The sequence below is a fragment of the Pelobates fuscus genome, chromosome 1 (assembly GCF_036172605.1).
Source record: "Pelobates fuscus isolate aPelFus1 chromosome 1, aPelFus1.pri, whole genome shotgun sequence".
NCBI lineage: Eukaryota > Metazoa > Chordata > Amphibia > Anura > Pelobatidae > Pelobates > Pelobates fuscus.
The window spans coordinates 415891680-415963768 of record NC_086317.1 but is presented as its reverse complement, the minus strand read 5'-3'; the positions used below and the strand labels follow the sequence as shown (position 1 = coordinate 415963768).

The following is a 72089-nucleotide window of genomic DNA, read 5'->3' as shown; positions in this document are numbered from 1 at the left end:
ACTGAACAGGCATAACAGTCAGCCAATCACATAACAGAGGAAGTAGCTATATAAGTCCTGTGTCTCCCACAATCCCCCTCTTTCTTTGCTGCTTCCTCAGACAGCTAAGTATCCATGTTTAGCTCTCTTACTTGTTGTACTTTGATTGTGGTATTTCTTGTTATTATTGCCATTTACTGATTTTACTTTGGTGTTGTGTTTATTGATGCATCCCTTGTTTAAATGTATATGCATCGTTTTTATTTGTTGTGCTCTTAGTGTGCCTTGGGGATCCCTGGGGGTTTTTCCCCTTTACCGGGAGATTTTTTCTCTCCCTGCCTTTCCCTTGCTCCCTCGCGGGTGCAAACAGTGATTTTTGCCGCGGCCGGTCCTTGCTTCACGACCGCGGCTACGTGCACTTCCCTGCCCGCCCACGGTCTTACCGCGTGGGCAGAGTGCACGCGCCCCTTCCCCCGACGGGTGCATGGCCGCGAGCACTTCCCTCGCGTGCGGCGGCCATTTTGGACGGACCTCCATGCGGTCTGCCTCCTAGTTGCCGTGCAGTCGGTCGCCTCGATCCCTCCCGGGCACACTAACGGTCTGACTATTTCTTATTGCTTTTTTCTCTGTGGGTTACTCAACCCTTTTAGTTCTCTCCTGCCCCATTTCGTTAGTTTAAAAGTTTGCTCTTACAAACTATAGCCAGCATGCAGGATAGGGATGATGGGCCTGCAGATCCCTCTGGGGACTTTACCATGGAGACTACTGAGAGTGCTATGGCCTCTCAGGAATTTCAAGCTTTGCTTGAAGCCACTATGGCTTCCTCCCTGCAGAAGGCTATTGCCTCGGCCATGGGGGCTGTCTCCTCCTCATTTACCCACTCCCTGCACTCTATGGTTGTACCTGCAGTAACCACCCCAACTTCCCAGGGTGGGGGGTCCCCTTCCCCTGCCCAGACAGTGCCTGGGGCACGTAAGGCTAAGGCCAAATCCAAAAATGTCGGCTCCCACTCCTCGATGCAGGTGCTACCTGCCATGAATGACACGCTGGAAGCGGTCACTGATAGCGCGCACCCCACGCGCAAAAGAGCCCCTGGCCGGGCTAAAAAGGCTAGACTATGGAAAAGGGCCAGAGCCCTAGATGATGGGTCGGATACCGACCGGAGTGTGGAGGATGAGTCCGACCATATGGGATATGACTCCTTTGAAGAAGGTGAATCTGGCGAGGATTTGCCCCTTACGGGCGTGACCCCCTCGGGCTCCTCTGCCAAGGCCAGTGGCCACTTATTAGACGCCTCTGGGGATACCAAGGCGATTCTTGACCCGCAGGGTAACCCCCTGTTCGACCCTGACGACTTGCGGCACCCCTGGTCCGCTGAAGGGGTTCCCCCAGACCATATTGCCCAATACGTGGCTAAGCGTATTCGCACCCCGCTCTCTAAAGAAGGCCGCAATAAACTGCGCGCCGAATGCCCGAGGCCTTCCCTCCCCGGCGCCGCCGGCAAAACCCCGGATATTGACCCCCAAATTGCCCAATTCCTCAATAAGTCGGGCTGGAAGCCCAAGAAGGGCCTTGACCACTCCCTGAAAGGGTGCCAGGACAAGATCCTGGATACTCTGGGGCCCCTATCGAAGTTATACGAGCTTCTTGAAGCTGCCAAATCTGGAGACTCAGTTTTGGATATGGATGTGGCCATCGGGTGGGTCCAGCGAGCTATATGCCTGCTGGGCAATGCTAATACGGCTATGTCCTCTGAGAGGCGTAAGGCGATCCTCCTAAAGATTGACCCTAAGCTGGCCGCTATGACGGTGACAGAACCTGACCCGACTGAGGAGGGCTTGCTGTTCGGCTCCTCCTTTGTCAAAGACATGGGCTCCTATGTGAAGACCTTTACCGCAATTGATAAGGCGCAAGCGAACATGAAACGCATGTTCGCGCCCAAGGTTTTTGGAGGGGCCGGGCGTAGCAGGAACCGTCCGCCTGGCCGCGGTTACAGAGGCTCGTTCCGAGCACCCAGAGGTTCCTTTTTTCCATCACGAGGCTTCCAAGACCCGAGAGCACCCACCTTCTTCCCAGCCAGAGGCAGAGCTTGGGGCTCCAGATACCCCCGCAGTGGCGCTCCTAACAGACGTCCTTACGGTGAGTACCCCTTCTTCCCCTCCCGCTCAGGTAGCGGGGAGGTTGGCCTTGTTTTATCACAGGTGGGTGGCACTGACCTCAGATGCTTGGGTACTACAGTGTGTAAGGGGATATCGCCTAGAGTTCGTTTCTATGCCTGTCCAGTTTTATCCCCCCAGAGAACTGTCTCTTCCACCAGATCAGGACGAGATGATTTCCGCGGAAGTCGTGGAAATGTTGTCCAAGGGCGCAATAGAGGAACTGCCGTTCGCCGCACGAGGCTTTACGAGCAACTTGTTCTTTGTACCAAAGAAAGGAGGCGGAGTTCGCCCCGTGATAAATCTTCGCCCTCTCAATGCTTTCCTACGTTACCAACATTTCCAGATGGAGGGCATACACTGCCTCAGAGACCTTCTACGCCAAGCGGACTGGCTGGCCAAACTGGACCTGAAGGACGCTTACTTCACGGTTCCCATTGCCGCAGACTGCAGGGACTACCTGCATTTCACTTGGCATGGCCGACGATGGCGCTTCACCTGCCTGCCTTTCGGTCTCTCTTCGGCTCCTTGGTGCTTCACCAAGCTCCTGAAGCCGGTGGTGGCATTCCTCCGAACCCGAGGGGTCCGCCTCATTATTTACCTGGACGACATTCTGATCCTATCCCAGTCGAGGGCGGACCTCCTACTACACTTGGACTGGACGACCGACCTTTTCCAAGGTCTGGGATTTCTGATCAATTGGGACAAATCGGTCCTGACCCCCGCCCAGTCGATAGAATTCCTGGGCTTCAAAGTGGATTCCGTCCAACAGTTTTTGTTTCTACCGGATTCCAAGATGAAAGCCATTCGGAAGGAAATCCGGAGGGCTCTTCGTGTCTCAGACTTGTCAGTAAGACTATTGGCGAGAATTATTGGCCTCCTCGCAGCCTCTATTCAGGCGATCTTCCCGGGCCCACTACATTTCAGAGCCCTTCAACGGCTCAAAGGGTCGCACCTTCGACTGGGCCACTCCTACGAATCTCGGATACGCTTGGACGCGGAGTCCAGAGACGAGTTAGAATGGTGGTTGGCACACATGGAGGCATGGAACGGGAGAGCCATTTTCGGCTCCGTCCCAGACGTAGTGATAGAGTCCGATGCCAGCTTGCACGGCTGGGGTGCTCGTTGTGGAGACGTTTCCACAGGAGGCAGATGGTCCGACATGGAGAAGTCGTTACACATCAACTGCTTGGAACTTCTGGCGGGGGCATTCGCGATCCGCAGCCTTACCCCAGGACGGGCGAATTGCTGCGTTCTGCTCAAGATGGACAACGTGTCGGCGGTCCGTTACATAAATCACCTGGGCGGCACGAAGTCCAAAATGTTGCCGATTCTAGCGAAGGATTTCTGGCAGTTCTGCCTCTACAACAACGTCTCGGTGACGGCGGAACACATTCCGGGCCTGGACAATTCGGGAGCGGATTGGAATTCCAGACACTTACGAGACTCTGGCGATTGGCATTTGCACGCCTCGGTGTTCCAGGGCCTGGACATGTTATGGGGAAAGTTCCAGATGGATCTGTTCGCATCACGGCTGAACACTCAGCTGCCGAGGTTCTACAGTTGGAGGCCGGACCCGGCAGCGGTGGCGACGGATGCCTTCCTCCAAGACTGGCCGCAGGGTCACCTGTACGCTTTTCCCCTGTTCAACATGATCGCACGCACGATCTCGAAACTGGTTCGCCACGACTGTTGTGTGGCGTTGGTCACCCCTCTCTGGAGATCTCGACCATGGTTCCCTCGCTTGATGGAGTTGTCAATAGATTTTCCCCGGTTGATACCAGTCTTCCAGGACCTCCTTCTGGATCCGGATGGGAACTCGCACGACCTGGTGATTCAACACCAGTTGCCCCTGATAGCATGGTTCCTTTCAGGGGACCTTGGGTTGTCTCAGACGTTCCGCAAACAACTCTCCTGCTCCTCGATAACGCCTGGGCCCCAGGCACACGAACGGCTTATCGAGCTTCATGGAGATCGTGGTCTGGTTGGTGCATGGAACGGGCAGTGGATCCCGTATCTGCCCCTCTACATATGATCCTGGAGTTCCTCACGTTCCTGTTTGACTCGGGCAAGGCGTACCGCACGATCAACCTATCCCGCTCGGCTATTTCGGCCGGACACAGGGGTTTGGATGGTTCCCCTGTCGGCAGACATCCTTTCGTATGTCGCCTTCTCAAGGGTATTCGCCTTGCACGTCCTCCTCGGCCTCGTTTCTCTGCCTTTTGGGATGTCAACGTGATGTTGCAGTTCCTCTCATCGTGGTACCCTAACCATGAATTGACCTTGAAACGGTTGTCATCCAAGCTGGTGATGTTACTCTGTTTGATCTCTTGCAAGAGGGTCTCTGACGTCAGGGCCCTGGATTGGGACGCCGTTGCATTCACCCCAGAAGGTGTTACTTTTGACATATCCAGGAGGACGAAGTCTGCATCCAAGTCGTTTACTTACCCAAGGTTTTCTGGTTGTCCGGCACTCTGCCCAGTGGATTGCGTCAAAGTTTATCTGGATGCTACACATTCCCTTCGCTCCGCTGATCTACATGATTTGTTCTTATCTTTTAAGTCACCTCACCGGCCACTTTCGACATCTACTCTGGCACGTTGGGTGCGTTGGCTACTATCTTCTGCAGGTATAGACACCTCTGTTTTTACGCCTCATTCTGTGCGGGGCGCGATGGCTTCGAAAGCATCCTCAGTCGGATGTCGTCTAGAAGACATTATGCGAGCGGCGGACTGGTCCAGGGAATCGACCTTTCGAGATTTCTATTTCAGACCAATTGAACACATCGCATCTCGAGTAGTGGCACAGCTTTGAACTTGCATAATATGAGCCTCCGTGTCTTTAATAAAATTCCCAGATTTTACTAGTAACATGACGTAAAGTCATGATTTTATTAAAGACACGGAGGCGAGTATTATTCCCGCCCACCCTCCCGGTGTGGATTCTGGGAAAGGAGATGCTTCGGTGCTATTCAGGTATGCTTTTCAATTAGGTCTGTATTTATATCATGTATTTATATCATGTATTTGCATCATGTTTTGGATGATCTTGACCATTTTATGCTGGATCCTAATTTTATATATTTTCTATTTCAGAATACAGTTTTTTGTATGGCTCCTCACGGTTGTGTTTGGTAAGTCTACAGTTTTGAGTTTGGAAATTACCATATTTTTCTATCTTTTTTAGCTTGAAGTTTTCGTATTGTTTCCCGTTTCCTGTTTGGATCAAGTGGGACATCGTTATCTTACCTGGTCTTCGGTTTTCGCAAGAAAGAGGGGGATTGTGGGAGACACAGGACTTATATAGCTACTTCCTCTGTTATGTGATTGGCTGACTGTTATGCCTGTTCAGTTTTTTTCTTTCATTTTGACAATATTTATATTCCTCTATCTTTGCTGCTGAGGAAATAAAGAAAGAGTTATGCATAATACTCGCCTCCGTGTCTTTAATAAAATCATGACTTTACGTCATGTTACTAGTAAAATCTGGGAATTATGCTATGGGTTAATAAATCATGTTCTATGAGGATTATAGTTGACAAATGTTCTAACTGTAACAATTTAGCTTTACAAATGTTGCAGTAGACTTTGAACAAATCAATAATTACCTAAATTCTGCTTGAGCAATCTCCTTTCTAGCAGCTAAATATCCCTGGCCTAATACGAAGTTGTACCTTCACTTTCCTGATTTTTACATTGAAACTAAATGCAAGCATTACTGTGAAACCCAACTCCTATTTCCCATACTATGTAATCAATAAAACTGCTGCAGAAGAACAGTGTATGGACCTCATGCAATATTATTATTATTATTGGTAGTGATAAAGCACCAACTTATTCTGCAATACTTTACAATATTCTGAACGGGGGGGGAAGTTTAACAATAAATGAGACATTTAAAGGATACAGGAACAATAGGTAAACTCAAACGAGCTTACAGTCTAAAGATTATATATGTGTGTATCTATGGGGGTGATTTATAAAATTGACACAGCTATTTTCACTCCATATTTTTTCTTCTGATACCGTATGATGTAGAATTATTACAAATCTTTATTGTACTTGTATTGAATTATTGCACTAACTCCATTTTAACCTGATGCTGTGACAAATCCTCCATTTTGTCCTCCTAACCTGACTTCTCCATATGAAAACTACATTACATGACAGAATTGCTCAGCACATCTAACACAATAGACAAAGACTGTATTTTTCCATAAAGATATGACTAACCCAGGAACTGCTGAATTTCCCCTAACTCGCAACATAGTATAAATTGAAGGCCATGAGAACACTGTAGTAATGAAATGTTCTATTCATAAGAGACCTTGCACCTGACCACGAGATCTGACATCACCGACCGTGTAAAATGACGCTCAAGACCCCCTTGTCCCCACCCGTGTCCAAAATAATACCACCTCTTGGTGGGTGGACACGAAGCTAACCACTTAGTTTTTGATCCAATTAATAATATTGATGGGTGGACACTGATATAGTCACATAACGTTTAATCCAATTAATGATGTTTATTTGTTATTATCTGATATTCAATGATGATGTCATTTTGCTTTTAAAAAGATCTGCACAACTGTTTTCCAAACAGATTGCATTAAATTTTCTGAAGTGCTTTTAACCTGAACTCCATGTGTCAGTGTGAGCTTACTTCTGCGTATACGCAATTTAATCATCTCAGATTTGGACAGGAACAGATAGACATTTAAACATATTTGTTTATTTCTAAATTAATCTACATCAATTTGGCGCATCCAACGTGGGGCATCGGGCTATGGCCTCTGGCCGGTGAGCCGTCCTAAGGAAGATGCTGTTGGACGGGGGAATCCTGGGGGTAGGAAAGGAGACTGATCACCTCCAGGTACACGGTAGAGACTTCTGCAGAGCCACCGGTATGTTCCGGCCCCTTTGATTGACCCGTCCACGTGTCTGTGACTGCTTCCCGGGAGGACATCAAAGACAGGTAATATCTTGCCCGGTGTCTCGTTACTCACTTGTTTACCTGCATTTTAGTCTATCTGTTGCCTGGGTGTGTTTGAATTGTTTGCCTGTTTCCCCATTTTGAGATAAAGGGGGGGTGGACCTGCAGGGGATTTGCCTGGGGTTCTGTCTTGCTTGTTTTCCCCTTTTTGGGATAAAGGGGGGTGGACCTGAGGAGACTTGCCTGGGTCTTCAGTATATCTGTCTATCTGTTTGTATTTTACCCCTTTTGGGATAAAGGGGGGTGGACCTGAGGGGATTTGCCTGGGTCTTCTGTTGCCTGTTTTACCCCTTTTAGGAACCACGGTGCTGTGGTTGTAGGGAAAAAGGGGGGTTGACCTGTGGATGTGTTCCTGGGGGTCATCTTTTCCTGTTTAACTCTTTTAGGAGCCTCGTGGCTGGGGCTGTAGGGAAAAAGAGGTGTGTTGGATCTGTGGAGATTGTGTAGACTCATAGTTTCCTGGGGATCCTTCTTGTGTCACTTTGATAGCCTAGCTAGCTTCTCTGTGCACGTTACTCTGCTTGCAGAGTGGTGGTACCCTCCAGCTTTGAGCGCTGAGCTGGAGCCATTCGAGTGTCAGTCCACCATTGTAGACACTGTTTAAAACCTTTTTCCCCTATATCTGGGACGCCTGTATAGGAGGGGAATGGAACAGGGTTAGAAAAGCCCAATAAGGGCTGGCTAGCGCGTGTGATCTAGTTGAAGATAGAGATTGCTAAAGTGTGTAAAATTGCTGTGCCTTCATGTGGTAGATTACTGACAGAGAAGAAAGCAAGCTTACTGGTACAGAGTAACAATGCTATTCAGCAGGAAGGTTGGGCTGAGGAAGAACTAGATCACAAAGGGTTAAGAATATATGTATATTATAATTGTTTTTGTATTTTGTGTTAGCCGTTACCCTGGTAGAGGGTGGGGGTTTTGTATTGAGTTTCACTGAGAGACTTATTAAATGTTGTGTTTTTGTGTCTCTTTGCTTTTGCAATAATTGTAACGTAACTGTCTTTCCAGCACTGACATGGTTAAAATGTCATGCTTGCAGCCCCCCCACCTCTTGTTTCTCTCCCTCTCTCCCCCCCCCTCCTCCCTCCCTCTCTTGCTTCTGGTCTCTGTGTGCGGAGGTTCGGGGGGGAGGAGGGAGGGGGGTGGCATGCTTGCGATTCAGGTCTGTCTCTTCAGTGTTACGTAGAGTTGTTCAGAAGCTACTGTTAAGACTCTAGAAAAATATTCTAATTGTGTATTTTGCTACTTACATAGGAGTGAGGTTTCTAGGGTTTGTGTGTTGTTGCTGCTGCCATTTGTGCGACGCCAGCAGGTTCCGTGGCGTTGTATATGTATTTGGACGTGTTGAGTGATTAATAGCTGGTGAATGATGGGGGAGGTTGGTTGCATCCCGTGAGTTTATTATTTTTTTTTTATTTTTTTTTTATTTTTTTTTTTGCACCATGTTATTTCAAAGCTTCACGGGCTGTTAAATGTATAATGCTTTCATTTGTCAGCTGAAATGCCCTAAAAGAAAATGGCCCCTAGAACAAAAGAAGGTTGTCCTTAGTACCCACGCCTCCTCCTGCCCTCACTCTGCCCTTACCATATCAGTGAGGTCATATCCGCCCGTGTATTGTGTCATGCTCATCCTATCTTAAAGACATGCTGTCTTCCTTAATTCCCATATATTATGAACAAAAAGGTTACAATTACTAAAATTATCCTACTATTAGTTTCCCTATATCAGGAAAGTGTCTGTGACAAGTAATGGTTAATATGTAGATAGAATATATATGTCTATCGTTTCACGTATAAGTAACAAGTGTGTTTTAGCTTTGTGTACAAAGATTGATAACATGCTGAAAGAAGGGTTATCTTAAAGAACATTTACTAAAAGAAAGTTCTAATAAACCAAGATTTCTTGAACAAATGAATAAGCCAAGTTTAAAGACTGACTAACATAATTTTTGTTGTAAGCCCAGATATTTTATTATTGCATATGCATAGGAATTGAGACTTTGGGCATTATAGTATATTAATTCTAGATCTGTTACTAGCAGCAAGTGCTTAGCCTTATGCCTATCCCACGCATGCTTAAACACTTCTACTGAGTTAACCTCTACCACTACAGTTGGAAGGCTATTCCATGTATCCACTACCCTCTCAGTAATGTAATGCTTCCTGATATCATTTTTAAACCTTTGTCCCTCTATTTTTGAGACTATGTCCTCTTGTTATGGTAGTTTTCCTTCTTTTAAATATAGTCTCCACTTTTACTGTGTTGTTTCCCTTTATGTATTTAAAATGCTTTTATCATCTTTTCACCAAGCTATACCTGTCAAGATCCTTTCACCTTTCCTGGTGAATTTTACCCTGCAATCCATGAACCAGTTTAATAGCCCTTCTTTGAACTCTCTCTAAGGTATCCATATCCTTCTGAAGATATGGTCTCCAGTACTGTATCCAGTACTCTGCACTTCCCTCTTCCTACTGCTAATACCTCTCCCTATGCAACCAAGCATTCTGCTAGCATTCCCTGCTGCTCTATTACATTGTACATTGTCATTAACAGCCAGAAACTGGAGAACAAGAAATGTGAATTAATGTATAGCCATTTATAAGCTTAACAAAATCTCCATTATCTTTTCCATTTATTTTCCAGAAGACAATGTTATTTGTCTATTTCGTATGTTTTAAAGATACATTATCAGTGAAGAGTAGAATAAATTTTATCCCATTTGCGAGACATAAAAATTGTGATAATGTATATTTGTGATATAAGTAGGAATTACATTTTGAGATGTTAGATATAAATTATTAAATTAAGAACAAGAGTCAGGGATAGCGTCTGTCTCCGCGGGCACAAGACCCCGTGTGGAGAAGTGGTGGGCAAGCCATCATGGGCCACCCATGGGAGTGAAACGTTCGAGGCTTGTGGAGACGAGATGAGCATGTTAGCCTTTTATTATTTTTCTCTAGGGAAAGCTTAGGGCCAGTTAATAGTTGTTGTACATGGGCTATTTGCAGCCTCCATTGCATTTCTACCTAGTCTTGATTTCTGATGTCTCCTCCATTGCTACATCACCTGTCTGCTCCCTTACCTGCCCACCCCCGCTTATTCCTCCCACCGATCCCTCCCCTTCATCTGCAGTCCCCCACTTTCCCCTACTGCCCCTCCCTCTACTCCACCTTCTCCTCCTCCTACTCCTTCTTCCTGCTCTTACTCCTCCCTCCTCTTCCTACTCCTCCCTCTACTCCACTTTCTCCTCCTACTCCTTCCTCTACTCCACCTACTCCTCTCTCCTCCTACTTCTCCTCTTCTCCTCCTCCTACTCCTCCCTCTACTCCACCTTCTCCTCTCTCCTCCTACTTCTCCTCTACTCCTCCTCCTACTCCTCCCTCTACTCCACCTTCTCCTCTCTCCTCCTACTTCTCCTCTACTCCTCCTCCTACTCCTCCCTCTACTCCACTTTCTCCTCCTCCTACTCCTTCTTCCTGCTCTTACTCCTCCTTCTTCTTCCTACTCCTCCCTCTACTCCACTTTCTCCTCCTACTCCTCCCTCTACTCCACCTTCTCCTCTCTCCTCCTACTTCCCCTCTACTCCTCCTCCTACTCCTCCCTCTACTCCACTTTCTCCTTCCACTCCACCTTCTCCTCTCTCCTCCTACTTCTCCTCTATTCCTCCTCCTCCTCCTCCTACTCCTTCCTCTACTCCACCTTCTCCTTCTCCTACTCCACCTTCTTCCCTCTCACTCTATCCACTACTCATTCTTCCATCTCCCCACCACCATATCTATATCCCTTATATGCTTCCTCCCTTCTTATTCCTTACCAATTTCCTCCACCCATAGACAACTCTGCCTCTACCTGACGACATTATATTTTTGAAGAAATGTTGCTCTGGCCACTCTTCCGCCACTTCCCAGGGGGGAATACCACACTAACGAAAAATTATTCAGACATGAAAGAATTGTTTTGGGCACTCTCAAGGAAATAGTGCGGTCCTGACCCAGATTCCCATGGAAGTAAGACACCTGTAAGGGGGGTGGCTGTCCCTCATGTTTTTTCTTCACTAAGCCCCCAGAAATCTCATGAAAGGAACACATGAAACACTAACAATCAATTTGCAACTCTCTACAGAGGGGGGTCAACAAGAGAACTGTAAATAGAAAGACAAATACCCCCCAATCTCACACAGAAATAGGTGAGGAAACCTCTTCTACTGCTCCTCATGGTTGCTTTGAACAGATGAAAGAAGAAACAAGACACCTTTCAACAGAGCATGCAGTAGCTTTACCAGATCCTGACTCTACTCTGTTTGCGGATAAAGAGGAAAGGTACCATACTGGATTTGCTGTTGCTACAGAAGATCAGGTACGTCAAGCATCTTCACTTTCCTCATTCACATCTGCTCAAGACGCTGAATTGACAGCCTTCTCAGTGGCATACAAAATGCCTGAAGGAAGACATGCCAATATCTACACTGACTCAAGATATGCCCTGGGTGCAGCACATTATTTTGGATCAATCTGGAAGATAAGAAGCACCACTCAGCTGACTAAAAGCTGCCAACCAAGCCACAAGTGCACCAAGGGAAGTGGACAGAATGGTGTCCGCTAAAGAAACTTCTATACTCACCATGTAAATCCTACCTACAGATCTCAAGCTTCTGAAAGAATGACAAGCAGCTACTGACCCTGAAGAAATACAAAGCTGGAAAAACAGAAAGGGGCAACCCTTGAAGACGGGCTGTACTCCAACGCTCTCAAGCTCTGTTTACCCAAAAACATGTACTGGGCAGTGAGCCCATGGAACTTTATACCTATCCAAGACCCTCATGAACTCTTTGATCTCTAAATACTCCTAAGCACCTAGCTAACTCTCAATATCCCTTTCAAGAATCCAGGTGACAAAGAGCTACTGGGTCAAATATGCACTAGTTATAATAGACATTTTGTCAGGATGGCCAGAAGCCTAGCCGGTCATCAATGTGACAACCAAGACCATATACCCAATAGTGCATTGTGAAAGTTGCAGAGATCACTCAATGGATTCATTGTTCCAGATTCAAGACTCTCTCTCTCTCTGCAACATGAGAAGTAACATTTGTTGATTTTGACACACTTTTGACTCTAAAGAAAAAAAGATACCAACAAGTAGGTGTTTGATGGCCATAATAATGCCTGACCACTTGCCATCGATGGAAAGCCGAGGACCCCAAAAGGAGACCTCGTGAAGCTAAAGCAATCCAAACGCCAAGCTCCCTCAGGATTATTTGCCCATCCTGAGTTTGTGGTGATATTAATATTGACTAAATGATCCGAGTCCACCTACGCTGGTGTAGCGTGAGACAGGTTTAATACTACAATGCATAAGCAAATGCGCCCTAGCCAAGGTTATTATGTCCATACACATAATACATGACAAGGTACTCTTGACACACCACATTCATGCTTCAGAACATAAAGAGGAGCACCCCTCTAAAGGGAAAGTTTGACACACATATATATATATATATATATATGGATGCCATAGGTGTGCCAAGGGGGGTACCAGATGATTTTGCAGTAAAAGGAAAGTTTGAGTCCATTTTCCCAATCGTCACTGCTAATAATTATAATAATATTTTGATTTGCATTTATTATATCTATTGCAACCAACAACGTTTACCTGTCACCATGACTTGTTGTGCCTATATTCCAGATAACACAGGTCCATATGGTAATGTAAGCTCGTCTATTTATGATGTCCCTCTGAAGAACTAAGAAGACTTTAAGAACCGTTACTTCATAGGGTTTTGTGCCTTTGGGCTAACCTGTCCTCTGAAACTAACTAATAAAGTTTATCTCTTAGAATATTAACATTTCATAGGGGGGACTGATGTAGAATTATTAAAAATCTTTATTGTACTTGTATTGAATTATTGCACTAACTCCATTTTAACCTGATGCTGTGACAAATCCTCCATTTTGTCCTCCTAACCTGACTTCTCCATATGAAAACTACATTACATGACAGAATTGCTCAGCACATCTAACACAATAGACAAAGACTGTATTTTTCCATAAAGATATGACTAACCCAGGAACTGCTGAATTTCCCCTAACTCGCAACATAGTATAAATTGAAGGCCATGAGAACACTGTAGTAATGAAATGTTCTATTCATAAGAGACCTTGCACCTGACCACGAGATCTGACATCACCGACCGTGTAAAATGACGCTCAAGACCCCCTTGTCCCCACCCGTGTCCAAAATAATACCACCTCTTGGTGGGTGGACACGAAGCTAACCACTTAGTTTTTGATCCAATTAATAATATTGATGGGTGGACACTGATATAGTCACATAACGTTTAATCCAATTAATGATGTTTATTTGTTATTATCTGATATTCAATGATGATGTCATTTTGCTTTTAAAAAGATCTGCACAACTGTTTTCCAACCAGATTGCATTAAATTTTCTGAAGTGCTTTTAACCTGAACTCCATGTGTCAGTGTGAGCTTACTTCTGCGTATACGCAATTTAATCATCTCAGATTTGGACAGGAACAGATAGACATTTAAACATATTTGTTTATTTCCAAATCTGAGATGATTAAATTGCGTATACGCAGAAGTAAGCTCACACTGACACATGGAGTTCAGGTTAAAAGCACTTCAGAAAATTTAATGCAATCTGGTTGGAAAACAGTTGTGCAGATCTTTTTAAAAGCAAAATGACATCATCATTGAATATCAGATAATAACAAATAAACATCATTAATTGGATTAAACGTTATGTGACTATATCAGTGTCCACCCATCAATATTATTAATTGGATCAAAAACTAAGTGGTTAGCTTCGTGTCCACCCACCAAGAGGTGGTATTATTTTGGACACGGGTGGGGACAAGGGGGTCTTGAGCGTCATTTTACACGGTCGGTGATGTCAGATCTCGTGGTCAGGTGCAAGGTCTCTTATGAATAGAACATTTCATTACTACAGTGTTCTCATGGCCTTCAATTTATACTATGTTGCGAGTTAGGGGAAATTCAGCAGTTCCTGGGTTAGTCATATCTTTATGGAAAAATACAGTCTTTGTCTATTGTGTTAGATGTGCTGAGCAATTCTGTCATGTAATGTAGTTTTCATATGGAGAAGTCAGGTTAGGAGGACAAAATGGAGGATTTGTCACAGCATCAGGTTAAAATGGAGTTAGTGCAATAATTCAATACAAGTACAATAAAGATTTTTAATAATTCTACATCAGTCCCCCCTATGAAATGTTAATATTCTAAGAGATAAACTTTATTAGTTAGTTTCAGAGGACAGGTTAGCCCAAAGGCACAAAACCCTATGAAGTAACGGTTCTTAAAGTCTTCTTAGTTCTTCAGAGGGACATCATAAATAGACGAGCTTACATTACCATATGGACCTGTGTTATCTGGAATATAGGCACAACAAGTCATGGTGACAGGTAAACGTTGTTGGTTGCAATAGATATAATAAATGCAAATCAAAATATTATTATAATTATTAGCAGTGACGATTGGGAAAATGGACTCAAACTTTCCTTTTACTGCAAAATCATCTGGTACCCCCCTTGGCACACCTATGGCATCCATATATATATATATATATATATGTGTGTGTCAAACTTTCCCTTTAGAGGGGTGCTCCTCTTTATGTTCTGAAGCATGAATGTGGTGTGTCAAGAGTACCTTGTCATGTATTATGTGTATGGACATAATAACCTTGGCTAGGGCGCATTTGCTTATGCATTGTAGTATTAAACCTGTCTCACGCTACACCAGCGTAGGTGGACTCGGATCATTTAGTCAATATTAATATCACCACAAACTCAGGATGGGCAAATAATCCTGAGGGAGCCACGTATATGATATTTAGAAAATGGAAAAATAAGGAGAAAAAACTAATTTCTGAACAACTAAGGCACCTAAAGAAAACTAACTTAAAATAGATTCACTAATGAGTTCTGATTGTTAAAATGTCCAATATGTATAGAATTACATTTCATTTATTTTTTTTTACATTATAACAAATGCTGCAAGGAGTGAATTACTGTTTTAAAACTACAATTTTGCAAAATTTGTTATGCTGAGATTACAAACTTTATAGTAGTCACAGAATCCAAAACATTTAAGTAGATGTATATATTTGTAGAAAGTATATCCCCAGGCTATTTAATTTAAGCATTTTGACACTTCACTTAAAGCTTTGTGATAAAATGGTTAAATGTGAAGTTTAATCCCACACATGATCCTGCATGCTCTTAACAGAGCAGCAGTTAAGAAATTCAAAATTAAACAGACTGTGAAATAAAAGAATACCTGCCAACTTCCTTGTTCCTGCAAGTGGGACACAGGTGGGAGGGTGTAGAAACAGGCGGATTAGTGACATGAATAGTGTCACTGGCAATGCCCATAGTGGCCAGACTGCCTGTCAATCACACAAGAGAGAAGGATGGAAGAGGGAGGAGACACATGAAAGCGGGGAAGAGAAACAGATGAAAGGTAGGAGAGAGCCGTGGAAGTGGGGTGCAATCTAGTGCTATGGAAAGGGGCAGGGAACATCAGACAGTTTGAAAGCATGTGTGTCCCTGTCCATGTGTATTTAAGTCTCTGTGTGTGAGTGTATGCACCAGGGTGTTATTGTGTCTGTGTAAAAGTGTTCCTCACCAATCAATTTGTTTCACAACTAAGTTGAAAAAATGGTACCTAGTCGGTAAGTGAGGACTGCCTGTATATGTATTACTGCGCTGATGTGCTTGTGTGTGTGCATGATTGTGGAGGGGGGCAGCATTTGCCTCTTGGATCCAGGCAGCAGAATGTTTTGAGCTGGTTCTGGCTGAGAATCCACCAGGGAATTTTACATATCAGGACAAAATAACTGAGCTGCAAAAACATATATGACTGGAAGAATTTTTTTCTGATCAAGTATTTAGCCCACAATTTGCAAATCCTTGGCAAATCCCGATAATTCACAGTTTAGTGAATAACCTACCAGTGAAGAACAGATTGGGTAAAGGAAGTCTAAAAATGTTTAAGCTGTGACTTAAATATTTCATTCTTCACACATTTTCCATTTACTGAATAACTGTTTTATCCATTCAGTTTTCCTTATTTGACCTACTGTGGTGGAATCTCGGTAAAAATAAATTTAGTAGGCCGAGATTACCACGTGGCATGTGTATGTGCATATACTGGTGTATCAGTCGGTTGGTTGCACGTGGCAAAGATACAATCAGTAGTGTACGGAGCATGTGCGAGAATACCGGATGTAGTATTCCCCTCCTCCATTGTGCTGGGCAAGCCATGCGGTCAAACAGGAAGTTAGTTCTTATTCGTTTTGATTGGGTAAGAGAATGTGTGGGTGGAGCTACTTATGGGAGGAGTTACATGCTTATATAAGGAGCCTACACTATTGTCCGGGGCTCAGAACTTGTTGTATTTTGGTGACATTAGTCCCTCTGAGTCCCGATCGGTGAACCGAATAAAGAATCTCTTCCTTCCTGAAGAAACCTGTGTCCATCTCTCTGTGCTTGGCTTCCGTCAGTTTCTCCGGTATCACTTGGTGCATTGGCCGGGAAGCTCATCGTTCAACGGTAGCTGAGAAGCAGAGGCGTGAGACGGTCTATCTTTGCCCACATTCTCTACGGCTGCACCCCTGAACTTCTGCGTGGACCTCCCTTCGTCTCGGCGCCACTGGTTTGTTGTCCAGGAGATCATCGGCCTCTACGTAGTAAGTGCTTGGGTGTCCCCGTCAATGAGTGTGAACTCAGGTTCAGGAACGAGGAGGTAAGACGACCGCTGTTTTAGACGGCGGATCCATTAGGGGTATTGGATACCGATTGTGCGGTAGGCCCATAAGGGGTTATTTGGAATCTGCCCCCTCCAGTGGAGGGAAGGAGCGAAGGCGCACCGCTCAATTAAACGCCCTTTAGTAAGCCCGTTTAATTTTGGTTTGGAGTCAGGTGGGGTTCTGGTGTAAATAGCCCTAGCCGGACACCGGTGTCTTGTCTAGACTAGCGTTCTAGGGTGTATATTTTGTTCGCTAGGTCGGAGGGACCGGGAGACTAAGCGGCGCCTGTGTAAATTCGGTTCGCTAGATCTCAACCTATCTTGACTAAGTGGGAAGGCGTGTAAATTTGGAACCCACTAGACTATTGATAGAGTAGATAGACTAAGAGGGTACTGTTGTAAATTCCGCCCTCTAGTTCGCTATATGTGGTGCTTGGGCAGTGTGGCTAACCAAAACGTATGTAGATAGTTTTAGGTAGTCCATCAAGGTACTGGCCAATAGATTAGTTGGGAATTGTATATGTGTTAAAGATTGTTGTAGTAGCGTGTATATCTTGCTAGATAGCGTGAGCTCTGCCGTCTAGCGAGAGTGTGAATAGTGTATAATTGTATTATAGCGCACGGTACCATAACCATGTATAATTACTGACACTGTAAATAAGTACTAATAATTGTCGTCTATGTTGCATGTTTAACACCATAACCACTACTAATTGTACTGTGACTTTAAATTGTACTTTAACCTATGCTAACCGTACTGTAACTACTGTTTGTAAAGACGATGTTACTGGGGTATGTTATAGACGGGTAATTCAAATATAGGAAATTATAGCGTGGGTGACCGTATAGTTTCGCCAAAGGGCACAGTATTAGTTACTTAGTGACTGGTGTAACAGCTGTGTGTGTACGGGAATTCCCTGAGTGTTTTGTTGTGTGCGTTTCACTTAGTAACTGAACCACGTGGTGCTGTTGCCGAGGGAACGGGTGTGACCGTTGGTAGAGTGTTTGTATAGTTTCTGTTGGAAACGACGCTCCATTGTTAAGTATGGGCGCGTCGGATTCGACGATTTTGGATCCCTTAGGATGTATGATAAAGAATTTTAAAAAGGGATATAAAGCATGTGATTTTGGGGTAAAGATGTCTCCAGCACGCCTGATTACTTTGTGTAGTAGGGAATGGCCTACTTTGGTTGCCGCATGGCCACCACGTGGCAGTTTGGATCCTAATCTGGTACAGCGTGTACACGTGGCTGTATCAGGTAGGCCTGAACTTTACGGCCAGTTTCCCTATATTGATTGTTGGAGGCAGGCCGTAAATGACTCGCCAAAATGGATCCGAGTATGCCACGAGGAACAATGTCGCCTCATGGTGGCCAGGACTCGCTTGTCCACTAAGGCCGTAATTACGCCCATTTTGGACACGCCCCCTGAGTCTGAGATCCCTATGCCGCCCCCTTACTACTCCTCCACAGGAAGAGGAAGAGGAGGTGCTGCTGGAAATGCTCCTCCCCTTGCTCCGTTGTCCCCACCTACTTCCTCCTCTAGCTCAGAGCCCAGCCCCTTTGTTTCAAAACCTCCCCTTCCGATACCTGCTTCCGTTAACCCCACATATCCTGATTTGGCGCCATATCTAGCTTCCGGTCAGGCTCCCCCTAGCCCGGCCCGGAATATTCTACTCACCAACCTTCCCCATAGTAAAGCTATCCCCTTGTCTTATTACCCCTCGACCGGAACCCCTAACTGACGCATCTCTACGAAGCCCCATATTAACCCGACAACTGACCGGTACTCTCCAACCCCGACATTATCAAATGCCACTTCGATTGACTCCTGGCCCGACACACATTAACGATGACGGCCAGATACAATATGCTGATCCAGTCTAAGTCTATGTCCCTTTTACGACCACCGATCTCTTTAATTGGAAGACCCATAACTCCTCTTACACCGAAAAGCCTCAAGCCATGACGGATCTGTTTACTTCAATAGTGCAGACACATAATCCCACTTGGGCTGATTGCCAGCAATTATTAATGACATTGTTTAATAACGAGGAAAGGACTAGGATAAATCAAGCGGCAATTAAAGCGCTGGAAGAAGAGGCCCGTACACAAAATCAGGCCAACCCAGCAGCATGGGCCACAGCACATTATCCAAATGCCGATCCAAATTGGAATGTCAATGGCGCAGACTTGGTTCATTTAAAAGCTTATAGGGACGCTATTATTGCTGGCATGAAAGCTGGAGGAAAGAAGGCGATTAACATGTCTAAGACGGCTGAAGTATTGCAGAAATGTGATGAATCGCCCAGTGTCTTTTATGACCGATTATTGGAGGCATACCGCTTGTATACCCCCTTTAATCCGGAGGCCCCTGAGAATTCCCGGATGGTTAACTCTGCCTTTGTCAGCCAAGCCTACGGGGATATAAAGCGCAAGCTACAAAAGTTAGAAGGATTCGTAGGGATGTCCATAACCCAACTAATGGAGGTAGCGAATAAGGTGTATATGAACAGGGAAACAGAAACGAAGAAAGAGGAACAGCGCAAGATGCGTAGAAAGGCAGATATGCTAGCGGTAGCGATCGCAGGCGTAGATAGAAGGGAGAAAGAGGTGTATAGGGGAGCAGATAAAGGCGATAGTAAGTGGAATAGGGAACCCCTGAGTAGGAATCAGTGCGCGTACTGTAGGGAAGAAGGGCATTGGAGAAGTGAGTGTCCACAAAGGGAACAGTATGAGAGAGACAGACCTAGGGCAGGATATGGTAATTATAGAGGCAGAGCGAGAGGTAGAGGAGGTCCTGGAGGGAGTAATGGTAGCAATAGAGGAAGTGTTAGAGAAGACAGGTATTATCCAGCAGCGCAGAGATCCCGCGATAGAGAAGATAGGGACTTTGTAGGATTGGCTGACAAGGTCATGGAGGACTATTGATACCGACCGGGCTCTATCCCCCTTGGCCGAGCGGAGCCTATGGTCGATGTATCAATAGGGGGAAAAAGGAGTGCGTTCATGATCGATACTGGTGCTGAACATTCGGTGGTGACTGACCTAGTTGCTCCTCCATCTGGAAGAACTATCACCGTAATAGGAGCAACTGGAAGGAGTGCTGCTAAACCGGTTCTTAAAAGTCGACTCTGTACATTGGGAGGCCACGTAGTAAAACATCAATTCCTTTATATGCCTGAATGTCCAGTCCAACTGCTAGGACGTGATTTGTTGTCAAAACTACAAGCACAGATAACGTTTCTACCAAATGGAACAACATCTTTAAAGTTCAAAGGACCTTCAGGTATAATGACAATATCTGTACCAAAGGAAGAAGAGTGGCGACTTTATACAGCGTTGACTAGCCAAAACCCTAAGAGTGATGAATCCTTGTTCAATATACCAGAAGTTTGGGCAGAGAACAACCCACCAGGACTTGCTCGTAATATCCCACCAATTCGAATCGAACTGAAACTTGGGGTCTATCCAGTGAGCTTAAGGCAATATCATATCCCACAAAAGGCCAAGAAGAATATACAATCGTATTTGGATAAGTTCATACGGTATGGTATCCTAAAATTCTGTACTTCCCCCTGGAACACCCCATTGCTGCCTGTTCAAAAGCCCGGTACAGATGAGTATCGCCCTGTGCAGGACTTGAGAGCAGTCAATGATGCGGTCGTAAGTATACACCCAGTTGTGCCCAATCCATATAACCTGCTTGCTTTAATTCCGGGCGGGGTTACCTATTTCACTGTCTTAGATCTCAAAGATGCCTTCTTTTGCCTTCGAATTGCTGCGGAAAGCCAGTGTATCTTTGCATTCCAATGGGAAGATGCTGTAACGGGCTCGAAACGCCAGATGACTTGGACAAGACTGCCCCAAGGGTTTAAAAATTCACCTACCCTATTTGGATCAGCTTTAAGTCAAGACTTACTGGATTTCAAGTCCATCCCAGGAGAGTGTGTACTATTATGTAGATGATTTGTTGATAGCCTCAGTTACAAGAGAAATATGTCAGCAAGCAACACATGATCTTCTACACATTCTCTGGAAGGCAGGATACAAGGTGTCCAGGAAGAAAGCTCAGTTGTGTCAGCCAACTGTCAAGTATCTGGGATTCCATATCTCTGAAGGTCAAAGAATAATGGGGCCAGAGAGAAAAGAAGCTGTATGCCAAATACCAGTACCCAAGAATAGAAGACAAGTGCGGGAGTTCTTGGGGGCAGCAGGCTTCTGTAGGATATGGATTCCCAGTTATGCGATATTGGCGAAACCTCTTTATGCAGCTATAAAGGGTACAGAACACGATCCCTTCCTGTGGACACCTGAACAGCAAAAGGCATTTGGAGATGTGAAGAAGGCTTTGATGAGTGCCCCAGCATTAGGTCTACCTGATCATACACGTCCATTCTACTTATATGTACACGAGCAAAGAAGAATGGCTGTGGGAGTATTGACACAGTACTTGGGATCATGGCAAAGACCTGTTGCATATATAGCTGAAGCCGATAAACTCACTCTGGGTCAAGAACTCTATGTGCGAGTCCCGCACGCAGTACAAACGTTGCTAGACTATAAAGGCAATCATTGGTTTAGTAACAGCCGCATGACTAAGTATCAAGCTATGTTGTGTGAAAACCCAAGAGTGCATTTAGAGACTGTTAACACCTTAAATCCAGCTACCCTTTTGCCACAACCTACTGAAAGTCAACATGATTGCCTGGAGGTGATGGATGAAGTATTTTCAAGTAGACCAGATCTTCGTGACTTTCCCATCCAGAACCCTGATGTCCAGTACTATACGGACGGCAGTAGTTATGTGAAAGAAGGGATTCGCTATGCAGGATATGCAGTAACAACCATAGACAAGGTGATAGAAGCACGGCCATTGTCAAAAGGAACATCGGCACAGAAGGCAGAACTAATTGCACTAACACAAGCGTTACAATTGGCTGAAGGTTTAAGAGTGAACATCTACACGGATTCCAAGTATGCGTTTTTAACCACTCATGCCCACGGAGCTTTGTATAAAGAAAGAGGACTATTGAATTCAGAGGGTAAAGAAATTAAGTATGCAGCTGAAATATTACAACTACTGGAAGCCGTGTGGGAACCAAAAGAAGTTGGTATTATACATTGTCGGGCGCATCTGAAAGGAGATGGTGATGTAACCAAAGGAAATCGGATGGCAGATAATGCAGCTAAGCGTGCCGCTGAATCAGGAAGACAGGAATATGTGGAACATATAGCTGCACTTATACCGACTCCACTGTCTCAATGGACTCCAGTTTATACAGCTCAAGAAGAAGAGTGGTTAAAGACTGAAGCTGGGAAGTACCTGGAGAACAAATGGTATCAATTAGAAGATGGAAGAATAGTCATTCCAGCATCACTAGCTGTAGAAATTGTCCAGAACTATCACAACAGGACACATTCTGGAAGAGATAGTATGGAAGAATCTCTCAGAAAACATTTCTACATACCAAGATTGTCCAACTTGACTCAAGCCATTGTACGAAGATGTGTAATATGTGCTAAGAACAACGCAGGGCAAGGACCAGTAAAACCACCAGGAGTTCAGTATATGGGGGGACTCCCTATGTCCGATCTTCAAATAGACTATACAGTAATGCCTAAATCCGGTGGACATCGCTACCTACTAGTAGTTGTGTGTACCTATTCAGGCTGGGTAGAAGCATGTCCTACTCGTACAGAGAAAGCAGGAGAAGTTGTACGATTCCTGTTACGAGAAATAATACCCCGATATGGACTACCATGCTCTATAGGATCGGATAATGGTCCAGCCTTTGTTCATCAGTGCTTACAACAACTGACTCATATGCTTGGTATTAAGTGGAAGCTTCATACGCAGGGCCGGTGCAAGGATTTTTGGGTACATAGGCGAAGATGTATTTTTCCGCCCCCCCCCTATTCAAAAATAACATCTTCACCTATGTGCCTCTTAACCAGCCCCTCTCCCCGTCCATTATTGGTCCCCTCCCTTCCCTGTCCCTTAGTGTTCTTCTGACAGTCACACACACTCAATGACAAACACAGAGACTCACTGATCTGACACACACACACTGATTGACACTCATTGACAGACACACTGATAGTCACACAGACTCAATGACAAAGATACTCTCACTGATTTGACAGACACTCACAAACACACACTGACAGACACACACATACACTGACACACTCACATGCAACACTCATACAATCACTCACAAACACAAATACACTCACTCACGCACACACTCAGTCACTCACAGACACATACACTCATTCACGCACACACTCACAGACACACATACACTCACTCATGCACACACTCACAGTCACTCACAGACACACATACACTCACGCACACACTGACAGACACACATAGACTCACTCACGCACACACTCACGCACACACTCACAGACACACATACACTCACACACAGTCACTCACAGTAACACATACACTCACTCACGCACACACACACACACAGAGACACATACACACAGACACTCACACAGACACTCACACACAGACACTCACTCACACAGACACATACACACTCAGACACACAGACACTCACTCACACACTCACTCACACAGAGACACATACACACTCACAGACACTCACTCACTCACACACACAGTCACTCACAGACACACAGTCACTCACAGTAACACATACACTCACTCACGCACACACACACACAGACACATACTCACATTCACTCACTCACGCACGCACACACACACACACACACACACAAACACACACACTGACACACACACAGACACTCACACACAGACACACACTCACAGACACACACTCACAGACACACACTCACAGACACACACTCACACAGAGACACATACACACTCAGACACACAGACACTCACACACTCACTCACACAGAGACACACACACTCACAGACACACACTCACTCACACACACTCACACACACAGACACACACACTCACTCACTCACAGACACACACTCACAGACACACAGACACTCACTCACACACACTCACACACACACAGAGACACATACTCACTCACAGACACATACACACAGACACTCACTCACACAGACACTTACACACACAGACACTCTCACACACAGACACTCTCACACACAGACACATCACATACATTCACAAATTATTTTAATACATAAATAATATCCACCCAGCCTCCCTACCTGGAGAGCTGGTGTGGATCATTCCCTGGGGTCCAGTGGGGCTGCTGGGCGGCGTGCGGCAGTGCTGCGATCAGGCGCTGCGAGGGAGCTCTAACCTCTCTGCTCTGCTCCCTCGTGGGCTGTCTGCTGATGCCGCGGGAGCCGGAATATGACGTCATATTCCGGCTCCCGCGGCATCACTAGACAGCGCGCGAGGGAGCAGAGCAGAGAGGTTAGAGCTCCCTCGCAGCGCCTGATCGCAGCCCTGCCGCGCCGGCGTCACTGAAATCTTGCGCCCCCGGAGCCGGTGCGCCCTAAGGCGGCCGCCTGTGCCGCCTTATGGACGCGCCGGCCCTGTTCATACGGCATATAGACCTCAGAGCTCTGGTAAAGTAGAAAGAATGAATAGAACTATTAAGAACCAGTTGGCAAAGATGTGTCAAGAGACTCAGCTTAAGTGGAATGTTCTTTTGCCTATAGCTCTATTACGTATTCGTAGTACACCTACCAGAAGTATGGGTCTCTCACCTTTTGAAATCATGTATGGGCGTCCACCTCCAGTACTTGGTAACTTAAGGGGGGATTTGAGTCAGTTGGGAGAAGGAATTACCCGGCAGCAGGTTGTAGAGTTGGGTAAAACTATGGAGGAGGTACAGAAATGGGTACAAGATAGATTACCTGTGAATATTTATCCCCCTGTTCATAGCTATCATCCAGGAGATCAAGTGTGGATTAAAGAGTGGAACAGTATACCGTTAGGGCCTAAGTGGAGGGGTCCTTATGTTGTTCTTTTGTCTACCCCTACAGCAATAAAGGTGGCTGAAGTGACTCCGTGGATTCATCACTCCAGGGTTAAACCAGCAGCAGTAGATTCTTGGCAAGCTACACCAGATCCAGAGAATCCCTGCAAGATCCGGTAAAAGCGCACGACTCAGTCGGAGTGACGAGGAGATATTGGGATTACAATTGTATTTAAAGAGATCAGTAAGTGAGTGTTTTGACGGCCATAATAAAGCCTGACCACTTACCCACGTGTCATAGCCAGGGTGTCTCGAATGGACCTCTGTGAAGGGTAGAGCAGAACTCCATTCCTTGCAGCCCTTACATCCTGGAAGCTGAGGTGCCATCACACGGACGAAGACTGAGGATGAAGACGTCGAAAGAAGTGTTTTTGATAATGTGTATTTTTGTGTTTTTAAATATTCAGGAAGGTAGAGGTACCGACACTCCTAGCTGTGAGGTTTGCATTAAGACTACTATAACAGGTAACCATATTTCCCAGACCCTAATTTGGCATTCACAATATGAGTGTAAGGGATATGTGTCTAGGTGTAGATACTTAGGTATAGAATATAGTGTATGCCATTTAGGAGTAGGAGACCCTAAGTGCTTCAATCCAGAGTATCAACCCCGTACGATTTGGTTGACCCTCCGGAATGGAGATCCACAGGGGACCCTAATAAATAAAACAGTATTAGAAACCGTACATTCTTCGGGTGTTCTGTTATTTGATGCATGTAAGGCGATATCAAGTGGTAGAAAGCCGTGGAATGTATGTGGGGATCTTAAATGGGAGAGAACGTATGGGTCTAACGATAAGTATATTTGTCCCAGTAGGAAAAAGAGAGGTGTAAACCACGGACAGAAAGTCCGGGAAACACCAATGAGATATGAATCTCTGTTGTCTGTTAAAAGTTAGTAATCTTTAATTGGTATACATAACCATGAACAAGAAAAATAAAAAATATAATGATAAAATGAAATGCAAACACTTAAATAAGGGGGAGAGGAGACCAACGAAGCTCGGGGAGCTAAGGAAGAGGCTAAAGCAAGGGGTATGAGGAGGGTAAATATCCTATACCCAGGTAAATACAAATGCTAATAAGCATAGCATCGAAATCCGGTAGAGAGGCAGCTAGAAGAAAGAATGCGTACCCCAGTGAATGGTTGCAATAGAGTATACTAATTACTCAAACTGACTACTGAGTGCAAATAGATCCCCAGTGAGAAAAAGGCCAAAACGTAATAAGGAGACACTAAAGCTCCTAGAACTGGCTACACTAGAGGATATTGCCGGATCAGTGATAAATAGTTACTCTAATTGGCTAAAGTGTACACATAGGGCATAAAGTTACTGCAGTTCTCCCTGCCTCTCCACAAAGCCGCTACCTTGGACACACGAAAGTGTGGGCTATATTGACCGCTGATAAAGATACACTGAGCCCCTAGAAATGGTTACAGTAGAGCTTATAGATGCCTTATATAGACTAGTATGAACAGGTGAATACCCAGTGAACCATAGCACAATACTGATAAAAGGACACTTTGCCCCTAGTAGTGGTAACGCTGGAGGGTTCTACTTGAATCCGTACTACATGACATACTAGCTTTTATATCTAGAAGGCTCATGCTCTTAGAGTAGTCAGCTGGTAAAGAAAAAAACCCTCAAGACCCAATGGGTGGCTATGAACCGCTGCACTGCAGGTTGCTATTGGAGTCAGTGTAGCAACATGCCTAACACTGACTTTTTAGAACAAAATAGTCGGCAGTGAGACAAAGCCAGTCAGAAGAATAAGCTACTACTTCCCTATACAAAGCTCCATACAGGCTTCTACTCCTCTCACCCTAGTTAAACACCCCAAACAGTGAAAATGAAAATAATAAAGTGCTGTGTTTAAAAATCCATTGCCTAACGCGTTTCGGCACTATGAAGAGCGCCTTTCTCAAAGGCTATCAAGGCTATCAATACCGTAGCATCCCAAACTCATCAGGTTTTCCATTCTTTTTATGAAGAGATGAGTGTAGATAATAAGATCCCCCATAATGCTAAAAACCTGTTTATAGATTTAGCTGAAAGTATTGCTGGTAGTCTTAATGTGACCAACTGCTATGTATGTGGAGGTGATACCGGAGAAACTGACGGAAGCCAAGCACAGAGAGATGGACACAGGTTTCTTCAGGAAGGAAGAGATTCTTTATTGGATCACCGATCGGGACTCAGAGGGACTAATGTCACCAAAATACAGCAAGTTCTGAGCCCCGGACAATAGTGCAGGCTCCTTATATAGGCATATAACTCCTCCCATATTAAGCTCCACCCGCACATTCTCTTAACCAATCAACACAAATAAGAATTAACTTCCTGTTTGACCGCATGGCTTGTCCAGCACAATGGAGGAGGGGGAATACTATATCCTGTATTCTTGCACATGCTCCGTACACTACTGATCGTATCTTGCCTCGTGCAACCAACTGATCGATACGTCAGCATATGCACGTACACATGCCACGTGGTAATCTCGGCCTACTAAATTTATTTTTACCGAGATTCCACCACAGAGGTACTAACATGGGAGACCAATGGCCTTGGGAAGCAAAGGAGGTAATGTCCGGTTCTGAGACAGTTGAACAAATAATATCTTCACAAGCCGATTATCAAATGAGTGTTAGAGGTAAATCTGAGTGGAGATTAAAGACCTCCATCATAGGTTATGTTTGTATAGCAAGAAAAGGAATAATGTTTAACACATCTGTAGGAGAACTAACTTGTCTAGGGCAAAAAGCTTATGATGATAATACAAAGAATACAACCTGGTGGTCGGCTTCAAATGTCTCAGAACCACCTAACCCGTTTGCAAATTATGCCAATTTAAAGGACGTGTGGTTTGATCTATCTATCACATCTAGTTGGAAAGCCCCAGCAAATTTGTACTGGATCTGTGGTAAGAAGGCCTATTCGGAGTTACCACAGGACTGGGAAGGGGCATGTGTGCTAGGTATGCTCAAACCATCCTTCTTCTTGTTGCCTATTGAAACAGGAGAGACTTTGGGAGTTAAAGTGTATGATGTGAATCATAGGAAGAAAAGGGGACCCCTAGAGATAGGTACCTGGGAAGATAATGAGTGGCCTCCCCAGCGTATCATAGATTATTATGGGCCAGCCACATGGGCAGAAGATGGTACTTTCGGATACAGAACCCCAATATATATGCTCAACCGCATTATAAGGTTACAAGCAGTGGTTGAGATAATTACCAATGAGACATCACAAGCGCTCAATCTCCTAGCGAAGCATAATACTAGGATGAGGACAGCCGTTTTACCAAAATAGATTAGCTTTGGATTATCTATTGGCAGTAGAGGGAGGTGTATGTGGGAAGTTTAACCTAAGCAATTGCTGTCTTCAAATAGATGATGAAGGGCAAGCAATAGCTGAGCTTACTAGCCATATGGTTAAACTAGTGCATGTGCCTACTCAGGTATGGAAAGGGTATAATCCAAGTAGTTGGTTTGGTAATTGGTATGAGCAGTTTGGAGGACTTAAGGCATTGGTAGGTGGAGTTATGCTAATCTTAATGCTGTGTCTTCTCCTACCATGTCTTGTTCCTTTGGTAGTTAGGTCTGTGCAGGCTGCTGCACAGATAATGGCCATATATAGATATGAGGCTCTAAATCAGGGAGAACTAGTGCAGGAAGAGGAATGTTGAGGGATTCACGTCATTAGTCGCAAGGTCTGGTCTGGTTCATGGCAACCTGAGGTATATGCAAACTAAGGTTAAGTGATGCCTCCGTAATTGTGAAAATATCAGAGGCATCAAAGGGGGGAATGTGGTGGAATCTCTGTAAAAATAAATTTAGTAGGCCGAGATTACCACGTGGCATGTGTACGTGCATATACTGGTGTATCAGTCGGTTGGTTGCACGTGGCAAAGATACAATCAGTAGTGTACGGAGCATGTGCGAGAATACCGGATGTAGTATTCCCCTCCTTCATTGTGCTGGGCAAGCCATGCGGTCAAACAGGAAGTTAGTTCTTATTCGTTTTGATTGGGTAAGAGAATGTGTGGGTGGAGCTACTTATGGTTGGAGTTACATACTTATATAAGGAGCCTACACTATTGTCCGGGGCTCAGAACTTGTTGTATTTTGGTGACATTAGTCCCTCTGAGTCCCGATCGGTGAACCGAATAAAGAATCTCTTCCTTCCTGAAGAAACCTGTGTCCATCTCTCTGTGCTTGGCTTCCGTCAGTTTCTCCGGTATCACTACTACTATGCAGTGTGTTTTATTATTACCAGTTGTATTGTCTACCGCTTGTCATACCTCCCAACTTTTCAAATGGACAAAGTGTGACACTTTAATTCAGCGGTGTGACCAGTAGCAGGGCTGTCGTGAAAAACTATTGGTGACTTGCTAATAACAATTTAGGCAACAAAAATGTAAATGTAATTTAGAACATGAAATGTAATTTAGAACATGGGGCATGTCTCATATCTTCACAGACTGATTTCTAAACACATTTATTGCAGTTTAAGGACACATTACTTGTGTCAAATATGGAGCTCTTGGAAAAGGGGAACATTTAGACAGGACAAGATAGGGACTATTCCTATCACATATGGACACTTGGGAGAGATGTATCAGTGTGTTTCCATGGAGACAGTGGGCTCCGGAAGTGCAGAGTGCGGCTACGTATTGTCTCCGGCCGCTCTTCCTGCCCGCAATATTTGGTTCCACATGGTGTTTCGGGGCCTGTGTTCCCGCACGCTGCAGTTGCTGTCTCTGTACTGTGTGAGCGCCCGTGCTGCCGCTTCCTCCTCGGCTCTCTTGATGCCTGAAGACCCAAAGCGCCCACGGAGGGAGGAGCGACTCATGGCGCCCAAGATCGGAACTCACAACGGGACTTTCCACTGCGACGAGGCGCTCGCGTGCTACCTGCTGAGGACGCTGGAGCCTTACAGGGTGGGGGTCTCAGGGCAGCCTTCACGGCCTGGGCTGGGGGGGCTAGATCATGGGAAGCCACCTGCTGTGGGCTACAACACCATGAGGCCTCGGAGTGCATCATGGGAAGTGTAGTCCACAGTAGTTGCAGTTCCAAAGGTTACATGTGGCTGGGAAATAGGCCATGATTCTCCATTCACTGCTTGACAGGGCGTTGCTGAGCAGCTCTGGGCTAAAATTCTGAGCATCTATGGGGGCAGCCATTGTACTAAGCACCGTCCTGGCACAAGCATGGCATGGATAAGACCTTGTTAGAGGGCTTTATGGTGTCTATTGTTGAACGCATGTTATTGGTGGGGGCTTCCATATTCAGAATAACTATGTTCTGAAATGGAACTGCAGCAGCATATGTTTGAATCTTCCATAGTTAATATACGGGTAAAGTGTGCTTACATTATGTCAGATAAATACAATGGTCAATGCCATTGGTGTAAATGTAATGCAGTAGTGTTGCTGAGCTGTTAACTAGCACATGCTGACAGCACTTTGTTGAATTTGTATCATGATTATAAAAATAAATGTATTGGTTATTTAAGAACTAAATACCAGCTTGTGTAATTTTGATCTAAATAATTCTCCTGGCCAAGCTGTCAGATATTGGTTTTCAGTTCTCTTTGCTGCTTATCAAATAAACCTCTGCACTTGATTCTTCTTTTTACATTTTGTGAGGTGTATGTATGTGTCTGGGTTAAGAACGTTTTGTGCGTGTTTCTATGGTGCTTTATGATAAACTATCTTTGCTTTCACATTTTTTAGAATGCAGAGATTGTGAGGACCCGGGATCCTCAGCTTTTGGCCCAGTGTGATGTTGTAGTGGATGTGGGTGGCGAGTATGACCCAGCCCGCCATCGCTATGACCACCATCAGAGGTTAGTTTTGCTCCAGATCTTCATCCCAAAATGCAAATTTCACGCCCGCAATTAGAATATATTTCCAACTTTAGAAAACACCATTTAGTGAATTTGTTGGGCTTTTACTTGCGTTTATCCAGAGATCTATACGACAGATAACGGGGAAATCCGATTTTATATTAGAAGCTGCACCACTGATTTCAGCAATCAAGAACAATTAAGTCCAAATAGAACACTTTACCAGCTTTACTATAGCATTTAAAAGTTAGACACAGAGACCAGTATAAAGTACGATTTAATCCACCACCACATAAGGTGTGCGACTATTACCGTATATGCTATACTAAAGCTGGTAAAGTTTTCTATTTGGACTGAATTGTTTTTGATTGCAGAGTTCTCAGTGGTGTAGCTTGTGATCAAATTAGTTTTGCTTCTTGCTCTGTTTAGTCGTCTTTCAGATTGATTTATTTATTTTCTCAAAATCTTTAATTTCTCCAGATCATTCTCAGAAAGCATGCACAGCTTGTGCCCTGACAAGCCATGGGTCACTAAAATGAGCAGTGCTGGCCTTGTCTATGCACACTTTGGATCTCAGATACTTGCTACCCTGTTAAATACAGAAGAGGATGACCCCATTATCCCTGTATTGTATGACAAAGTAAGTTGCGCTCGACTCCAAAACGCTGATGAAATAATAATGCATAAACGTAACTGCTTTATTTCACACATCAAATGAACTAATACAATCTAAAAAAAACTAATTTGGATATTAATCATTTCCTGAATAAAATTTTAAAGGAATGTTCTAAGCACCATGGCCACTACAGCATACTGCTGCTGCTGCTGTTGTTGTTATGATGCCCTGGTGACCCAAATGTAAGTAGTTAATCTGTTAAGTAATAGTTTGATTTCATAACTGGGGTCTGCTGAGCCATCTCTCTGCCTTCTTTCAGCAACGTGCTAGGCCTGCATTGTATGGCTTGGGGGAGCTAATGGAGGCTCCTACCAGGAGCTTCCACCTGAGAGGAGCCAGGGGAGAGCACTTATTAGGCCCCAGGTGAGAAGTCAAACCTTTACTCATTAGTTTCACTACTTCTGTGGTGAAATCAGGGCACATCTGGCACTATAACCATTACAGTGCGCTTTAGTGGTTATGGTGCTTGAAGTGTTCCTTTAATGATGGCAAAGTAAGTGGTGTTATAACATCATCAATTTAGTACTTTCTCATCCTATTCTTCTGTGGTTGGCCCTATCCTTTTCATTAAGGTAACATGTGTTGATTGTCTAGTGTCAGATCCAGATATCCCGTGTCACAAATCTTTCCTGCATAGATCCATCATATTCTGCCAATTCCAGTAAGTAAAGGGTTTGACATTCCTAAATAACTGCAACCTTTCATGAGACATAAATACTGGCAATCATGTGTCACCAGAAGTGAACTTTTTTTGTTTCATTCCATATCTCATGTTCACTCAGAACATGCAAATATTCTTAGTCCTGTAATTCTGAATCCTCCCATATACTTTTATTGTATTTTCTTGTTTTTGAATGAATTCCAATGGGACATTTTTTTTTTTGTTTTATTTTTTAATGGATTTGTAAGTTTTGTATTGCTTTAGGTTTAATAATGTATGGGAATTAATGAATTGCCCTCTTGTTAATCAGATGTATGAAAACTTTGTTGAAGAAATAGATGCAATTGATAATGGCATATCCCAGTGTGATTGCGAGCAGCGCTACTCCATATCGAGCAACCTAAGCGCACGTGTCGGCCATCTTAACCCACGTTGGAATGAACCTGACCAAGACACAGAGGTAATGCCTGAGCTTTTGCCAGCCCTTCTGTAAACAGTGATGTTTGCTTGGTATTTTAAATTCAGTAATGAATTCCAATGTGACATCAAATGTTACAGCATGCAGACTTACAGATCTAGTCTATACATTGTTTTTGAAGCTAGTATATAGATTATAAGTATACTCTCCTGATTGTGAATAGTCATCTACATGGGCTATCAGTATTAAGTTAGGAGAAAATATTTATCATTTTTACTAACCAACATATGACATTTAAACATTATTGGCTCCAATTTATGTCTAGTGCATCTCCCCTGCATATTGACCATTATAGGTGGGATTTGTCTAGGCTTTACCACACACATTGCACAAAGCTCTTGGCTCATAAAACTTTCTTATTGCAGAGTGGCTTTAGAAGGGCAATGGAGTTGACTGGTATAGAATTTGTTTCCCGGCTGGATTTTTATCATCGATCCTGGCTGCCAGCTCGTGCTCTTGTGGAGGAAGCAATCCGGACCAGATTCCAGGTAGCAACATGGTGGTGAACTTTAACATAACGTGTTCCATAAAGTGGCCTCTTGATACTGGAAATGATAAAATTGCTGGTGCTAGTTCAAAAATGTAATCCAAGTCACTGATGGACTCACATTCAAACCACAGGCACTGGATGTCTATTGTGACCAGGCAGGTGTCCCTACTAATGATATGATTTGTTCTGTTTCTATTCCAGGTGGATAATAGTGGTGAAGTTATTGTTCTAGCTCAAGGGGGCTGTCCCTGGAAGGAGCATCTTTTTACGCTGGAGAAGGAGATGGGTCTGGAGAAACAGATCAAGTATGTCCTGTATCCTGATCAGAGTGCCCAGTGGAGAATACAGTGTGTCCCACTAGGCCCCAACACTTTCCAGAATCGGTTAGTAAACTTGTATAATATCTCATTAATTCCAGTTATTTAGAAGCCTTTTTCTTTTAACCTTTTATTAAATATTGCAAATGGTTCATAAAACAAAATATAGGTATAGTGACCATAGTTTTTGTTCCAGGATAGATCCATAGCAGCATCATAATAGGGTTAACCGAGTGGGTGGAGCTAACCCTATTGTGGTACTGCCATAGTTTAGCCATGACTGTAGGAGTGACATCACCCGATGAAAATTCCCACACTGTTTGAAAGCAGGGGGTGTGGCACATTTTAGCACTAGTGAGTAGAAAATTCACTCCTGGTCGTACCATGGACCATCCAGACTTGTGGTGGCAAATAACTTTTAAGGCTTGGCTAGTAGTGAAGGAGTTTAAATAGTAACCTTTGAGCCCAAAAGTCCAGGTTTTGAAAGAATACTCACTGAAACATTCACCAATTCATTGAGAACTGTACAGGACCCCCTTGGGTAGGCCTGAATATTGTGTAGAAGGGTTGGACTTTGAGTAGAAATAGTAAAGTCAAAGGGACGTTTAAGAGAAATGTTACTGAAATGTGATGAGTAGGAGGGAATATGGCAGTATGGGGTAAGATCCGCTGTTCTTGCCCCAACCTACAGTAGAGTATGGTTACTGCATCTCTCGTGCAGAGGGAACTTGCTGGCATTTCGGATCTTGACTTCCTGTACGGGTGGGACCAGTCTGATATGCTTCAGATATGTTCTCTCTGTAATAGCACAAGTGAGCAAAAACTATTTTGAGACCTTAGCGGGGAAGTACTGAAGGGAAAGCAATCAGTCTCTCTAAGCTTTTGTCCGTTCTCATATTTTCTTATTTTTTTGCTTTAGTGCATTAACTTGGCTCACCCCAAGTTAAAAGTGTAATCCAGACATGGACCCCGTGCTCACTGTGCCTAGAGGGATATCCGCTACACCTCACTGACGAGGCCCAAAGAAGGCCGAAACGATAGTCTGGGGTTGCTGTATCTCTCGTGCAGAGGGAACGAACTTGCTGGCATTTCGGATCTGCACTGCCCGTACAGTTGGGACCAGTCTATGTTTCAGATATGTTTTCTCTGTAATGGCACAAGTGAGCAAAAACTATTTTGAGATCTGAGCGGGGATGTACTGAACGGCAAGCTATCGAGTCTCTCCAAGCTTTTGTCTGTTCCCAGAGTTCTCATCCTTTCTACTTTAGGCATGGGTAGATAGAAAGAGCCCTATTATTGCTGCATATGCATTTATATGGAGTTCAAGTTTTCCAGTTTTATTTATCTCACTAGGCTTTGAGGACAGTTGACAAAATAATTGCAGGTTTTATTTAATGGCCCACATTCTTTTTGTCACTTGTCCACAATTCCTGATGATGTGATTAACCCCAGTGTATGAGGATTTAGTTTAATCTGAATGGCCTATATTTCCCTTTTAGGCTGTCTCTGCCAGAGGACTGGCGTGGTCTGCGCTCTGATGACCTCTCATCTGTCAGTGGGATTCAAGGGTGTATCTTCGTCCATGCCAGTGGTTTCATCGGTGGAAATGAGACTCAGGGAGGTGCTCAGGAGATGGCTCGAAAAGCACTAACATCCTAGACATGGATCACTTCTAGCAATTGATTTCTGGAGTTTAACCAAGACTTTTCGCAGCTATGTGACAAAGCACTTCTACTCTGCCAGATTGTATTTATACCATGTGACATCAGTAAATATTTTTGTATTCAATATATGTTAGTCATTTTGTAACTTGGCCTGGGAATGGACCAAACCACTGCAGCCTGGCCAGCTTAATCAGGCTAAGATTTTCTCATCAAGGTCTCTTCCCTGAAGAACCAGTAAACTGCATCTATGTGGTGTGTCTCCCTGGCCGTGCCTGTTTTTAGTGAGCAGGGGTCTGACTCAACTTGAGCAGATGTATGTTATTCACTGGGTACATAACTAAGCCTATAGTTTAAAGGCACACTCCAAGCACAGCATTATGCTTATGGTGCGTTTCCATAGTAAGCAGTCTACTGTTTTCAAGAACAGTTTGACAACTCAACTAGAGTCTACTGGATGTCTGTTGCCACTTCTCGTGGACATTTCCGTTCTGATGCTGATGATCTTTTCGCTTGCCCATTTTTCTGCTTCATACACAAAAAAAAAAACTGACAGATGCCATTTTACTGATATCAATATTGTTCACTTCACTTGTCAGTGGTTTTAATGTTGTGGCTGATCAGTGTATATATCGTATGGGATAAGAATTTTATGTCCACAAGTAAGTAAAAAGTAAAGGTACAAATACAGAAGCAGTTGAGGGACGTTTTCCTGTGGGAACTTACAATCAATATGGATAGGAGAGGTGAGATATGTGTTAATACACTCGGATATGAGGTCATTTATTGGTTATATAATGGAATCCATTTGTTGAGTGGTATGCTTCCCTGAACAAGAATGTCTTTATGAAGCACTTGGAGGTTTGTCAAACAAGAGGAAAGTCTGACAGCACGTGTCACGAGAAGTCTGGGAAGAGGTGAAAATAGAAGATGCAAGGAGCAGGCCAGTGTTAAATCTTACTGGATAGGTTGGAGTATATTTGTTTAGTTAGGAAGGTACTGGGGAGCAGTGTGTAATAAGGGCTTTGTAGGTCAGGTAGGATTCTGCTGTGAATGGGGAGCCAGTGAAGACTCAGAGAGGCTGAGCCACCTGTGGAGTATGCTCTTTTAGTATGGGAAGATAAAGTGGAGGAAGTCTCAAACTACACAACTGGCTTTCTTTCTTAGGGATCTTACATTTTGAGAAGTCAAACATTAGTGAGCTGCATTAATATCAAATATTATACATTTTAACAGAAATAATTCCATTATTATCTTTCCATTCCATGCATTAGTTTTAACCATAAGTCAATGCTACCATAAATTAATCAAAAACACAATTTCCACGGCTATCAATTTTATGATTACAGATATGGCAACATTATGTTCCCACCCTTCTGTAGGGGTTGTGGAGACAGTTAGAAAGATTGGCTAATTAAAAAAAAAAAAAGCATAATACAAACATGAAAAATTAAGCCCTGTGCTGAAACGCCCACTACTCCTCGGCATAATTTATGTTTGAATTTGCTTTTGTATGGCACTGCTTACAGTGCTGCCGCCCATCCCATTTGTTCTCTATTAAGGGTTAATAAAAATGATCCCTCTCGATCTCACATATTTTACTCTTAAGCTGAAAACAAGGTGAATTGTTACTGTAGGACTCCCCTAAGAGGTTTTGCCTTTACATTAAAGGGACACTCCAGACACCCAGACCCCTTCTGCCCATTGGAGTGGCTTGGGTGCCAACTCCCATCACCTTGCAAGTGTAATTATTGCTGTTTTTATAAACTGCAATAATTACCGTGCAGGGTAAAGTCCTCCTCTAGTGGCTGCTGTCAGCAGGGGAGGAGCCTGACCCAGCGCCATCGGCGCTGGATTCAGATAAGTCACTGAAGGGGTGGCTTGTTTTCCTGGCACTGGAGAGTCCCTTTAATTTTGTATTTTCTTTTATTACCATTGTACTGGCAAACAATCACCAGTGAAAGAATAGATCAAATTATACTCTTACGCGCATGCTGCTTCCAGGTCAGCTCAGTGATCTGAGAAAAAAAAAAACGTTACAGAGCTTTTGCTAGTTCTCATTCGAAGGCCCCACTCACATAAGAGTTTCTCAGTTGTGCGATTAGAGTGGAGACTTATACCACCGGGATATCAGCCAGATCCCAGTCACATAGGCAACCCGGTGCCTAAATGCCAGGAGGTACTTCCAATCCTACATGATTGTTTTGGTGTTATTAGAGCCTCATTAGTGAAGCTTAGCCATTAGTCTTCTAGGCACAGTAAGAGAGGGATTCATGCCTTGTTTAACACTGGTGTAAGTTATAATTATCACTGAATTTATACTTGTCAGCAAAGAGAAAAAAGAAAAAAAAAACTGTATATTTACAAAGTATTTATTTTCATGGCAAGGGCCCTTTAAACCCTGCCTCTGCAGACTGTAACCAGTATCCATACACTAGATAGGCAACATGTATTTCCCACTTGAACTTGGTCAAGGGACAGACCTCTTCAGAATGAAATATATTTCTAAAAATGTCTTCCTAAGCAACTGAATAAACAGGCACGCCGTAATCAAATTCACTTCACCCATAATTGTTATGGTACATTTTACACAGAGACTCGTAAATTTTGTGCATCTTTTTAAGAACCAGTATACAGCGTAGTGTTGTGTTTGGATTGTTAAAACAAGTCAAAGACAATAGTTCATTATCCGCCCTGCAAATCACGACTCTGTGAAAAGTGTTGGTGTTGAGATGGAGATGTTGGCGTTACCCGCTAATACGGTGCTGGTCTCTGGGTTGAAACGTGGGAACTGAGCATTCACAAAGTAGAAAGGAATATGTGAGACACGGCCAGAACTCCACAGCTGAAAACAAGAAAACAAGGAAAATGACTAACAGGTTTAAGCCATAAACCATCAAGATCAGTGTTGCAGCTGCGGTAGACTACAAGGCTGAGCCTTATCAGAAAGATTGCGCAGCGGCTGTAGTGAGAATGGGTAGCCATCAGCATGGTAGTTCTCTGAATAAATTTAGAAAGGGTAGAAGTGAATGTTTTTCCTATAGCAGGCATAGTACTTCTAGACTAAGCACTCAAAAATAAAAAAATTACACTTGCATTATCTCCTGCTTGGTGCATTACCATGACCTCCATCCTAATTTTGTAGCTTGCATAGATGGTGCCTAGAGAAGAACTGCTAAGAGCTGTGTGGCTGGATAATAGGGAAGGGACTAATTGCAGGAGATAGACAAACAGTAATCAACTCACGCAAAGGAAAAGTAAGTTTATCTGTAACTATTCATGAGAATGACTATATGTCAAGGTGTAAGTAAACATGCCAAACCTAAAAAAATAAAAAGTAAAAATGGGTAAATATAAAATCCTTAGTTTTAAACACTTTACCGTAGACAGCAAGGCCCCCTTCTTGAAGCATTGGTTAAACTGTACAAGTTGTGGAGTCTCTCCTTCCTTCCCATGAATGAAGCCACTGCAGAAACAAAGATACGTGTTTTAGGTGTCTGCTGCAGAAATTCATTTTGGCAACACTGTATTAGTCATAATGATGCTTTGTTCTCCATTAAAACTACATTATGTATTAGAACACCTTGACCGCCAAGATTATAATTTACTTAGCCATCCTCCAGGTCTCTTTCTGTATCGTGAACCATGGCCCTAGGTGGCTTATCATGAAATCACACCATCCAAGCTCATGTGGTCTTAAAGGACCACTATAGTGCCAGGAAAACAAACAAATTTTCCTGGCACTATAGGGTCTTTAGGTCCCTCCCACCCTCAGGGTCCCACTCTCGCCGGGCTTAAGGGGTTAAACTCAACCTTTTCCAGCGTTGGGCTCCCTCGGCGCTGGGGAACTCTTCTCCATCTTCCGACATCAGCGTCAAATGCGCATGCGCAGCACGAGCCGCGCACGCATTCAATCAGTCCATAGGAAAGCGTTTCTCAATGCTTTCCTATGGACGTCAGCGTCTTTTCACGGTGATTTTCACAGTGAGAAGCGCCTCTAGTTGCTGTCAATGAGACAGCCACTAGAGGCTGGATTAACCCTAGTGTAAACATAGCAGTTTCTTTGAAACTATGTTTACAGCAGAAAGGGTTAATCCTAGATGGACCTGGCACCCAGCCAACTTCATTGAGCTGAAGTGGTCTGAGTGCCTATAGTGGTCTCTTAAATACCTAATAAGCACCAATTAACCTCTCATACCACAAGGAGTTTGAATCTTGCAAATTATTAGTCTGCATCTTTCTTTTTCAACAGAGACTAAAACCTTGTAACACCATCAATGTAAACTCTTGCTAATGTTATAATAAACTAAACTTAACTGTACACGGCACAATCCATGTCGGATGGCTGGGTGTGTCAACATTAGATGCTTGTGAACTACATCTGGCAAAATTCTCCACCACCAGTCTAAAGTCTTTCTAATCTTTATGAGATATGTAATTTGCTACCAGCTAACCTGTCAAGGTGAGTCATCACTGCAGTGATATCAAGAAGATAATATTGTATTACGTGTAAGATTTGCTTCCCTTTTTGTGGCACAATTGGCATTTGCTTCAAACAGGTAGTTTTTTTTCGGATCAACAGCATAAAACAGTGTGTTTAAAAGGTTGAACTTGACTTGAGACTTTTTTCAAACTAGATTAATGTAATTAGTATCAAACGGGATCAGTCACTTTAAACTCACCTCTCTCTTATTGTTTCCTCTTTTCTTTATTTCTGATCTGTTTCTTTTTAAATATAAGAAAGTAAGGGACTTTGTCTTATGTATTTCTCCCACGCTTGACAATTGTGCCAAAAGGATGAAGTTTAACGCAAGCTCCCCTTCCTTAGTCAATCTAACAAAGGATGAAGCTCACCTTACACCCCATTTGTCAAGATTGCCAAGTGTAGGAGATTGCCAAGTGTAACAGAAATAGATCAGAAATGAAGTACCGATTCTGAAAGGGGAAGAGAAGAGGAAACAATAGGAGAAAGGGAACTGACTGAGCCACTAACGATACTCACATACAAAGCGCTGTTTTTTTACATACCATGGGAGGAGCTCAAAAATGGGGCTATTTCTTGTCCTGAAAACTGCAATCAACGTCAGGTTCGATTCACTCTCAGAGTTCCCTATAATACACAAGAATGTTAAGCATATTCCAAAACATGTAAAGATCCATTTTAAATAAATTCCCTGCTGAAAGATGTACAAGAATGGAAGCGGACCTTTCAGTATGACAGCAAGTCTCTCTCCACTTGGATCCCAAGCCATTGAGTGTATCTCTCCCCCAATTCTGCAAAAGACGGTATATGTTTTTTTAGAAGGAAACCAAGGTAGTACATTTTCTCTTGCAAGTTTGTTCAGATTAATAGGCGCTCACCTGATATCGCCACTTTCGGTCTCAAATATAGTTTCTGAGACATCAGCAACCACGGTTGCACTCTGACTCCCTCCAACACAGCCCTGCATCTGTCCTGCCAAACATATAACATGGACATTGTTTAATCTCTGATGCAGTGCTACTATCACATGTAATACAGCATCTTTTAGCCATGACATTCACTCCATAACCAAAGGGGTTACATGGTCATAACAGCAAAAGGGTGCTCTGCTAAGTTCCAAAGCTGCTTGCCATGAAGGGGTTAAATTATTTTAAAGCTGGAGAAGTCATTATAAGTTGCATATTCAGTTAAATTTGGGGAAACCACTTGAAGCATTTGTTGTGTTGAGCCATCTTAATTGCTTGTGTTTAATTTGTTCATTACCAACAGCTGAAAGCCTATACATTTTTACAATAAACCTGATTTTCAATGGGGGTTGAATAATAATAATGATGATTACAATTGTATGTTAAATATCTTCATTTTTTTCTTCAAATTTTCACTTACCATTACAGACTGTAAAGGATAAACTGTATATCACAGATTCTCCCTTAACTGCAAAAAGCAGGCGGCTGCCATCTGGGCTCCAGCATCCAGTCTGTAATATAGACACAAGGTCACAAAGTAAAAAAATAAAATAAAATTATAACACTACTTGGCAAAGCTATTTCACAACATACCTGGCAGCGACCCTGCAGGGTTGGCCATCGCTCACATGTCCACATCTGAGATTCCCAAACCCTGCAAGACACAAAACCTGTTTAATTAAACCTTGTATATGATGTATGTAGAACCCCCATCCCCCCCCCCCCCCAATTTTTTTATTTTTTTTAAATAAATAAATAAAAAAAATCGCTGACTGACCCATATTCATACATCCAACCCTACATTTAAATGAATAGGTGTCTCAGCCCTCACCTAAAGACAGCAGATGGTGTTGCTGCCAATACTTTACTGCCATCTGGAGACCAGGAAAGGAAGGTCACCCCTCCTCCACCAACTCTCTGTAGTGGCACACAGCTCTCTGTGGGGACATCCCAAACCTGCAAAACATCATTATTATTAACTCATAAATGCATATATAAAATTGTTCATAAATTGGTTTTCAAACATTCAAACACTGAATAAAGGATCTCTGCAGCCCATCCTCAACTAGAGTTATAGATAAGGCAGACACCCCACCACACAAACTCATATCAGCAATGAGCAATTGTGATTGGCTGACATCAACTGACTGCTCCCAGCCTATCACTGCTCACCACAAGCATAGAGAGGATAAGCTGCAGGCACCCAGGGATCCTCATTCAGTGTCAAACTTTTTGAAAATAAAGTGTGAGCCAATGCCAAGGCCTTCCAGACACCATAAGTAATTCAGTCAGGTGAGAAAAACAGTAGTAAAAAAAAAAACAAAAACGATTATGGTTCTTAGTCAGACCCAGGCAACATTTGACTAAATAATGCAGACGAGTGGTTAGGCATTTTTAAATTAAGTTCCAATGGTAATGCAGATAAAACCTGCACCACAGGCGTGCCTTGAGGATGAATGATGTAGACTAACCTTACAACTACTACCAAGTCAGGCCGGCAGAATATATATATTTTATTTTTATTTTTTTTTTATATTTTGTTTGGCGCAGCTTTTCCCTTTATTTAATATATATATATATATATATATATATATATATATATATATATATATATATATATATATATATTAAATAAAGGGAAAAGCTGCGCCAAACAAAATATAAAAAATAAATAAAAATAAAATAGTCCAAATATGAGAAAACGTCCAGATAGAATAGGATAAAAGTCAATCTTAACTGGGTATGTCTTTTTTAAGGTAAATTCCTATAGTGGTGTAATCCTCGTTTTCCTTCCTCAGGTGATCCAATGATATGAAAAGATAAAAACAGAAATCCAAAATAGTGCAGTAAGTTCTTAAAGGTATAATGTATATATAAAAAAAAAAAAAAAGGAGAGGTGTAGCACTCACATTTGGTAGAGCTATGACCAGCTCTAGTGTAGAAAGCGTACAGCGGTACAAATCCCCGCTTATGGGATACAATGCGGTGTTGCTGGAATACAGTGCAGTGTTCTTCTTGTTCTTCTGGGGTAAGTGCCACTCAGAAAAAAAAAAGTAAAACAGACCAATAGTGTTCCATATTGATAAAGCCATTGTGGGCGAAACGCGTTTATGGATATTTAATTTTATATTTTATGTATTAAAGATTTCTTTGGTCACTATTTTAGTTGTGCCTAGAATCTTAATATACTTTTCTTCACCTGGCATTTTATACTTCTGGACTCCAAGAAATCCTTGGTGGGGATTATTCCACCTACGCTGTTATCAAGGAGCAGTCAGCCTGCTCCATATTTGTGAGTACCATTTCATTTATCTGTTTTATTCTCACACTGTTTTTTATACGGAGAACACTATTGGTCTGTTTTACTTTTTTTTTTCTGAGTGGCACTTACCCCAGAAGAACACTGCACTGTATTCCAGCAACACCGCATTGTATCCCATAAGCGGGGATTTGTACCGCTGTACGCTTTCTACACTAGAGCTGGTCATAGCTCTACCAAATGTGAGTGCTACACCTCTCCTTTTTTTTTATATATACATTATACCTTTAAGAACTTACTGCACTATTTTGGATTTCTGTTTTTATCTTTTCATATCATTGGATCACCTGAGGAAGGAAAACAAGGATTACACCACTATAGGAATTTACCTTAAAAAAGACATACCCAGTTAAGATTGACTTTTATCCTATTCTATCTGGACGTTTTCTCATATTTGGACTATTTTATTTTATTTATTTATTTTATTTTGTTTGGCGCAGCTTTTCCCTTTATTTAATCTATCTGTGTTCTAAGGGTTTAGAGGGATTCCCCTTTTAAGCTGCTGCCTTGTTTTTTTCAGTTTTAAAGCGCTAACCCTCTTTCATTTATTATATATATATAAACAAAATGTTCAGAGTCTGGCACTCTACCTTTAAATAGAACAACAGGGAAAAAAAGCCTCGGTGCTGCACAGCGTAAATGTATATCCAAGAAAAGAGTAGAGCACTCCAGAGGACTTGTTTCAAGCTATTTATTCCGTGAAGAAAATCGACGTTTCGACCCGCAGGTCTTTATCAAGATACCATCTTATCTTGATAAAGACCTGCGGGTCGAAACGTCGATTTTCTTCACAGAATAAATTGCTTGAAACAAGTCCTCTGGAGTGCTCTACTCTTTTCTTGGATATATATATATATATATATATATATATATATATATATATATATATATATATATATATATATTATTTATGATATATGATTTTCACTAGAGTTCTGCTGAGGTTATCCCAAAAGCAGTGCATTAAAGGCACCCGCTTTTTGTATGGTGACATTTGTGTTTAAGAAGAGAGCAAGGCAAAAGAACCATTATACTCACCAACATAGCAGTGTCTACTGGAGAGGCAGAGAGTAACTCACTACCACTAGGGGACCAACACACGCTGGTGACAGGACTGTGCCCTGGGTGTGAGAGTATCTGAGCGCAACCAGAGGAAGGCCTGAGTGTACAAAGAAAAAGGCATACTTCACACTGGAATAGTGATGGTAAAAATATGTTAAATTATGATTTGTTATTGATTGCACCAAGCTTTGCAGGGAACTTTAAAGCTCTATGTTGCATGTCACTGATAGTATATTTAAATTCTCAAACTTTCCCACAATTGACACTCACATTTGAATTTTATCATCAGTAATATCCAATATATATTTTTTAACTGTAGTACCAAAAAGCTCTCTGCAATCTAAAAACTAAACACTAGATGTCACTATAACATTAGCAATCCACTTGAAATCATTTGCTCTAAAAAAAAAAAAAAAAAAAAAAAATCTTGAGATTAAAAAGCATTTACCTTGTGGATAGAGAAGTAGGGTCTACATGCCACACCAGCACACAACTTTGACAAGCCACAGCCAAGATGGATGCACAGAGGGGTTTCCATGCCATACTAGCTACATCCTTCTGCAGTCGATGCTTTAATGTGGGTATAGTCGGGCTGTAAAGGAGAACATAATAAAACATGTTTAGATGGAATACTGCATTCTAGTATATATATATACGGATACAAATTAAATATGGCTAATGTTCAACTAACCGAGAGAGAGGCACTGGGGAATAAGAAGGAGGCTGGGAGAGATGGACTGGTACTGAGGGAACTAAAATAGTTTCTACTGCTTTTTCCACAGTGCCAAATCAATCCGACTATACATAGATAGATTTTGCAGATTTGTCATTTCAAGCCAGCTTTCGTCTTGCAGGCATCTCTCACCTTCCTGAAGTATAAACCCGAATGGAATCATCAAGAAGAGCCAGGGCAAATTTGTTGGTATGTGGATGCCAAGCAAAGGCACGGAGTGAGCAGCCAGCCCTAAAAGAACAAAGTGAAGAAATAAGATTACATTTTATTTTAGGTTTTGTTTATATTTCTTTAAAAGGGACACTGTAGGCATCAAAACAACTTTAGTGTATAGATCATGACCCTGCAGTCTCACTGATCAATTCTCTGCCATCCATAGCCACGCAGTGCATTAAAAAAAATGGTTTCACTTTTAATCAGATGTTAACTTGCTTTAGAAATGTTTATTTCCTGCTATGTATACCAAACTTTAATCACAAACAAGATGCTTCTTTATGGAACGGAGTTGAGGTCTCTCAAAGTCATGTGTGACCGGGGAATAACTAGCATAAGGCACAAAACTACAGATTACTCTAGATATACAGCATTTCAAGTAGTAATTCTGCACATACAGATTCCTACCACCATGACCACTTCAAATTACTGACGTAGTCATAGTGGTTGGAATAATTCTTTAAATGCAAGGTAACTAAATGGTCTTTAGTAAAGCAGCACTCACCAGTCAAGAGCCTGAGAAAATTCTGCTGTGAGATCCTCACTTTTCATCTGTGGAGACAAAAGATGTATATTTAATTCTGTAAATTAATTAAAACCACTCAAAGATTAACGCATTCTGCACGCATACACTTAGGGCTGCATAATATGTTCGCGCATACTAATATCAGGGATTTAGAATACAAATAAAATGCGGTGCATAATTTCAAATGTATTTTAAAGCGGCACTGTCATGCCGAATCCCGTTTTTTGTTTTTTTTTTAACCCCCCCCCCCCCACTTCATCCAATTGACCCCTTAGTCACCCCCAAATGCCCCTAAGCCCCCCAGATTACCTATTTTTGTATTCTTTATTTTTTGCCCCGATCTTTATTCAGGGCGCCGCCATCTTTGTGTGGGTAGGTGAAGTCCCTGTGGGACACGTCATCTGCCCACACTAGATAGCCTGTGAGATTCCCGCACATGCCCAGTGAAACACCTGGACATGCAAATGGGAATTTCATCTATTCATTCATTCATTCATCAGACAGACGAATGAATGAATAGAAAAATCAGACGAACAAACTAACACCGAATATCAGTGTTCATTTGTTCGTTCAGTTTATTACAAGGAGGGAGCTACCGGCACGCAGCTCCCTCCTTATAACATGTAAAGAGAGAAGCGGCAGGGAGCAGTGCTCCCCACCACTTCACAAGCCCCCCAGGTCCCCCCCTCACTCTATGGGGGTCAATATGACCCCCATAACAGTATAAAGGAGAATAAAATCTCCCCAATGCCCCTACTCGCTATACCGCGAGTAGGGGCATGTCCACTAAACAGTGAGCAGCCACTGTAAAATAAAGTCCCTACTATCCGGCCCCAACCCTTGCGCGGCGGGTGGGGGCCATAAATTACAATGGGCGGCGGGTGGGGGCCATAATGATAATGAGGGGGGGGGGACGACGGACAACCTACTGTCCTGTCCTCCCCCCCCCAAGCCCCTAGTCACCCACCCAAATAAAAAAAAGCCCCTACCTACCCCCCTCACCCTAAAAAATAGTGAGGGGGGGGAATAAAATTACTACCCTGTAAAGTAAAATTAAACTTACCATTCAACGTCTTCTTTTTTCTAAAATCTTCATTTTTCAGCCCCAAAAAAGGCCAAATAAAAATCTATTATACCCGTCGAACTTAAAATAAAAGAAAAAACCCGACGAAAAAGAAAAAACCCGAGCGCAAAAATAATAATCCATCTTTACCCATGGAGGGCTCCGCGCAGACTGAGCTCCGCAGGGTGGGGAAGGCTTATAAAGCCTTGCCCCGCCCTGCAATTAGGCTAAGAACACTCTGATTGGAACATACTGTTCTCATTCAGTTAGAACCCAATTCGGCAGTTTCGGCTAAAATGACAGGAAGCATCGTGGGAACAGGGAGGAAAGGTAAGGATCATGGGAAAATTGTTCTGACCAGCGGAAATGAAGCACACGTTGCTCCTCCGCTGGTCAGAGCTGGTCAAGCGGAGGAATCCTCCATAAGGCAAAGAGTCCCTACTTTGTCTTATGATTTTAAAGAAAACTATAGCAGACAGGAAGAAAAGAAGAAGAACAGATCCTGATAGAGGGGGAGAAGATGAAGAGATTGAGGAAAGGTAAGTTCGGCATGACAGTGCCGCTTTAACCCCTTCAGGACGGAGTCAATAGTGCACGTTCTGATCAAAACAAAACGTAAACAAAAACTGGAATTTGCGCTATATGTCTGTTCACCCGTAGTTCCCCTCTTTCAAATTATATGCACCCACACTTATTATATATCATTTTGTTCAGGAGAAACAGGGCTTTAATCTATCATTAACTATTCATATATGGAACATCATTTATTATGAATAAAAGTAAGAAAAATGTGAGAAAATAAGATTTTTTTTTAAATTTGCATTTCCGTCTGACATTTTAACTGTGAATGTCATAATACTGTTAGGTTTTACTGCAAAAAAATGCACATATTTGTAATCAGCGATGTCTCACGAGTACAACAGTACCCCCCATTAACAGGTTTTATGTTGTTTTGGAAAGTTACAGGGTCAAATATAGAACATTACATTTTCAAATTGAAATTTGCCAGATTGGTAATGTTACCTTTGAGACGGTGTGGTAGCCCAGGAATGAGAATTACCCCCATAATGGCATACCATTTGAAAAAGTAGACAAGCCAAGGTATTGAAAGTGGGGTATGTTTAGTCTTTTTTAGTAGCCACTTAGTCACAAACACTGGCCAAAGTTAGCGTTCATATTTGTTTTTGTGTGAAAAAAGCAAAAAAACGAATATTTGGCCAGTGTTTGTGACTAAGTGGCTACTAAGAAAGACTGGACATACCCCACTTGCAATACCTCGGGTTGTCTACTTTTGCAAATGGTATGCCATCATGGGGGTAATTCTCATTCCTGGGCTACCATACGCTCTCAAAGGCAACATAACCAATCTGGCAAATTTCAATGTGAAAAAAATGAAATGCAAGCCTTATATGTGACTCTCTAACTTTCCAAAACACCATAAAACCTGTATATGGGGGGTACTGTTATTCTCGGGAGACTTCACTAAACACAAATATTAGTGTTTTAAAACAGTAAAACATATTACAACCATAATATAGTCCATAAAAGTGCCGTTCGTTTGTAAAAAATGCAAAAAACATCACTTTTACTTAAAATATCATCGTTGTAATACAATTTACCAGTTTGAAACACGAATATTTGAGTTCAGCGAAGTCTCCCGAGTAAAACAGTACCCCCTATGTACAGGTTTTATGGTGTCTTGGAGAGTTACAGGGTCAAATATAGTTCTTGCAAATTAAATTCTCTGCACTTTCTCCCTGTGTTGTCAGGCATGTCAATCAAATTTTAATTAATCAAATCACATAATTACGTTAAAAGATTATTTAAATATACATGTAGAATTTTAATATATATGCATTTATAGGTATTTAAATTCTACGTGTATACTAATGTAATCTTTTATGTAATTATATGTATTTATCTATATATATATTTGCGGTTATTTGTATTTTATATATATATAGATATATATAGAATGTCATTCTAAGTGTATTTTGTTACCGATATATATATATTAATAACAAAATACAGTTAGAATGAAATTACATATGCATATATAATTTATATTAAATTTTGTTTCAATATTTTATTTATTTATTTTATTTATTTATTATTTTAATTATACGTATTTATATATAATATATATATGTACATCTATTATATATATATAATATATATACATAATATATATATGTAACGTCATTCTAAGTGTATTTTAATATTAATATATATACTTATATTAATATTAAAATACACTTTGTATGACGTTACATATATATAATATGTATATATATTATATATATAATATATATACATATTATATATATATAAAAATATATTTAATTTATTTTTACACTTGTCTTTTTTTTTTTTTTTATACTTCCCACCAGCAGGGGGACTGTCTGATATTTCAAACAGTCCCCCTGCTGGCATATCCACAGCCAGCTATAGAGGGCCATGTGATCGCTCTTTGAGAGCGATCACATGGCCCCCGGGGGCCTGATTTGCCGTGGGAGGGCTGCCTGGGCTGTGAGGCAGTCCTCCCGAAGCGGATCGCGGCGGAGGTAAGTATAACTTACCTCCTGGGGCTGCAAGCCGTTACGGCGTGCTATGCCGTCATAACGGCGTTAAAGCCCACTTAACCCGTGACGGCATAGCACGCCATAACGGCGTTAAGGGGTTAAGCAATGCTGAACTTCCATGTTTTCTAGATGGAAACATCTCTAACAAGTAAGATGCCCTGCAAGATTCATTTCCCAAAACAAGTTTTTTATTAAAATTATTGTTATCTGGGAGAGAGTAATAGTGAAGTACAACGCACACAGATTTTACAACCCAATCAAAATGTAAAAATTAACAGTATGATTTGTGCACTCACAACAGGAAAACTTACGGTGAGATGAGGAAATAATGACCCATGGAAAGCTGAAGCCAAGCGACAAACAGCAAGGGACCAGCTAGAAAAGCGAACCAGCAAGGGGGGTACTGTAAAAGAGGATACAAGGGAATGAAGTGATGGTGCAATATCCCACACCTGTCCTAGTCACACTACTGCTATAAGAAAATTACAGATTAGTGAAAAGTTTGAATATCATCATTACTAATCTATATTTGTACAGGATTGTAATGTGATAATGACAGGTAAATGGCCTGCTAAAGGGGGTACTCCAACAAGGTCACAAACTTGCATATGTTTGAAAACAGCAAAATACACTAAAAATACTACTAGATCTGATTCTACATATGTACTAAATGGCAGGGCTCAACATTTCTGCCTTACGGTTAGAACTTTCTATGAAACATAGAATGTGACGGCAGATAAGAACCATTCGACCCATCTAGTCTGCCCAATTTCTAAATACTTTCATTAGTCCATGGCTTTATCTTATAGTTAGGATAGCCTTATGCCTATCCCACGCATGCTTAAAGCGGCACTGTCAAGCCGAATCCCGTTTTTTTTTTTACTCCCCCTCCCGCCTTCACTACATCCAATTGACCCCTTAGTCACCCCCAAATGCCCCTAAGCCCCCCAGATTACCTATTTTTTATTCTTTATTTTCTGCCCCGATCTTTATTCAGGGTGCCGCCATCTTTGTGTGGGTTGGTGAAGTCCCTGTGGGACACGTCATCTGCCCACACTAGATAGCCTGTGAGATTCCCGCACATGCCCAGTGAAACACCTGGACATGCAAACCGGAATTTCATCTATTCATTCATTCATTCATCAGACAGACGAATGAATGAATAGAAAAATCAGACGAACAAACTAACACCGAATATCAGTGTTCATTTGTTCATTCAGTTTATTACAAGGAGGGAGCTACCGGCACGCAGCTCCCTCCTTGTAATATGTAAAAATAGAAGCGTCAAGGAGCTGTGCTCCCTGCCACTTCATAAGCCCCCCAGATTCCCCCTCACTCTATGGGGGTCAATATGACCCCCATATTAGCATAAGGGAGATTAAAATCTCCCGAATGCCCCTACTCGCTATACCGCGAGAAGGGGCATGTCTACTAAACAGTGAGCAGCCAGTGTCCTCCCCCTCCCCCAGCCACCACCCCCTTGAGCGGCGGGTGGGGGTCATAATGATAATGAGGGGGAGAGACCTACTGTCCCATCCCCCCACCCCCACACCTGGGCGGCGGGTGGGGACCATAAAGATAATGAGGGGGGACCTACTGTGGGGGGAGGGGGCCCAAGTTCTTTGGATTTCAAGCCATCCAATCACAGTGCTCTGTGTCATTTTACACAGCATGGGAAAGTTCTTCGAAATTTAAAATGACCAAGAGCACTCTGATTTGATGGATTTCCAATTAACTTTCCCACGCTGTGTAAAATTACAAAGAGCACTTTGATTGGCTTAAACCCACCAATCAGAGTGTTCTTAGCCTAATTGCAGGGCGGGGCAAGGCTTTATAAGATCACTAAAAAAAAGAAATAAAGTTACAGATTCAAATGTACGCATCTCTCTAGCTGAATATCTGTCTTTATAATATGGCACGAGTTTACTGCATTAACGCTGATATTTTGTGTTTACTATACATCTTACCTTCCTCCTCTGAACTGGACATCTCTTCTAGGAGCCCTGAGAGCCCCATTTGATGCCTGGAAAATACAACATTTAAAATGTCATAACTGACCAGAGATTGGTGTCTGCACTGGTTGCTGTGCCAGGGTACTCACCATGCATTTAAACAGCGTTTCAAGATACCTTCCCTGTGATGGATAAATGCTGCTTTGCTGCTCAGTTCCATGCGACCAGGAGCCTTTACGGTTTCTAAAGGAATCATAACTTCTTGGATATCCACTAACTGCAACACAAGAAGTAGAAACAGGACTAATGAGTGAGTTTGTGATTATTATGGACGGATTAATACTTGGTTAAACACATTTCAAACACACTATGTGGTAACTCGAGGCAAAAGGATCATATTGTCAAAAAGAATAAAACACAGCAACAACCATTGACGTACTCTCTATCCACTTCTCATGAGTTCTGAGCCACTTAGTGCATCACACCCTTTGAGAACCACTATCAAGAATAGTTTTTTGAACAAGGGTATAACTTGTATTTGCCAGATAAACTGCTTGGTCATTCTTCTGCATTCAGTCGTTCTACCTCACTGCTTTAAGCACTCGCTCAAAATGGATGGGAAAATTCTCATAGAAAAGCATTGAATTCGGTGTTTTTCTGTGAGTATTATTTTGAAGAAATAGCAATGCTTACCTTGAAGGGTTAAACACACCTCCAGTGGCTGTTACACTGACAGCCATTGAAGGCGCTTCTGCTGCAAAGATAGAGTTAAACTCTGTCATGTGACTTTGCAGCCCCCAATAGGAAAGCATTGATTTACTGCTTTCCTATGTGGAAGTTAGTAAGCAAGCACTGCGTTTGCAGCGCATACACATCAGGTCTAGAATGCTCCTCTATGAAAAAAAATGGATCATCACGAGGCCATGACTCCACCATGACATACCTTGAGATGGAGAGGTGAGCAGCACAAAGTGAGCCTTGGCACTGGAAAAATATAAATTTTAAAAAAAAGCTTAATTTTGGAGGCAGAGCTTGACGACAGAACCAAGCATGTTAGATGAGCGCCGTGGCTATACAGCTAAAATTAGTGCTTTCCTGTATCCCAGACACCGACAAACTACACCCCACACCCACAATAATAATGGGAAGAAAAACAAAAAAGTCAAACAGACCCAAGACAGGGGTCAGTATCAGGGATTTATTCTGCCAGGCGTGTACAGCCTCAAAATGGCTGCCGACCTCGAGGGCTACTCTGACTCCTCTGAGGATTTCTTCCAGGATGAGGCCACGGGTAGCTTACCCCTTGTGGGACCTCAACAGTTGTCATCAAGTCCAGGAAACACGGGACCGGTAACAGCTGCAATTTTAAAAAACAATGTTGGGAGACTTACAGAGGACTCTCCAGGTGGACGAAGCACAGCTGTGCGCAAATCTCACAGGTCTAGTGGGCCGCATCGACACGGTGAAGGCAACCTCCACACACTAAACGCAAGAAATCACAGAGCTCCGACAAGAGGTACGGGCACTTAAACTGCAGCAAGCCAAACGTGAGCAATGCTACGCTGCAATGGAGGATGCAAGACGCCGCAATAATTTTAAAATCCGCTGAGTCAGGGAAGATATACCCTAAGGAGGCTCATCTGAGGAAATCCCACACCTTCTTAGGCGGCTCATCGGAGCCTTACAGGCACCTAAACAAGTCAGAAACATCAGCTTCTAGTCAGCCTTCCGGATCTCCAAACCTCGCAGAGCGCCAGAGACAGCCCCCCGAGACCTAGTGGTACGGTTCAGGAACTCTCAAAGGGTCTGGCCATGTAATTTCATGCAGAGGACTCTGCAGCCATTCACCACACTGCTCAGAAACCACCACATACCACTGGCGCTCACCGCGTGCACTGCATATAACGCACAACAACCAGGTCCATTTCATCTCGGACCTCCAAGAAGCGGCCACTCGGACTACCAACCTGCGGTTCGAAGTTACATATGTTCCTACTTCAAGTGGAGTTCTTTTGTTTATGTTCTTACTGTGCTCTGTAACTCCATACATGGCAAAACAGGCCCTACTGACATGTAGGAGTATTCCCTCAACCCCCCCTCCCCTCCCCCACTTCCAAGATTAGATCAGACTAATTCCTAGACGAATAGTGAAACGGGAGGTGTACTAAACCGCAACATCACACATAGCGCCAAGATTACCCAGGTTATCTAGGCAGCCCCAATAGCATAGGGATCAACTCTAACGCAACCCGCACACACGACTCAAATACAGGGGCCCAAGCTACTCCCCCTTGTTAATTAGCAGTCTCTATAGTTGCCTAAGGGCTTAAGTCACTCGTTGCACACTCGATGGACCTTCATTGACCAGACCCAAAATATAACCACTTGACACTGACCAAGCAACATAAAATAAAAACCCCTCCTCTCAAGAAAAGCCCACTTGTGACAGTATACACTGTAACAAGTATGTAACAATTGTATGTGTACCTTGTTTTATGACTATATCGAACCTCTTATGCTTGTGAGCAGGGTACAAATAAAGAATTTTCAAAAAAGCTTAATTTTATAGCACACATGGGGGAGAGCTATATAACAAGGGACTGGGACACTAAAGCATTAGGGATACAAACCTGCATTCTTAATGCTTTATTGTTCCTTTAAGTGTATGAACATTAATAACATTAATATGTCCCAAATAGAGCTGAAGGAAAAGTTGGAAGTCAGTATATATCGCATCAGGACATGGTTCACAAGATTTATCAATGTTCAGATTTGGAAAAAAAACTCCAAATAAATATTCACTGGATTGTAGCCTGTCTGGATGCAACTGAACATCTGAAATCCAGATGCTGATGCAGAAAAACTCAAGACTGGATTGTTATACTTCAAACCATATTGTCCAAAAACCAGAAGAGGGTATATGCACCAAAACCACTTCATTAAGATAAAGTGTCCCTTTAACAGAAAAGGGAACTGTACATCTCTATAAAGTTACAAAACAAACAAGCAAGGCACTGTGTTATATTGCAGAATATAAAGACATTATGAATGTTATAAATAAAATTACCTGATCACGAAAGGCTGAGGGTGGACTTTCATAAACCATGCCTGGTACCATCTCATTATTAAACTCGTACAGTGTAAGTTCACCATGAGGCAGTGGAGCCGGAAACAAACCCAGCGAGCACATACTGACAGGCAGAAAAATCTGTAGAAAAACAGTATATTTATATGTCACACAGTTTGAGTCATATTCTGCAAGGAAGATAACATACATACTTATACATTAAACGGTATTCTGCAATCACTATGGCATGGAGGAGAGGATTTCAGTATACCAGTATAGTACCAGTATACTATACCAGTATAGTTGCTGATGTAAACGATCCAAAACTTTTTCTACACCAGCTATTTGTAATCTAGCTCATTCAGAGAGAGCTAATATCTTGTCTGTATTTTAGGGTATGAACCAACACTAATTATTGTTGAATCTGTATCAAACAGTATAATCTGTATTAAACACTTATGCATTGGATCTCATATTTTTAATGGTTGAAGTTTTTGAAGTAACAACACTAATATAAGGATGGGGTTTGGGTTTTTTTAGAGTTGATATGGCACATCTCTCTCAGGGATGCCACCATAAGGTACTTCAGCTGCTTTAAACTACATTTACCATGATGCTTTGCCCCATCACATGGACAAAATGTAATCCTCAGTCTCTGGTGTAGCCATGACTAGACACATGGACCCCTAGCCACCTGCTTTCTCACCCACGCCCCTGTAATGTATGATTTCCTCTATCTATGGTATAAACACACTGCTCCATGATAAATCATGGGCGGCACAGAGCTGTTCTCACCTAAAAATCCAACATTCAGAAAACGCGCGTCCGTTTCGACGAGTCCTCACATGGGACAATTTCCGTGTCGGGTCAAGGAACTGGGAGCCGGATGTGCGTCGCAAAGCATCACGGGACTTGTAGTTGTTTTTCTGCTTATTCTGTAGCACTATGTGGTTATGCATTTTAGCGAATGGGTTCTCTGGCCTGGGGTAGATTCCAGGGCTATAATTATATATATATATATATATATATATATATATATATATATATATATATATATATATATATATATATATATATATATATATATATATATATATATATATATATATATATATATATATATATATATATGGGAAGGTGAAGTTTAATCAATAAATAAGTCCCTGCTGAACTTGTTATTCACTACAGTGTGAATTGTAAATGGGGTTATTTACTAAAGTGAATTCTTACAGGGCTATTCACTAAAGTAAGATTTAATACCAAACTAGCTGAACTGGAAGAATGTTTCCAGTTTAGTTCTTTTCATTTTAATGATTTACTCCAACCCATTTGGGAGAGGGGGACATTTCCTGTGTATAATGCCCTGTTGAGCACTACTATGGAGATTTTTCGAACGGTTTGACACTTACCGAGGTCCTCGGCACGTTGTTCCAGCCCCTCTTGACAGTCATTGCTCCTTCAACTATTGTGGAAGGGGAACATTTGCAATATACGGTATATATGAAAAATTCATAAGAACATTCCAAATACCTAAAGCAGTTCAGCTTGTTGTAGTGCTTTAGCTGTTAAAGGAAGACTATATTGTCAGAAACACAAACAGGTATTCCTGACACTATAGTATTAAAGTAACTGTTTAGGTGTCCGGCATCCCCTCTGTGGAGTTGAAAGGTGAATTTACTCACGTTTTCTCCCTCGATGTGCCTAGCCCTGCCTCAATGACTGGTCAGCAATATTAACGATCTCAGCCAATCCAATGCTTTCCCATAAAAAGGCATTGTGAGGCTATTGCACATGCGCGGCACTACTCCATTCAGCATCTCCTCATAGAGATGTATTGAATCCTTGTATATGTGGGGGGAACGTTCAAAGTCTCCACGCTCTCAGAACATAGATGCTGCAGACCAAAAAAGAGACAGGAGTGAGATTCTTGAAAGAACAGAAGCTTGGATGGGTTTTCTTCCGCGAGGAGACACTATTAAAGTCTTTGCAGGGCAGGTGTTATGCTCTCTGAGCAGTTGCCTGCCTCTTCAGTTTAGGAAGTAACAGGAACAGTTGTCTGATTGACAGCCATGGAGCGTAATAATGTTAATTTATAAAAGTGCCAATTTCTATTAAAATCTGCACTTTTTGTAAAAAAAAAACACCATTGGTCTGGAAGGGGGGTTATCCTGGACTGTGTAAATAAGTTTAGCTTTGCTGGCCCCGTCTGCTCACCTGTTCCTCGTTATTTTAAAATTCCATACTGTCCAAAAACCAGGAGAGGGTATATGAACCAAAACCACTTCATTAAGATAAAGTGGATTGGTGCTTAGAGTGTCCCTTTACCAGAAAAAGCAACTGTACATCTCTATAAAGTTACACAACAAACAAGCAAGGCATTTTGTTATATTGCAGAATATAAAGACATTCCGAATGTTAGAAAATTACCTAATCACGAAAGGCTGAGGGTGGACTTTCATAAACCATGCCTGGTATCATCTCATTATTAAACTCGTACAGTGTACATTCACCATGAGGCAGAGGAGCCAGAAACAATCCCAGCGAGTTTATAAAAGTGCCAATTTCTATTAAAATCTGCACTTTTTTTAAATGAGGGGAAAAAAACACTATTCACACCATTGGTTTGGAAGGGGGGCTATCCTGGTCTGTGAAAATAAGTTTAGCTTTGCAGGCCCCGCCTGCTCACCTGTTCCTTGTTATGCCTGCAACCTGTGGCTCGTGACTCATGAGCACAAAATCAGGCCACCTTACCTGTAGCCAGATTTCATAGTCACCCTTACTGTGCCTGGACTTTGCATTCATTACTGCTGGGCCTAGGTCGTTCTGCTGTGGCCTTGGGATGGTGGGTATGTTGTAGGGCCGACCCCCGTCTTGCCTGCATTTGCATCCGGGCCCGGTGCAGAGGCCTGAAGCTGATGCCCACTGTCATGCAAGACCAGTGTGCAGGGATAGTCAGGGTCCCTAATAGACCAGTTGTTGGATGGAGCCTGCAGTAGTAAAAGGAATTGTGTGAGGTGTGGTGGAGGCTCTAGTGGTCTCCGGGGTGGTTGAGGAGGATGCCCCGTGGCCTGTTCCAGTTCTTTGACTGCAGCTGAGTAGGTGGCTGCAAAGGTGGGCAGGCTAGAAAAGTCCCAGGTTAGTCCCATCAGTATATTATTAGGCCCCACCGAGGGGTGGGGAAAGGGTGCAGGTTCTGCCTGGGTGGGTTGTGCCCCTTGGTGTTCACCCAGGGGCATGGTGACTTGCTGGACTATACGCTCAGAATCTTAGATTTTCATTCTTTTATCTCCATTGTCAATAGTGCACCTATTTGTTGCTTTTGTATTTTTTTTTTTAAATATTTGTATTTTATTAAGTTGAAAATAGCATATACAACTTTTCCAATAAATGTAAATAGAAAACGTGTTTGAGCATGTTAGAATCATGTGGGTACAAGAGATGGAACACTGTCAATGTTGCAATAACGGCATTGACTTTCGTTTGGTTGTGATACTGTCTATAAAGACTATTAACAGAAACATGGTGAACTAGTTACCGATTGTGAGCCCCTGACGGTACTATTCGCTGTGCAATCCGTACTTTAATTATGGAAACTTGTGACTGTGACTCTGGGCAGCGGTGTCAGTCTCTTGACATTGCTTCTTAGTGGCTGACTGTGTTTGTGTGTGTCGATGCCCTCGTGTTCTTTAGGTTCCGTATGTTGTATGAAGGGCTCCGGTTCATCCTCCGATGTCTGTGTGAGACTCTCTCCCCCGACTACAGCTAGCAGGGATCCCTCCATTCCCCAGCGGTATTGTATGCAAGAGTCTCACAGTTTCCTGGCTATAGATGCCAGTTTTCTTTTTTTCTGTGAGGACAGAGAACAGTATAACTGGGTATATAGCTACCGCGTGGCCCTCATTAGGTATCGTCCCCTTTTCCCTGGATCGGGTCATTATGGCAGACCGCACAGAGATGTCACGGGTCACCACAATGATGTCCCTGGGTTCTTCAATGGGTGCTGCAGCAGATTTCCGCACTCAGAACGCCGAGGTGATCTGTGGTAAGTCAGCATTGCCTCTAAGGCCCATAGTGTTCTTGAGGTTGTGGATATATGTTAGGTGCTGTGCATTGTCAATCGTTTCAGGAATACCTCTGAGGCCCAGGTTTCTATACCTGTGTCGTGCCTCCATTGTGGTCACTGCTCATCTCAGTTGTTGTACCTGAGAGGTAAGCCCTCCAGGCTATTGTATGTAGCTTGTAGTTTTTTTTCTCTGGAGGTCTCTAATACCTCTAGGCTAATAGACATCTGCTCGGTATCGCTGTCTGCCCCACCCCCCATATTTTCAAGTTTTATTGCACGTGGAGTTAGATTTAATTTAGTTTAGCATGCTTTATAGAAACCCTGGTACACACCGCAGAGTTTACATGTAGGCTTTAGATATGTCTCCATATTCCTTCTTCCACTTTCTACCTGTCCTGTTTTTCCTAATCCTATTCACCGCTGTCCTCTCCTCAGCTTAAAGGACCACTATAGTGCCAGGAAAACATACTCGTTTTCCTGGCACTATAGTGCCCTGAGGGTGCCCCCACCCTCAGGGTCCCCCTCCCTCCGGGCTGGATGGACAGGAAGGGGTTAAACTTACCTCTTTCTCCAGCGCCGGGCAGGGAGCTCTCCTCCTCTTCAGCTGAATGCACATGCGCGGCAAGAGCCGCGCACGCATTCAGCCAGTCTCAAAGGAAAGCATTTACAATGCTTTCCTATGGACGCTGGCATCTTCTCACTGTGATTTTCACAGTGAGAAGCACGCAAGCGCCTCTAGCGGCTGTCAATGAGACAGCCACTAGAGGCTGGATTAACCCTAATGTAAACATAGCAGTTTCTCTGAAACTGCTATGTTTATAGAAAAAATCCTAGAGGGACCAGGCACCCAGACCACTTCATTAAGCTGAAGTGGTCTGGGTGCCTATAGTGGTCCTTTAAGACAAGCACATGTCCACACCAACCATCAGTAAACTAGGTTGGTCATAGTATATTTTATGTTTCATGTTTTAGGAGATACTTTCTTTCATTTGTATATTAAGTTATTTAAAATTCCTTGATGCTTTTTTGGTGCCTTGAGTTTTCTCACAGAACCCTATGGAGTCATAACAGACTCCTGACATGTATTGAAATATTAGTGTGGTGGCCTAGGGTCACTTTTTCCTGTCTGCACAGAACATTACATAGTGCACCTTCCTTAATTGAGGAATGTTCGGAGCATTAGAGGCTGTTGCATTGTTTTACCCGTTGTATGCCTATAGATACGCTTGCCTCTATTCTTCAAAAACTATATCTTCCGTATTATGTCTCTCAGAAAAAAAATATAGCCATATAGAACTCAAAGCATTTTCTGAATTAGAGTTACCAATTAACTTTGTGAATAATAATAACGCTACACCTCATTTTGGAGGTAATGGAGTTAAAATCTCAAAAATAGATGTTGGCAACTTTATTTCTAAGAGGTTGTGATGCAGCTGTGGTCTTTCATTAATATCTTAGCTGTCCTGCCCAGCACACTAGGGGCTTGCCAATATATGCAGTGGAACATGAGCACTACTGATATACTGGTATCTGTTCCGTCAGGATTCATTTCCCCCTTGTCTGCTGCCAGGCTGCTTTTGGTTCCCTTCTGTCTGTCTTCCAAGCTATGTGGCAGGACTGACTTGCATGTACTCAACGCATCCACTGGATGTGCTGCTTCACCACAGAGGAAACAATTTAATTAACTGGCGACAGAAGGACCAGCCACAAAACCCTTGTTGGGAGGAAAGAGAGTAAGAAGAGGCGTTTCCCCAGGGCAGGGGGGTTTGCAAGACTTCTGTATCTACCAAAACATACATGCACTTTCCTAAAGAGCTTAAAAAAAATGTAAAAAAATAAATTGACCCTTGAAGGACTTGTCCTCCACCATATTGGCAGACATTACCTTTTCCAGTGTCCTGACATGTACAAGATCATTCCCTAATTACTGTAGAAGGAAGGATTCTGCATTCCTATCTGTCAGCACACGCAGATAGTTTCCAATCAACTCATATGTAACCTACAAAGAGAGTTCTCTCCACACATCTCATTTTAAAAATATCTTCTTCAAATCAAATAAAGGCAGCTCAAAGCGTCTCGGAGACGTACTATAGGCACAAGAAGTCAACTGGCTAATTCTGACTACATACTTTCTTAGGGGAACAAGCAATATATACAGTTTGCACTTATATATCTTCCAAGACATAGGGTTAATTTAATATAAGCAAAGTATCCGTATTCATGGTTAAAAGTCCCCCCAGACAAGGAAAAATGCTCAGCCCCCACAGTAATACACAAAACTGAATGAAAGTATGGGTGCTGTAACTGGAAAAACAAGTTAACAGAAAACATTACGCAGGAAAAAAACAAAAAACCTTGAAGTTTGCGTGCACCTCAGTGTTTAAAATATTGTAAAATGAATAGCAGTTGTCATTGTTCTTCACTAAAGTGTGAATTGTGGGGAGTTCAAAACAAATGTCAAAAGTATGCTTTCAGTTGAGCTATTTAGGATAAAATTCACGACAATTTACGCTTTGGTGAATATCCCTACCTGTCAATGTTCCCTAACTATTTGAACTGTAACAAACAGGTTATTGGGGCAGTTTTGTTAAAATTGTGCTTTTTAAACTATAGAGATTACTGCCCCTGCTTGAAACTCCTCATTGCAGTTTGATGCTCCTTGATATTGATGAATTTTATCCATTCAGATGCGTCAGTGTAGCGGAGCCCTAGTCATAGCAGGGACTTTTTTCTTTTTTTTAGAAATCAGGAACAAGATAAATGTAAATAGCCAAGTAAATAGCCCACCTTCTCCCCAGCAACTGGACGACACACAGTTCTGGGAGTACAACTGAAGTTTATTCTGCCACACACCGCTTTTATGCATTGCCCCTAGCATTGGGTTTTCCAAATCAAGAACACAAGGGTTTCTTTCCCAAGAGCTTTTGTGTTTCAGAGATAATTGAGCTCAAATTAGGATAACTCAATTATCTCAAATACAGAACTTACATATATTTTTATCATATCCCAAAAATACATGAAAAGAATACAGGAACCCCACAAAAATCACACCACACCACAATATTCCTGAATAGCCCCGATCTGAGCGAATAACATATCCAAAAAGTGCTCAGATCATGTCAGTAGAACGAAAGTTATGTTCGAACAAAGTTTTGACCGACCGGCCATGAGGTCATAGCCCAAAACAGTACCAGAGGATTGGGCAGGATGGTTGGTCAGCTTTCAGGGGTTCCTGAGCAAACACCGACAAACACATCCCCTGGCTGCTATGGAGCGAATGCTCCCCCTGTTCGGTAAATCCTATCTCCCGAACACCGTTTGTCTAGTTGGTCGGAAAGTGGGACGGGCAGTGGTACCATCTTTGCCCGGGTTCGCGGAGACACGAGGCGTTCGACGACCAGGTACCGCTGCCTGTGTTCGGGAGACAAAATGGCCGCCACCCACGGAAAGCACTCAAGCGAGGATGTCAAGTTGTTAATTTGTGGTTAACTGCCAGGGGAGGTCGGTGTTCATTGGGGCATAACAAGGGACCACAGACCAGTCATTCGGGAGACGAACAAGAGGGTACGGGCACTGAACATAAGGGAATGGAGTCTGCTACAGTCAGATCAATCTATCTATATCTATCTTTCTTTCTTTCTTTCTTCTTAGGGTTTGTTAAGCTCTGAAATGTTCCTAATTAAAATACTAATTGCAATATTTATTTGGGTTACTCCAATCATCATTCCCACTACATTACGCTGTAGGGGTTATGATAATAGAAGTACCCTGATGCTGTCCCTTGTTAACGAATTATCAAATAGGAGTCCACTCCTCAGTTGTAATTAATAACCCACAGCGCCCTTAAATGGGGATTGGGGGATGAACAGTAGCATGTTCACCCCTTTTGTTTTTTTACACCCCACCTAAAGCCCATGGATGGGTGGGTAATATAGTGGACAACAATTTGTCAACCCCCCTGTATTAAATTTAACAAACCACCCACCCACTGCCCATAGGTGGGTACTGCTGGAACATTGGGATATCCCCTATTTATTTATTAGCCCCCGCCTGTTGCCCTTGAGACACACTAGGATGTCCCGACCATTTTTTAATTTTAATACAGTCCCCACCGCAGGGGTGTGGAAAGTGATCTATATCCACTCCATTATTTTATTTTAAGCCACCATTGAATGCCCATGGGTTGTATTTAATGAGCGATTGGCAGCAATAGCGGCCCAGAAACTAGATTAAATTACAGTGAGAAGCTGCTGGCTGCTCACTATTAAGTAGATATATGCCCCTTACCTACAGCATGTTGAGTGGGATCATAATGGAGATATTAAGTATCACTTACACTATTGACCCCCCAGCAGTGGTGTATTTTGAATTTGTGCTGCCTTAGGCATGCCGAAACTCGGGCACCCCCATAATTTAAATTTGCCCCACCCCTTCCTGTCAAGGCCGCACTCACTTTGGCGGACAGACACTCCCTCACAGATGCATGCACTGACATACACTCACTGGAAGATACAGTCTTTGGTTCATACACTGTATTGCCAATACACACTTTCAGATACACTGACATACACCACTGATTTGACACACTCTGACAGATACGCACTATTACGTAGACACACACTGACAGATGTACACACTCACTGATAGACGCACAAACTCACTGACAAACACACACACTCACTCACTCACAGACATACACACACACACATTAACTGACAGACACACACTGACAGTCACACACACTCACTCGCAGACACACACATTAACTGACAGACACACACTGACAGTGACACACACTCACTGACAGACGCACACACTCGCTGACAGACAGACACACAGACTCACTGACAGGCACATACACTCACTCACAGACAGACAGACACATACACTCACTCATTTACAGACACACTCACTCACAGACAGACACACACTGACAGACATACACACATTAACTGACAGACACACACACACCCACTCATACCCATTTCCCCCAACACTCACAAATTATTATTATTATTTTATTTAAATCCACTCAGCCTCCCTGGGAGAGCTGGAGAGAATTCCTTATCTGGGGTCCAGTGGTGCTGCTGGCCTGGCTGTTGGGATTGCTAGTGCTGCTGAGCAGGTGTGCGTGTAGGCAGGCAGGGGGTGGACGGGCAGAGTAGGTGGCAAGGAAGTTCTGATCTTCCTGCTCAGCTCCCTCAAATGAAACTAAATGAATGAAATTTGATTTTCCCTAATCAAAAACGATTTTTCAGACGAATCGCATTGTAATGAGTTAGACCATTTTAGAACGGTATGACTTCTTACCGCTCCCTGCCTCCTCTACAGCACCATGGAGAACGGAAACCTCTCCTCAGGAGATTCTGTTAGCTTTTGTCCTAAGCTGCGCAGTGCAGGGCTTGCAACTTGACTTAGGTTGAGTAACAAGATTTCACTCCTCTCAGTGAGCTCTAGTGAGGGTAGGAAGCATCGCCTGGGAGACCCCATTCTAAAATGGTTTACATACTTACATAGGCAGGGCCTCAGGGCACACTTGGTACCATAACCACGATATAGCACACAAGCTGTTATGGTATTTGGAGTGTTCCTTTATGTTTTCATATACACAATATCAAAATTACATTCATGTTTACTTGGGGGTAAACAATAACAAATACAATTATTTATGTAGCAACAGCATATTCCACAGCATGGTATACTGTAGTTAGCAAATTGTTTTTAAAAATAATTCTGTTGTATTGCTACTTTAATAACCTTAGAGGAATTATTTAAAATTTGTATATATATATATATATATATAAAAAAAAAAAAAAAATACAACTAATGCGAGTAATTATGTCACTTTGGAGGCAAAATTTCAGTGGATATTTATTACATTTGTTATTGTCGTACAATTGCTAATTATTATTATAGTGCCAAAATATTCCATAACTCTTTACAATGATAGAATGGGGATAACTGACAAGTGATTGACTAAAAATATTAACAGAGGCAAGAGGTGAAGAAGACCCTGCTCAAATGAACGTAAAGCCTATGAGGAAGGGGTAAAGACACACAAGAGGATTAACAGCATTTCAGAGGGAGGAGAGATTGAACGATCACATACCTGTGTATGTAGAAAAGGGATAGTAAAAGTGGTGTGTGGAAGAACCAAACAGTGAAAGGAGAAAGAGTGAGCTGGGTTTAGGAGGTTTTGGGAACTGAGGAGGGCAATGGTAATGAGAGGAGCGTCATCCAGGAAGGATTTATCTCAAGACACGGAGGCTCATATTGTGCATATCTCTTTCTTTAATTAATACACAGCAGCAAAGAACAACCAATAAGAAAAAAAGGATGCTAATATGAGACCTCCCAAACTCCACCCCTTCCTAAAGAGCCATCCCTATAATCCAGGATCACACCCCTCAACTTCCTCTTTCTTTGCTGTTCCCTTGGATGCAAATTAAAGGACCACTATAGTGCCAGGAAAACATACTTGTTTTCCTGGCACTATAGGGTCTCTAGGTCCACCCCACCCTCAGGGCCCCCCTCCCGCCGGGCTGTAAGGGGTGGAAGGGGTTAAATCTTACCTGTTTTCCCCCGCCGGGCTCCCTTGGCCAGTGGTGTATCCTGGTTTTGTGCTGCCCTAGGCAGGACAAAACTCAGGCGCCCCCCTCCCGCCCGCGCCACCCCCATCCAACCCTTCCCCCCGCCGCCACCACCCCCACCCTTCCCCCGCCCCGCCTTCTAAATACACACACACACATTCACTTACAGATACGCATACACTAGCTAACAGAAACACACACTCGCTAACAGAAACACACACACACTTACAGACACACTCACACTCACTAACAGACACACACTCACTAGCAGATACATACACACACTCACACTAACAGACATACACACTAACAGACATACATACACACACACACTAACAGAAACACACACTCGCTAACAGAAACACACACACACTTACATACACACTCACACTCACTAACAGACACACACTCACTAGCAGATACACACACACACACACTAACAGACATACACAGACACACTAACAGACATTCACACAGACACACTAACAGACATTCACACACACACACTAACAGACATACACACTAACAGACATACATGCACACACACACTAACAGACACACACAGACACACTAACAGACATACACACACACACACTAACAGACATTCACACACACACACTAACAGACACACACACTGACATACACAGACACACTAACAGACATTCACACACACACACACTAACAGACATACACAGACACACTAACAGACATACACAGACACACTAGCAGACAGACACACACACTAACAGACATACACACACACACTAACACACACACAGACATTCACACACACACACACACTAACACACACACACACACACACTAACAGACATTCACACACACACACACTAACAGACATTCACTCACACACACACTCACACACACACACTAACAGGCATACACACATACTCACTCACTCACATATTTAACACATTTTTATTTTTATTTTAAATTTACCCCCCCCCCCCCCCGCCTCCTTACCTTTGGGAATGCTGGGGGGGGTCCTATTTTTCCCTGGTGGTCCAGTGGCTGCTGGGCGGCGCTGGCGGGCGGCCGGCGAGGGAGCACTTCCTCTGAGCTGTCTGCTCAGCTCCCTCACGCGCCGCACAGTGAGGCTGGGAGGCGGAGCCGGAATATGATGTCATATTCCGGCTCCCAGCCTCAGTCTGCGGCGCGCGAGGGAGCTGAGCAGACAGCTCAGAGGAAGTGCTCCCTCGCCGGCCGCCCGCCAGCACTGCCCAGACGGCATGTCAGTTAGCCGCAAGGCTAACAAGGCATTTGCCCTGGGCGTTTGGGGGCGGCTTTTTTTGCCGCCCCCTGGAAAATGCCGCCCAAGGCAAATGCCTTGTTTGCCTTGCGGCTAATACGCCCCTGCCCTTGGCGCTGGGAAATCTCCTCCTCCTTTTCGCAATCATCAGCTGAATGCGCATGCGCGACAAGAACCGCGTGTGTATTCAGCCAGTCCATAGGAAAGCATTATCAATGCTTTCCTATGGACGCTGGCGTCTTCTCACTGAAAATCACAGTGAGAAGCACAGAAGCACCTCTAGCGGCTGTCAATGAGACAGCCACTAGAGGCTGGATTAACCCATAGGTAAACATAGCAGTTCCTCTGAAACTGCTATGTTTACAGCAGAAAGGGTTAATCCTAGATGGACCTGGCACCCAGATAACTTCATTAAGCTGAAGTGGTCTGGGTGCCTATAGTGGTCCTTTAAAGGAACACTATAGTCACCTAAATTACTTTAGCTAAATAAAGCAGTTTTAGTGTATAGATCATTCCCCTGCAATTTCACTGCTCAATTCACTGTCATTTAGGAGTTAAATCACTTTGTTTCTGTTTATGCAGAAGCCACACCTCCCCTGGCTATGATTGACAGAGCCTGCATGAAAAAAAAACTGGTTTCACTTTCAAACAGATGTAATTTACCTTAAATAATTGTATCTCAAAATTGAACTTTAATCACATACAGGAGGCTCTTGCAGGGTCTAGCAAGCTATTAACAAAGCAGGGGATAAGAAAATCTTAATTAAACAGAACTTGCAATAAAGAAAGCCTAAATAGGGCTCTCTTTACAGGAAGTGTTTATGGAAGGCTGTGCAAGTCACATGCAGGGAGGTGTGACTAGGGTTCATAAACAAAGGGTTTTAACTCCTAAATGGCAGAGGATTGAGCAGTGAGGCTGCAGGGGCATGTTCTATACACCAAAACTGCTTCATTAAGCTAAAGTTGTTCAGGTGACTATAGTGTCCCTTTAAGTACAGTTTACCGCCCTTGTGTTTTATATATGTATATAATTGATATGCATTGTTCCTTTCACCCTTCATGTCTTGTGCCCTTCTGGGCCTTTAATTTATTTCCCTGTACATTTTACAACTACAGTTTTTCCCCTTAAGGTTTTTTTTTTAGCCTTTTTCTCACTAGGTCATAATCCCTTCTGGTTGTGTGGTTTCTGGCCTGTGTGACTGCTGTGTGCTCCTATGAGCTGTGCTGAATCCAGGCCTGTGTGTATCTGCTGGGTGCTCCCACATGCTGTGCTGTATCCAGGCTGGTTGGTCCCTGCTGTTATCCAGTCAGCTGTGCTGCACCCATCCTGTTGGTCTCTGCTGTGTGTTCCAGTGAGCTGTGCTGCACCCAGTCCTGTTGTTCCCTGCTGTGAGTTCCAGTGAGCTGTGCTGTATCCAGGCTGGTTGGTCCCTGCTGTTATCCAGTGAGCTGTGCTTCACCCAGTCCTGTTGGTCTCTGCTGTGTGTTCCAGTGAGCTGTGCTGGACCCAGTCCTGTTGGTCCCTGCTGTTATTCAGTGAGCTGTGCTGAACGCAGTCCTGTTGGTCTCTGCTGTGCTCCAGTGAGCTGTGCTGCACCCAGTCCTGTTGGTCCCTGCTGTTATCCAGTGAGCTGTGCTGCACCCAGTCCTGTTGGTCCCTGCTGTTATCCAGTGAGCTGTGCTGCACCCAGTCCTGTTGGTCCCTGCTGTTATCCAGTGAGCTGTGCTGCACGCAGTCCTGTTGGTCCCTGCTGTTATCCAGTGAGCTGTGCTGCACCCAGTCCTGTTGGTCTCTGCTGTGTGTTCCAGTGAGCTGTGCTGCACCCAGTCCTGTTGGTCCCTGCTGTGTGCTCCAGTGAGCTGTACTCAGGGCCGCCATCAGGGGGTGAGTGTCAGAGAGCATGCCCGGCCCCCAGCCCTTCAATCTGTGTGTATATTTATATATATATATATATATATATATATATAGCGAGTACCGCTATGTATATATGCCTCTGCTGGCCCAGGATATACTTACCTTCCCCTCCAGCACTCTCGCGAGCCACAGCAGTAAAGCGTTGCCGCGGGTTGTCATGACAACGTTCCGCGGCACGCAATGCATGCTGGGCTCGCGTCAGAAATAGAGCACTCAGCACTGGCTGGCAGGAGGGAGAACATGGAGGGAGTCTGCCGGGTTCCTCCTTGCTGGCCCAACAAGTGGAGCCACAGGACCACCAGGGAATCCAGTGTCCCCCCTCCCTGGCTACAGGTAAGAGGCAGGGAGGGGGGAATACATCTTTTTTTTTATTTTTTTATTATAAAAATTCAACATAAAAAAAAATACCTCCCAGCAGCATTTGTCACACATCCACCACACACACATAATCAAACACACTAACTGCATCCACTACACAACCACACACATCATCCACTACACAACCATACACATCATCCACTACACAACCACACACATCATCCACTACACAACCACACACAGGGCCGGCCTTAGGGGTGTGCGAGCTATGCGGCCGCTCAGGGCGCCATCGAGCAGGGGGCGCCCTGCGGCCGCACAGCTCACACGGGCTGGCCAAAAATAAATAAAAATAAATCAAGGCGGGGGCGGGGCTTACCGTGCGGCGGGGGCGGGGCTTACTGTGCGGCGGGGCGGAGCTAAAATGCTGTGTAACTGCTGCAGGGGAAGCAGGAAGGAGTCCCTGCTTCCCCCAACAACCAGAATCCAGGACCTGCACTGCCTCCACAAGGAACAGAGGTAACTATGTGATTGTCTGCTTGTGTGTGTGTGTGACTGTCTGTGTGTGTGGCTGTCTGCCTGTGTGTGTGTCTGCCTGTGTGTGTGGCTGTCTGCCTGTGTGTGTGTGTGTCTGCCTGTGTGTGTGGCTGTCTGCCTGTGTGTGTGTGACTGTCTGCCTGTGTGTGTGTGTGTGTGTGTGTGACTGTCTGTGTGGCTGTCTGCCTGTGTGTGTGTGTGTGTGACTGTCTGTGTGTGACTGTCTGCCTGTGTGTGTGTGTGTGTGTGTGTGTGACTGTCTGTGTGTGGCTGTCTGCCTGTGTGTGTGTGTGTGTGTGTGTGTGTGACTGTCTGCCAGTGTGTGTGTATGTCTGTGTGTGTGTGACTGTCTGTGTGTGGCTGTCTGCCTGTGTGTGTGTGTGTGGCTGTCTGCCAGTGTGTGTCTACTGTCTGTCTGTGTGTGTGTGTGTGTGTGTGTGTGTGTGTGACTGTGTGTGTGTGTGTGGCTGTCTGCCTGTGTGTTTGTGTGTGGCTGTCTGTGTGTGTGTGACTGCCTGCCTGTGTGTGTTTGTGTGTGGCTGTCTGCCTGTGTGTGTGTGTGTGTGACTGCCTATGTGTGACTGTCTGGGCAGACTAGATGGGCCGAATGGTTCTTATTTGCCGTCACATTCTATGTCTGTGTGTGTTTGTGTGTGGCTGTCTGTGTATGACTGCCTGCGTGTGTTTGTGTGTGTGTATGTATGGCTGTCTGCCTGTGTGTGTGTGTGACAGGGAGTGTGGGAAGGGGGAAGGAGTGGGGGAGGGGGGGACGGGAAGGGGGGGCGGTGTGAAGATTTTTCGCACAGGGCGCCCAAATGCCTAAGGCCGTCCCTGACCACACACATCATCCACTACACAACCACACACATCATCCACTACATAAACACACAAAATGCATCCACTACACAACCACACACATAATCCACTACATAAACACACAAAATGCATCCACTACACAACCACACACATCATCCACTACACAACCACACACATAATCCACTACACAAACACACATCATCCACTACACAACCAAACACATCATCCGCCACATAAACACACAAACTGCATCCACTACACAACCACACACATCATCCACTACACAACCACACACATCATCCACTACATAAACACACAAAATGCATCCACTACACAACCACACACATCATCCACTACACAACCACACACATCATCCACTACACAACCACACACATCATCCACTACACAAACACACATCATCCACTACACAACCTAACACATCATCCACTACACAAACACACATCATCCACTACAGAACCATACACATCATCTACCACATAAACACACAAACTGCATCCACTACACAACCACACACATTATCCACTACACAAAAACACATCATCCACTACACAAACAAACACATCATCCACTACACAAACACACACCATCCACTACACAACCACACACATCATCCACCACATAAACACACAAACTGCATCCACTACACACACCCACACACAGCATCCACTACACAAACACACCATAAACCACATAAACACACAAACTGCATCCACTACACACAGCATCCACTACACACACACACACAACATCCACTACACAAACACACACTCTGCATTCACTATACACACACTACATCCACTACACATACTCTGCAGTCACTATATACACACTACTTCCACTACACAAACACACACACTGCATTTTCTATACACACAAACACTATATCCACTACACAAACACACACACTCTGCATTTACTATACACAGAAACACTATATCCACTACACAGACACACTATATTCACTTTACACACACACACACTACATCCACTACACACACACTCTGCATTAACTATACACACACACTACATCCACTACACACACACACTACATCCACTACAAAAACACACCATCTGCATTCACTATTCACATACTACATCCAGTGCACAAACACACACACTCAGGGCCGGACTGGGAAAAAAATTCGGCCCGGGCATTTTTTTATCACAGCGGCCCACTAAGAAGGGGGTGGGGCAGAGAGAGTGTGTTTTGTCATCATTAATGACAAACACGCCCCCTCTCAAAGTGAGCATATTGGTTCAATGCTCTTCCAGGGCAGACCATGCGCAGAGCTCTGCTGAAGAGCTCTAGCATGAGAAAAAAGCCCTGTATTTGTTCTGCACAGCGCAAGCAAATTTAATAACATGCTTGCACTGTGTTTCCTTGCAACTTGTCTCTGGTGTCTCTATAAATGGATACCAGGAGACAAAAATGCCAGGAAAGAGTATTGTGCATGTGTTTAGAGCCTGCCATTGTGTGTGTGCAGAGTGAGCTGATTGTGGTGTGGTATTGTGTTATAAGGTCGGTTTTAGTCGTGTTGTGTTTGTGGTGTAATGTAATGTATATGTGGCTAGGGGCTGTAGAGAATGTGTGTATAGGGGATGTAGCAAGAGTGTGCATACAGGCTATAGTGTGTGTGTGAATATTATATATATATATATATATATATATATTTTATATAAATATGTTTGGAAGTATTGTGTATGTGTGTGGTGCAGTGTGTCGGGGGGGTTCTGTGTGTATGTGAGGGGTGCAGTATGTGTGTGAGGGTGCGGTGAGTGCTGTGTGTGTGGGTGCTGTGTGTGAGGGTGCTGTGTGTGATTGATTTGTGTGAGGGTGCTGTGTGATGTGTGTGAGGGTGCTGTGGGTGATTTGTGTGTGGGGGTGCTGTGTATGATGTGTGTGAGAGTGATGTGTGTGTGAGAGTGCTGTGTGTGAGAGTGCTGTGTGTGATGTGTGTGTGAGAGTGCTGAGTGAGAGTGCTGTGTGTGAGAGTGCTGTGTGTGATGTGTGTGTGAGAGTGCTGTGTGTAAAAGTGCTGTGTGTGATGTGTGTATGTGATGTGTGTGAGAGTGCTGTGTGTGATGTGTGTGTGAGAGTGCTGAGTGTGATGTGTGTGAGAGTGCTGAGTGTGATGTGTGTGAGAGTGCTGTGTGTGATGTGTGTGTGAGAGTGCTGTGTGTGTGAGTGTGATGTGTGTGTGAGAGTGCCCTGTATGAGAGTGCTGTGTGTGAGTGCTGTGTGTGAGTGCTGAGTGTGAGAGTGCTGAGTGTGAGAGTGCTGAGTGTGAGAGCGCTGAGTGTGATGTGTATGAGAGTGCTGTGTGTGATGTGTGTGTGAGAGTGCTGTGTGTGAAAGTGCTGAGTGTGAAAGTGCTGTGGATGATGGGTGTGAGAGTGGTGTGTGTGAGAGTGGTGTGTGTGAGAGTGCTGAGTGGGAAAGTGCTGTGGATGATGGGTGTGAGAGTGCTGTGTATACCTGTTAGAAGGGATTGTGTGTGTTTGGGGGGGTAGATGAAAACAAAAAAAAGTAGGCATTATGTCCCCCCCTCCCTTCTTACCTTTTAGCCTGGGAGGG

At 43.4% G+C, this 72089-nt stretch overlaps 2 protein-coding genes across 4 annotated transcripts; one reads left to right on the top strand and one right to left on the bottom strand.

The window, feature by feature from the left end:
* The first annotated feature begins 29509 nt into the window (after window positions 1-29509).
* Window positions 29510-35153, top strand: MYG1 (MYG1 exonuclease). Its single transcript, XM_063444822.1, has 7 exons — window positions 29510-29833; window positions 30629-30741; window positions 31222-31381; window positions 32389-32538; window positions 32922-33044; window positions 33248-33429; window positions 34863-35153. The coding sequence occupies exons 1-7, from the start codon at window positions 29525-29527 to the stop codon at window positions 35020-35022; spliced, it is 1197 nt and encodes a 398-aa protein (XP_063300892.1). The 5' UTR covers window positions 29510-29524; the 3' UTR covers window positions 35023-35153.
* Window positions 35154-37380: 2227 nt separating this feature from the next.
* On the bottom strand, window positions 37381-54864 carry AAAS (aladin WD repeat nucleoporin). 3 transcript variants are annotated; one of them, XM_063444820.1, is made up of 17 exons: window positions 54786-54864; window positions 53991-54131; window positions 51073-51200; window positions 50939-50994; window positions 49283-49374; window positions 45306-45352; window positions 44720-44818; window positions 44303-44446; window positions 43831-43951; window positions 41305-41429; window positions 41067-41127; window positions 40894-40984; window positions 40386-40479; window positions 40231-40298; window positions 40053-40134; window positions 38406-38490; window positions 37381-37869 (listed from the first exon to the last, which is right to left on the bottom strand). In XM_063444820.1, the coding sequence occupies exons 2-17, from the start codon at window positions 54111-54113 to the stop codon at window positions 37726-37728; spliced, it is 1560 nt and encodes a 519-aa protein (XP_063300890.1). In that variant the 5' UTR covers window positions 54114-54131; window positions 54786-54864; the 3' UTR covers window positions 37381-37725. The 3 variants fall into 3 exon arrangements, with proteins under 3 accessions (XP_063300890.1, XP_063300891.1, XP_063300889.1); XM_063444821.1 differs by having other exon boundaries at window positions 54836-54864; XM_063444819.1 differs by lacking the exon at window positions 54786-54864 and adding an exon at window positions 54600-54673.
* Between the last annotated feature and the right edge of the window lie 17225 nt (window positions 54865-72089).

Coding starts and splice junctions, on each gene's coding strand:
- MYG1 (XM_063444822.1), top strand. CDS start 29,525: ATGGAGACAGTGGGCTCCGGAAGTGCAGAGTGCGGCTACGTATTGTCT. Junction 29,834..30,628: donor GGACGCTGGAGCCTTACAGG/GTGGGGGTCTCA, acceptor CACATTTTTTAG/AATGCAGAGATTGTGAGGAC. Junction 31,382..32,388: donor TCCCTGTATTGTATGACAAA/GTAAGTTGCGCT, acceptor CTTGTTAATCAG/ATGTATGAAAACTTTGTTGA.
- AAAS (XM_063444819.1), bottom strand. Junction 50,995..51,072: donor AAACGCTGTTTAAATGCATG/GTGAGTACCCTG, acceptor TGTATTTTCCAG/GCATCAAATGGGGCTCTCAG. Junction 40,480..40,893: donor ATCCTTTACAGTCTGTAATG/GTAAGTGAAAAT, acceptor TATGTTTGGCAG/GACAGATGCAGGGCTGTGTT.